The sequence below is a fragment of the Vigna umbellata genome, chromosome 5 (assembly GCF_029865625.1).
Source record: "Vigna umbellata cultivar VRB3 chromosome 5, Vumbellata_1.0, whole genome shotgun sequence".
Classification (NCBI taxonomy): domain Eukaryota; kingdom Viridiplantae; phylum Streptophyta; class Magnoliopsida; order Fabales; family Fabaceae; genus Vigna; species Vigna umbellata.
Window position 1 is genome coordinate 56,192,576 of NC_142169.1, and position 67,526 is coordinate 56,260,101.

The following is a 67,526-nucleotide window of genomic DNA, read 5'->3' on the forward strand; positions in this document are numbered from 1 at the left end:
TTGAGAGGTCATATCAATTTGCTCACTTGTTCAAGAATTTAGTTCATCTAATCAAACTAACTACTCCAAATTACCACCAAATAGATTTTATATATTACAAACCATATTTTTGGGCACTAAGTGGCTAAATAAGTCTTAATTGACTACAAACAGACTCTAAATCCCAAGTTCCCTCCTAAAACACATTCTTTTAGAATTTCACTTGTCAAAAACCCTAAATTAGACCAAAAACCAACCAAAAACTTCCCTTTTTACTGCTTCAAAAATCCACAATATCTTATAACCGAGTATGATCTCAAACATAACCACTCAAGTGATGAAAACAAATAACATTCAATAGGAATTCACAATAATACTTTTCTAATTTTAGGTAACACACATTTACATCAATTTCAAGCAATCACACTACCACATCATGGGATTTTTCAGCAAATTATATATATCCTAACTTCATAACTCAATCAACTTTCTTAATTAAAGCCCGCCAGTTCAAATTTAACAAATCTTCTTAAGCCTTATAAACAAACATAACTCAAACAGTGGTAAGAGATCAAAACTACTCACTCAGCTCAAAGAACTCTATATGTATCTACATATCACAAAAACATGATCAAGGTACGCAATTAGAACCACTGATCAACAAAGAACATACTAGAAGACTAGGAAGGCATAACGTCAAGAATGCTCATATGCATGGAAGGAAACATATAACTCAAGAAAAGAGTAAAAACTAACTTACTCTTTTAAGAAAATTGATCAGATGTAAAGAAAGACCTTACTACTGTGATTCCATAGGCACTTTTTGATATTAAAAAAGATAACTCAAGGGGTTAGAACTTGAAAAGAGAAAGGAGAGGATAAAATACTTGATGAACAAGTTTTTTAAAAACTCATAAAAATACACATTGCTAACTTATTTTTTTTACTAATCCTATCATTATTTGATCATTGTTGACCATCTAAATGGATTACATATTAAGATTAAAATTAAATATCACCTGTTAAAAGAGACAAAAAGTACACACAAATATATCTAGTGTTACAAAAAGACTAAAATAATATTGGATCAAATAGAAACCAAAAATTTAAATATTAATTAACTAATTTAAAAAAACATAAACAAAACCAATATAATATTTATTTATTTAGAATGAAATAAAAATAATCAATACAATATTTATTTATTTATTTAGAACTTGATTTGTTGAACATATTTATAATTAATTTCATCTGTAACATGTAATTAAAAACTTAAATTAAAATTTATAATGGATGAGCAAGATTTTAAAATGCCTCTTTACGAAAATGAGATTTGAAAAAGATGATATTGAAAAACAATTTGAAATCGTTGAAATTGATAAATAAGAGAAAGATAACACTATCACATATGATTGAGCATTAATAATTCCTCAGGAAAAGAACATCTTATCAAGCATGTCCTATATTATATGAGTTAACAATATAATCACAAGAACTTACTTCATTAATAACATCTGAGGACCCCCAAATTTTCATATATAAAGTAATTTCTTTTTTTCTTAAAGGTGGGGTTGGATTCATTGGGAGTATATTTCCGAAAATTATTTTTCCTATTGTGATCAAGTTTGTGTTCGTACCTTTTGGAGCATTTTTTTTAGCAAAAAGTGACTTCGTACACGTCTAAAAGGGTAGACACACGTTCTTGCCAACGCCGCAAGTTCTATCCAAAGAAGACCTCGATTTTGACATGTCCGAAAGTGGATTATTGATGTGAGTCATAAATCCTTAAGATTGATGTAGAAAAGATGACAACATCACAAACAAAATTTCCCGAGACATGTAGATCACTTTCCTTAAGTACTTATCCGCGGTGTATTGTGCAAGTCCCCCTAGGAACTTGTCAAAACTGACAGAACTAGCAAGGAACTCTAAAGAGAGTAAAACAATCAATCAAATATATAAAGATGATAAAAAAAGAAGGAAAGAAAAACTAGGAAGATAGTAACCATTGTCATGACAATAAATAATAAAAACTCACAGTTGACACTTATGAACCTTAATGAGAAAATAAAAACTTTTCACATTTGAACATTAATTTCGCCAACATTTAAAACTAACGTTTCTTTTTGCAATTATTATTTTATAACATATTGTCTCTTGATGTCCTCACACAATGGAACTCAACATACTTCACATACTTCATGCTCAAAAGTGCCCTACAGTATCAATGTGTTTTATGGAGCTTGCCATTGGTTAATCAATGTTACAAATATTTCCCTTTAGAGAAAGTGTGAGAGGGATGAAAAAAATTCAAAAGTTCTTATTGTCTTTTTATGATATTACAACCTTAATTTCTGCCACAAGCTATCTTACATTCAATTTCTATTTTTTACAAGTTTGGAGGATTCAAAGTTTGTTGATTGAAAATGTGAAGGATGGGGTGAAGTCATAAAGAATATGGCTAAATTGATGATGGTCAAATTTGAAAAATGTTGGGATGAATATAGCGTTGTGTTTGCTTTTGGAGTAATTTTAGACCCAAAAATTAAATTAGAAACATTGATCTCTTGCTTTGAAAAGATTGATAAATTGGCAAAAATCAAGAAAAAATATGTAAGCAATATAATAGTAAAGATGTGCCAACATCATCAAATGTTCTAAAGTGCAAACATGCACAATCTTCATCCTTATCCGCTTCTCATTGAAGCCTTTTTAATGTAAGTTGATTGCTTATTTATTTTTTACTTCAAATTTTAGTTGTTGCAATTGTTCATTATGCATTTTACGAACTTTTTATATTATAATACGAATTAAAAGAGCACAAACATCAATTTAGCAATACATCTGGAATGGCTCAACTTAACACATATTTAGATGAATCAACTCTATATTTTGATCTTTTTGGATCATATGAATGTCCTAGAATTGTGGAAAATAAATAGTCAAAGACTTTTTTTTTTTTATCTATTTTTAATGACTAAAGACTTGTTGACATCTGAATCTTCATTTAACATTGAATCTGAGAATGTAGAAATAACTATGTGTACTTCTAATTGAAAGCATGAATTTGTTGTTATGGATAATTACTTGACTTGATACTATTTGTTATTGTATTATTTTTATTGTAAATTTATATATAGTTATTATTTGTGTTTCTATGTAGATGATGGAGAAAAAATATTGATTATAAAAATGTGTTGCTAAATGAAAGATCACATCCAACGTTATGGACATGGAAGATGAAGAATGATAAACTATCATGGTGTTAAGGTTTTCTTGAGGAACTTTTATTTAAGAAAATTAATTTATTTGAGGTTTTTTCTGAAGTTTTGATTTTTTTTTTTTTAAATCTAAGTTTTCCTTTTTGCTTTTTATGCAAAGGAAGAAGAAGAGTCATAGAGTGGAGGAGCTGGAAATATTGTTGGACATATATTTGCATTTTGCTGAACTCTTTAAAATTAAAAAAATATATTTTTCTAATAATTTTTTGACAACTTATATGATAATTTATGATTGGTCAGTTTTAAATATATGAATCAATCAAATAATGATATATATTTTATTTGAGAATAAAAAACGAACTAAAGTGATCATTGCCAACTTCAACCTTTTACATTTATATTAAAATGTTGAGGTAAATGTATGATTTGAAAGAAAATTTTGTATTTTATTCAACAAGTCACCTCATGTCTAAATCCACCTCTTATAAATACACATCAATGGCCAATTGGTTGAAAGGGTTATTCATGTGCAAACAATCTTTCACAGTACTATAATACTAATACCAGTACCATATGACCAAACTATTCAAATTTGACTAATTCAAAATCAATAAATAAATAAAAGATATCACCATCTAACAAACTCTTTTTCATGTATATTTCAATGTTAATTGAAATTTATTAAAAATCATAAGATCCTAACACCTGAAATTTGTATTTTTATTTTATTTTTAATTGATAATAAAACGTGTGTTCAAAGGAGCGTTTTAGAATATTAGGAAGATTTATTTTATAAAATAGGTTAGGAATATTCTTCAAACACAAAAACTACTTGTACTAATACAATACAGTTTAATTTGAATATTCTATTCTGCTACTAATATGTAGCTTGTAACGAACTGTAAAAGTTAAGAAAACTATGAATGATACTGTATTTCAGTTTGTTTATTTAAGAACTTAAAAATATTGAAATACTTATATATATATATATATATATATATATATATATATATATATATATTTAGACTCATTACTCTCTTGTTGACTTATTTTAAAAAGTTTTACTTAAAGGTATAGGTTTAGGCTTCTAAAAAGGTCACGTATTAATTAGAATTAAGAAGTAGGGCGATATGACTTTATAAAACGCAATATAGTCTAAATTAAATTACCATTTTCAGTGCTTTGGAAATAATATTTATTTTAAATAATTAATTTGGTAATGAGATTTTTTAAAGAGATAATGATGTAAATTTGCAAGATTAAACTAAGATTTATTTTTCCGATTATGGAAATGTTAAATTTTGGTTGGTTGAACTGTTCCTCTTGTTTTACACATAGAAAAGGCGATTTTAACGTTACACAACAATATCACACATGATCAAATTATTTTTTACCAGAATTTTCAATTTATACATTTTGTTTATTTATTTCAAAGATTGGCTTACCTTATCAACTTAAAATCTGGAGTTGAATTAGGACCCTTTTTACCAAACCCTAACAGCACGGTGACTCATTTTTCTTCTTCTTTTCCTTGGTGAAATTTGAATATTTTATTTTCTACACCGTAATTCATTTCATTTTACAGATTATTCTACATCCAAACCATTATAAATTCAACAAAAATTTTTGAATTGAGAAAAACTATGAATTTTATTTCAAAAATTATTAAAATGCATCATCGTCATTTTTTTTTCTTTTGAATTTGAAGTAAGACTTCAGTAAAATATATATTTTTTTGCACAAAACAACAAAACTACGTTTTCCAATAATGTATTGTTACGCAAGTTTTACAAACTGCCAGAGAATATCTCCTTTCACATTAGTCATATTTTTTTCTTATAAAAAAAATATAAAAATCAGCAAACAGATAGCATGTCATTCCGTTTTAAAAAAAGCTCCACAGTTTTGGGTGTTTCGTAGAAAAGTAAAAGACAAAGACAGGAACAAAAGATCCTTATTTTGAAGGCATATCCAAGGCAGTGTCGTCTTTTACTTTATTACCCCTCACTCACCTCTTAATTAAGTAACTTAACTGCATCTCCTTTATGACCTCGACTAAGCAACTTTAACTCATAACTACTATCACTTTTTCTTTCACTGTTTTCTAATTCCGCTCACCGGAGATGGCTCTCCGGCGAGTATCCCTGTCACTTTTCCTTCTCTTCCTCCTCATCTCCGTCAGCTTCGGAAAGAAGCACAAATTCTCCGGTCCGATAAAAACCGTGGTGGTGATAGTGATGGAGAACCGCTCCTTTGACCACGTCCTTGGGTGGCTCAAACCCTCGCGCCCCGACATCGACGGCCTCACCGGCACCGAATCGAACCCTCTCTCCGTTGAGGACGCCGCCTCCCCCTCCGTCACCGTCTCCGACGACGCCCTCTTCATCGACGTCGACCCCGGCCACTCGTTCCAAGCAATCCGCGAGCAAATCTTCGGATCGAATGACACAACCGCAAATCCGGCCCCTATGAACGGCTTCGCGCAGCAAGCGGAGTCCATCCTTCCCGGCATGGCCAAAACAGTCATGAGCGGCTTCAAACCCGAAACCCTCCCCGTCTACACCAAACTGGCCACCGATTTTGCCGTTTTTGACAAGTGGTTCGCTTCGGTTCCGGCCTCGACCCAACCGAACCGGTTCTACGTCCACTCTGCCACCTCCCACGGCGCCATGAGCAACGTCAAGAAGAACCTCGTCCTCGGCTTCCCCCAGAAAACCATCTTCGACTCCCTCAACGAGAACGGCCTCACCTTCGGCATCTACTACCAGAACATCCCCGCCACACTCTTCTTCAAGAGCCTCCGCAAGATCAAGAACGCGGTGAAGTTCCACGACTACGCCCTCAAGTTCAAGAAGCATGCCCAGAAGGGGAATCTCCCGAACTATGTGGTGGTGGAACAGAGGTACTTCGACGTGGAGGTTTTGCCGGCCAACGACGACCATCCCTCGCATGACGTGGCGGAGGGGCAGATGTTTGTTAAGGAGGTGTATGAGATTTTGAGGAAGAGTCCTCAGTGGAAGGAGATGGCAGTGTTGATTACATATGATGAGCATGGAGGGTTTTACGATCATGTGGCTACGCCGGTGGAGGGCGTGCCTAACCCTGATGGGATCATTGGACCTCCACCCTATTACTTTGGGTTTGATAGGTTGGGGGTGAGGGTGCCCACTTTTCTTATCTCACCTTGGATCGAGAAGGGTACTGGTATGTGATCGAAAATTTTGAGCTTTTTCAAGTTTTGTTGCTTCATTCAGATTTGAAATGATTTGGGTTTTGCTTGAAAAACTGATTTTTTTTATAGTGATTTTCATGCAAACTTGAAAATTGCTTCTAAATCAGGTGTTTTAATGAACTTTCATGTCTGTAGTGTTCTTATCCAGAGGTTGTGGTGGTGAACAGACGGCAGATGTTTTTTCATCTGTTCTAGTGTGTTCAGGGAACAACTTATATTTAAGTTTTTGAGCTTTTGTAGTTGTATTGGATAATTTAGATGATTGGGTTTTGTCTGATTTTAAAAAGCTGTTTTTTAAATTATATTTTGAATACTATTTCTAGAAGGAGTGTTTTAAAAATCCGAAAAACGGGACTAGGTAGATTGTTTTCGTCTTGTTTTCAGGGAACAAGTGTTAAGAAAATAGAGATATGATTGTGGGACAAAACTTTCAGATGTGGATCTGATTTATTCAAAACTAGATGAGATCTCAGACATTTTTTTAATATATAAAAGTTTGGACAAGTATGGATGTGTTGAGACAAACAAATTTTAGAAAACGGTAATCATACAAGGTCTTGCACTCTTAATCAGTTCTGTTTTGGTTTTATGGATTCAGTTTGTTGAATGTGCTTTGGCTTTGTTGGGTTGCTAGGGTATTTTGACTTGGTGCTGAGCGTGTTTTTGTTGTTGGACTTGGAATTTCAGTGCAGTTTTTTATTGAGTACATGCCCGTGTTGATGTCATTTTGGGTCTTGACATGGAGTTAATTGGCCAGTAGGTGGGTACTGATATTGGAGTTTTGAGACATAACTTTATAAATATACTCACTTTTGCACTTGATGGAGTTATGTGCGTACCGTTATCAGTATTAGTTGGAAAAAAGTTTTGTAATACTTCAAACTGATGTACTGAATTATGCTCCTGTGTACTTGTGTAGTTTTGGTGTAATCTTTGTGTATACTGTAGTTCTCACTTCTCAGAAAATCTATGCTCGTAGGCTTGTGAGTTGTAAGATAGTAGCTTATTGCTTGAGGCCAAATTTTGCAGTGATTCATGAAGCAGAGGGTCCAACTCCATATTCTCAGTATGAGCATTCATCTATTCCCGCCACAGTGAAGAAGCTTTTCAATTTAAAATCCAATTTCTTGACAAAGAGAGATGCATGGGCTGGTACCTTTGAAAAGTACTTTCACATTCGTGACACTCCTCGAAACGATTGTCCAGGTTTGCATCTACTTCTTCGATTGTTACATTACATCTGATTCCAGCATTCTTGATACTTTGTTCTGGTAGCAACCAATGCCCTTTGAACTACTATGTGCTTTGGTGAATTCATTTGTAGTCTCTTGCATCCAAATTAAGCAACTTCCTAACCAGAATTGATTGTGTGAAAATTTGATCTATCACCAAAAGCTAACTTCACAATTTGGTGTTCTTTTGAGAAACTTGAATGCAGTGTTGGAAATTTCGTATGTCTTTCATGGTAACTGCATTGAGAAAAAGCTAGTAAGTTGCCACTTTTGTCTGTATGTAAACCAGATTTGGAAGTATATTGAAACACCAACCATGTGCATCCAAAATAGAGCACACAGAGCGTTTTATCTGTCATTTCGCATTAAGAACTGTTTGATGCAAGTGATATGCTTATTTCATGCATTATTGTTTTTAACATTATTTCCATTATGGCTATTTATACAGAAACTCTTCCGGATATCAAGACACTAAGGGATCATGGACCAAGAGAAGACTCAAGTCTTTCAGAATTCCAAGTGGAAATGATCCAGCTTGCATCACAGCTGAATGGTGATTATGTACTGAACTCTTACCCAAACATTGGTAAAACCATGACTGTGAAAGAAGCAAACAGGTACGCAGAAGATGCAGTGAAGAGGTTCCTGGAAGCTGCAAAAGCTGCTCTTAAAGCTGGGGCTAATGAATCATCAATTGTCACAATGAGGCCTTCCCTCACAAGCAGAGTTGCAGTGGGAGATAACCAAAAACATGTAGAATCATACTGATTCTTTCACACACCACTGTAAATATAGTATATATTTAGCATATTCAATATAATGTGTAAGAAAAATAATATTCAAATTATTAGAAGTATTTTCAGTTCAAGAGCGATTAACCAGATAATTGATAATTTTAGTTCATCACGAACAGTAAGTCAGTTATTGATCACCAGTTGATTGTTCTTAATTGAAAAGAAACTTACCTAGAATAATTGAGTTTCCTGTAAATATTTTTAAATCTGTACCTCGTGTTTCATATAAGGAGGAATCCTAGCATTAATACTTTTTCTTTTTTTATATTCTTAGTCTGTTACCAAAAATGTGACATCCTAAAATATAATAACCACATCATATAATTTAGGAGTCAACATTCCCAATAAAGAGAACAGTTAGAGTATGACTTGCAATTAAATACGAAATTACAGTCATCCAAAATATAATGAGTTTCATACTTAGACAGTTTAGAGTATCTAATATCCAAAGGTTTAAATATGTAAATCCTAAGTAGACTGTGCAACAACATCATTCTCCTCCAGCTCTTGCTCCAGAGGTATTTCCTCAACAACAACTGCTCCCATCCAAGTGGATGATCATCGCAAAGAAAAAAAACATACACAAGCAGCACACAACACAGAAGCAAGGGTGAGTTAGATAAACAGGCAATAATCATATTTTTCAATCAATTAATAATCATCATGCTTAGTACATATAAAACAGTTAATACATAACACTTTAAACCATGACTCAAACACTCACGCGACTCATCCGGATTAGTATAACTGTCGAACTATTGGTCGTCTTTGCACTTGCGTAGTTCAGCTGGCACTCCCCAACACTATGCAAGGTGAATCCCCCAATCTGTCTATGTCTAAACTCTAAGACTATAGACGAGGACCTCCCTCTACTCTCACCACTTACACTGCTCTCCTCTATTTGAGCATGAACAGTGCTTCGAGTGTAGGGATAGACATACCAGTTCAAAGCTCCATACAGTTATACAGAACAACATCATCACCCCACACATCACTTTCATCCATCTCTCCCCGAGATGTCCTCTTCATATTCATTTACATCATCATACAACATCAACCATGTCATAAAAACAACTCATAAATTACATACTTTCACAAAATCATCACTTATTAACACAAATTTCTTTAGGACTTTTAATGTTCAATACCTAAGTAATTCAAACAGCTTGGAGACCCTCACCAATGGCTCCGGAAGGGTCAAAACCCCCCAGAACGAACTAAAGAACGTCCAAAACGGACATCCGGAACTCCCAAAACATCAAAAACAGCAAAAACACTCAACCTGCGACACATAATTCGCTCCGCGCACCCCCCCTTGTGCGCTATGCGAATTTTCCAGGCAAAAAGGACCGCTAAAATTCGCATAGCGCACCCTATTTCGCATGGCGAATTAATTCGCAGCGTACATCAACTTCAAACCTCTCGCTATGCACCACACTCGCTCTTCGAATTAAATAGGCAGCGATCCTAGACCACCACCAGTCGCATAGCGACAGGATTCGCCATGGCGAGTCCATAAACAGTGAGCATCAACCTCTGGAAATTCGCACAGTGCACCATCTCGCACAGCGAATTTCCAAGACAGTGAGCACCCTTCTCAAGGCCTCGCTATGCGAGACAACTCGCATAGCGACTCTGCATAATCTGCAGAACGTGAATTCTGCAGAATCACCCATTTTCACTGATCCTTACCATTTCTATTTATTTTTCCCAACTTCTAACCCTCCTAATCCTTGTATCACACCTAATTAAACTTGTCTAATTGATTATAACCCTTCCTAACATGATTCTAGAGCGATTTCTACCACATTTCAACTTAAACCTTCAATCTAATTAACCCAAGTACCCAATGTTGATTCTACCATTTTAAACATGACTTTACTCAGTTCTCTGACCCCTCACCAGTTCCATTGACTCAGCTAAACTATCCCAACTGCCCAATTGGTCACCGGAGAAGAATCAGATGTCTGAACGCATCAGTCTCACCTTCGCCGCCAACACATATGACTAGTCACAACGTACTGGACCAGGCCAGGGCTGCTCTATGATCAGGGATGTGCCAACTCAGGTTTTTAAGATTCTTCTATCCTACCAACACAATGCTCTCAACAAGTCCCAAGTTATTTATCTAAGTCCTCCAAATTGTCCTATTGTGTTTTAGACTCCAATTTCCCTATTTTCCTATCTCACTTCCCTTTACAGTAAGCTAAAACAGTACTACCCATATTGACTATTTCCCAGAGTTCTTACTCCAATCCAGAACCCAGTACAACCAACACAATGCTCATCCAAGTCAAACAAGGTTCAATATATCATGGATACACACTTTCACATATTTAACAGATTCCAATCAACATGCTCAATTTTCAGCATTAAAACGCAAGACAATTTATACTCAACAGTACATAACAGTTTAAATCAACACACCAAATTCAGGATTCAACATGCATATATCTCATAAATTAATTTCAAGCAAAATAACTAGCTCCCCTTACCTCAGAGTCGAATTACTAAGCTCACAGGGATGCTCCCTTACGGTATTTCACTAACTGAGAACTCAACCAAACCCTACAAACCACCAAGGTGGTGACAGTAACAGCTCTTAGAGCTTGATTAAAAAAAAACAAAAATTATAAACAAAACCCCCTAGTAGCATTGCATGTTCTAGGTTTGAGAATGAAGACAGAGAAGGGAAAAGTTAACTCACCGGTCCAATCGAAAATGCGATCGGTTCAAAAGGAAGCCTTCGGTGAGATGAACGTCTGAGCACCCTCCAACTCAAGATTGAAAGGTTCAAAGAGCTGGAAATTTAGAGAGAAGGCAGAGAGAGAGCTTTAGGGCACAAGAGTTTAGAGAGAGAAAAGAATTGAAGTTCAGGGAAGAGAATGGGTTCTGAAAAGCCCCTCCTAAGGTCAAGTTGGCCTTAGTCAGATGGGCCTGGCTACCCCACATAAGGCCCAAAGGCCCTTTGTTAAATTTACAGGCCCTCACAAAAAATCTATTAGATGTTACAAATTTAAGTTTTTTTTTTCGATATTTCATGATTTCTTTTTTCACTCCAATTTTTTAAAATGATTAATTTATCTTTTCTATTTTATAACAATTATGAATTGGAGGTTTAATTTCTTAGATTGTTCGAAAGTTTTTCAAATTGAAGAATCTAAAATAATAATTCAAGTTTCAATAATAAAATATGTAATCTCTCAGATTTTATAATTCATATTAAGAACTAAATAAACTTCAAAATGCACGATCTGTGAAAAATATCTCACTGAACCAATTTTAAATTATATAAAGAATTATATTTTAGAAACTTTATAATAGGTATTAACTTTCCTTTTTGTTTTTTTTATTTCTTTGTAAAAGAATTTGTTTTTTTATAAGTTTGTGTCTAAAAATTTAGTTTGATCCTCAATGTTTTTATTTTTTTATTTTTTTATTTTTTTAATAAATTATTTTATGTAATGACATATAATTATTAAATTTTGAATGTTAATCCAAACGAAATGTCATAATTTATAATGATTCTTTATGATTATTTTTAAAGTTTCAAATTGAAAAATCTAACATAATTTTTAATTGTAATAAAAGAAATACATAAAGGATTAAATAGTAATAAAAATATAAATTTTCTTTAAAAATAGTATAATTATTGAATATCAATATCTCGATCCGAACAAAAATCGAAGATCGATATTCTCAGAATTAGGACAAATCTCAATATTCAATATCATAAAAGCTTTATTTAAGTTTTTAAATTGGAAAACTTATGATAATTAAAAATTATAACTAAAGAAATATATATATATATATATATATATATATATATATATATATATATATATATATATATATATATATATAACTAAAGAAATTCATTTTTTTTACAAATGATTACCGAAGAACAATATCCTCACAAGTAGGACAAATTTTGATATTCAACCTCATGAAAGCTTTATAAGTCTTTAACATATGATATATTTAATATGATTATTTTTAAAGTTTCAAATTGAAAAATTAACATAATTAAAAATTGTAAGAGAAGAAATGTCAGAACCCTTAAAAACACTGTGTGAGTGGTGTTAGTGAAAATCAGAAAATGAAGGACATGTGTGAGCAGTTGAGTGGCCAATCGATTTTGACAGTTATGTAAAACTTAAACTTTCAATTTTCGTGCCACTTTCTTTACATGCACCCTTCATCTTCAACCTTCTGAACCTTTCATTTTCTCCTCCTTCTCTCTACAACCTTCTTTTTCTCTCTACAAAATCTTACCCTTTTCTTTTTTCAATCTTCAATCAGACCACGTCTGAGTCTCCCTGGTGCCAAGAGTTTCACTTTGCACCGATCAAGTTGCTGGTTTGAGCTGGTAAGTTCATTCCTCTCTCAGCACTGTTGTTTTTTGTCACATGCAAACCAAGTTTCTGGTTGCATGAGTTTGCCATCTCATTATGAGCACACTTCTGGTCTTTTGTTTGGTTTAGTTTCATAAATCGTGACCGTAGGAGTGTAAGATTTCTGGTGGTGAATTATCTTATACAAATTGTGAGCGTTCGACTAAGCTTAAGAGGTAAGGGAAGCTTATATAATTTGATTATGATTCTTGTTCTGAATGGTTTTATGTTGGTTTGATTATTTGATGAATACGAAGTATTGGTGCTAATGTATGTTGTTTATATGAGTGGATGATTTATAATTGAGGTAGACTGGGTTGAGTAGAGTTTGATTTTCAATATGCAACTTTCTATATAATCCTGTGTTTGACACCGAGAGTTATTATTGACCGTTCGGTTTTCCTTTGAGCGTTTGGTCTAAACTGAATTCTTTTGTAGAGAATTTAGTTAATGACTGATCGGTTTTATATTATTATATATGTAAATGAGCATTCGGTCTACGTATAGTTTCAAATAAACTTAGTTAAGATATTCAAAAATACCTAAATTCTTAAACATTATATTTATCCTTTGTGGAAAAAAAGTCATATGTAATTGTAATTAGAATATATTCCTTCATTGTATAGTCTCAGTAGTGCTTGGTCATAAACCTAGCTCTTGGTCTCGGTAGTGCTTGGTCACAAACCAAGCGCTCGGTCTCAGTAGTATTAGGATTTGAAATAAGTGCTCGGTTATACAATATATTCCTTAATATATCTGCTTTGGGTATTAAGAGTGTTCGACCAAACTCCAAAGTGTTCGGCCCTAGTTTGTAGTGTTCGGTTTAAACTCTTAGGTCTCTGATAAAAACTTTCCTTATCATTCAGTCAGGTTTAAGTAGATGTATTCTATAGTATTCCACCTATTTCTTGGGTTTTGTCTAGTAAAGATCTTTGGGTCAAAGTTGTTGTGTATCTCGTAGTCTTTTCTTCTTCTTCTTCTTCTTATTATTATTATTATAAGTGTTAGGCTTATGACGAGTCTTGTCTTTCCTGGACTGTTCGGTCCTACTTGGTGGATAAGTGAAAGACCGCTCGGTCTTACACTAAGTGTTTGGTTAGATTAGTTTAAGAAGTATTTCTCTCGTTCGGAGATGAAATATTGTTTCCTTAATTCAGTTTGAATGTATTGATAATGAAGTATGATGACTTTAAAGTATGATATGATTTGAATGATATGGATATGAAAGGATATTCCAGGGAGGAATATCTCAGGATTTGTTATGGATTGGTAAAGTATGAATGTGATCATGCTAAGGTGGCGTTTATCCTGATATTCTATGATTACTCATTCTCAAATAGAGAGGAGTAAATCATGTGTGAGAATGGCAGGAGGTCCTAGTCCATAAGGTTAAGATGGGCGATGTAAGAACGGACTAACCTCAGGTGGCAGCTGTTGAGGACATCCTAGCTACTACATCACCCGGGTGCAAAAACGTCGTAGCTACACAAAATTCATACAGTTCGAACAGTCAGAGTCAAGTGGTCGTTCATTGCATGCATTAATGTATGATTGGTGGATTGATTTAATTATGGAATTATATCAGTTTGATGTGAATTATATGTGTATTGAATTAATTAAATTACATAAGCTTACCCTATTTCTTGTCTTGTCTATTTTGTCCTTCTTGTTGTTGTTTTCTGTTGCAATGATCATCCTGTGGATGTGAGGAGAAGAAGAGGAGTTGCTGAAAGAGGCTCTTGAAAAAGTGGAGGTTAAGGCCGAACCATAGAACGTTTGGTAGTTATAGTTACTTCGTTTTGTATATCCGTTCGGTTTAAGATGGTTTTGTTGGAACCGTTCGGTCAAGTATTTAGCTTTGTAAAGTTTAATTTCTGTGGTATTTTGTAAGGTCGTTTGACCATAAGTGTACCCTTCCTTTTTGAACTGAACTGTAATATTGCTAATATGTGAGTATTCTATGATATGGTTTTATACTGTATTTTTGGGATGTTACATTTAATGATATCATAACAGTTTTGTTCCTTAGAAATAATGTAAGTTATGAGTATACTATGCTTTTGCTGTGTACTCAGTGTTCAGTTAATTAGTGTATTTGACTTTTTGGATTAAACTGATGGTTCTTTTTCTATGTTAATCAGAGAAGATGGCTCCTAGACCTCCTCCTCCTATATCTGTCGATCAGAATCCATCTGACAACACCAGGTTGTTGGAATCAGTGATAGAGGCTTTACAGCAACAGAACGCTTCCTTAGTCCAACAGAATACAGTGGCATTACAAAGTTTGGAGGCTACTAGAGCAAATTCAGAGGCAACCCAAAGGCAACTCATGGGAGCTAGTGTATTCTACACGTCCAAATAAATATCAACCTACTAAGTCGACATATACCAAACTGACACATGTTCGACCAAGTCGAGATTATGCCAACAAAACTACTAGTTATAATAATTCACAATTAAGCTAAGGAGGAAAGAGTTAACTCAAGATTAATAGGTAACTGGGTCACATGGCCCAAGCTCATTCAGCTAAAGGCCCATGAACAATAGTGTAAATAACACATTCTACTAGATATATTAATTATGTTCATTAATGACCATGTTTATTACTTGTGGATGCAATTGGTTGACTTTTAGAGTATTTTCTACAAACACAATCCCTACTCGGCTAGGAAAGGACGATTACTTCTGGAGTTGGAAGCTTGGAGTGCTAGTTGGAGTCTTTACAAGATATATCTGACCTTGTAAGAACAATATATAATAATAGTAACTGTAATACTCCAAATTTTCACGTGTCTACATTTATAACTGCATGGACAACCCTACTTCAAATAGGTACTTTAAAAAAATGTCATCACTTTATTAAAATAAATAAATAAAAATAAGCAATGTCTTACATAAAAGAATTATTGATAAAGTGATGAAATAAATGAAGAAATTAAACTCTAAGACTTTTGCCTATTATTCCTTAGGTTTAATTGCTTTCTTTGTCCCTGGTTTGGATGTAGTGTGTCAAGTTCGTTCACTCTTTTAAAAAAGGTTTCAATTTCGTCCAAACGTGGTTTAAAAGTGTCAATTTTGTCCAAACGTAGTAAAATTTGCTTCAATCAAGTCTCTTTCGTTAAATCCACAGAAACGAACGTTAATTTTTTTTTCTCTCTTCTCTGCTCTCTGTGCAACGCGTCACTCTTTGTCAGTGCTATTAAAGTCCTTTTTTCTTTGGATTATGTTCACAATACTCATATGTGGTTTTACTTATCCTTTGGTTGGTACAACAATCAATTATATTAATAATTATTTTTATAATAAATTATAGTTTTATATACTTTATTATTAAATCTGATAACAGATATGTCATAAGCTATCGTTTTTTCTCTTTTCGTCTATGTTTTATTTTTATTTATTAAATTTATTTAAATACTATTGAGGTTTTACAAATTCTATTTGTATTTAACTTTATTATAATATTTTTATTAATTTAATATTCTTTTTGAAACTGGGTGTTAAAAAAAAACATATATTTTGGTTAGACAAGATCCTATGCTAGCTTCAAACCAGCAAAAAAAAAATTCCATTTAAACTAGTTCCTTCACGAATTCTTTCTAAATTTTTTTTTCTACTAACACGAATTCTTTCTAAAAATATGACAAAGAGAAAAAGAATTACAACATTTGCACTAATTACAAAATTAATAAACATGAAAACTACATAAAATTCTACATAAAATTACAAATATTTTGCAAAATTCTACCTAAAAACGGGTACAAATATTTTTAAAATTAAATTACTTTATGCATAAATTTCTAAGCTTAGTATTTTTAAAATTGATATAAATTAATTTAAGATGAAAAATTATAGTTTATTCAAAAGATCTTTTAAAGTCAGTGTAAATTAAATTATATCCTGAGTTTAATTTTAAACAATTATGAAAACAAATTTTACAATGTTGATTAAATGAACTACCTTCAAAATATTTTTTAAAATAATTATTACAAATTTTCACATTCTTTTAAGAATAGGTGCTTATCCTGCATTATAATTCTTTTTATTAGATAATAAAAAGCAACTTTCTGCCAGCAATAACATTTAAATCATAAAATAAAACATCCACCATTAAAAATGATTATAAGTCGCACAAAGGACAATGGATACTGCAAACACTGACAAAAGGCTGTATTGTACAAAAAAACAAAGGAGAGAGAAAGAAAAAGTTAACGCCATTTTTGTCTATTTAATGGAAGAGATTTAATTGACGCAAATTTTACTATGTTTGGACGAAATTAACACTTTTAAATTAAGTTTGGACATAATTGAAACTTTTTTAAAAGAGTGGACGAACTTGACACACTACACCTAAACCGGGAACAAAGAAAGCAATTAAGCCTATTCCTTAAACTTGTCCAACTTTCATTCTTCATGGTTGTGCATCTTCACTTGAGTTATCTACTACTTATGTAAAACTACAATCATCACATATAAAAATCACTACAAAACTAATATAAACAAGAATTAAAACCTCAGTTTTATATATATATATATATATATAGAGGTTTGCTAACGCGCGTACGCCTGTTTTTCAGTTGGTACATTTTAGCAATGTGTACCGGGTTTTAGTAGACAAAAATATCCTTATATACCATGGATTCTAAGTTTTAAGATTAAGGGTATTTTAATAATTTTCATTCTCAAAACTAAAAAAAAAACAAAAAAGAAACCCCCCAAACCCTATTCACCTCTCTCATTCCTCTCAACCCTTTCTCTTTCATCTTTCTCACTTCAATATTTTCTCTGTCATCCCTACTGTAGTCCCAATTGAAAAAAATCAGAAACACCCTACTATAGCCCCAATTGAAAAAAACACTTGCCCTTAAACAATCTTACAAAAAAATGATTTTATAATGAGTTTTGATCTTATAATTTTTGTCTCATCTAATTTTATCCAATTTTCAGAAGCATAAAGGAATTGGTAATTGACCTGGAAAACATCAGAAATACTTGTTGTTAAACAATTTCTTACAAAAAATGATTTTATAATGAGTTTTTATTTTATAATTTTTGTCTTATATAATTTTATCTAATTTTCAAAAGCATAATGACATCAGAGGAATTGGTAATTGGCCTGGAAAAAACCAGAAACACTCGTTGTTAAACAATTTCTTACAAAAATTGACTTTATAATGAGTTTTCATTTTATAATTTTTGTCGTATATAATTTTATCTAATTTTCACAAGCATAATGACATTTGAAAGAATTGGTAATTGGCCTGGAGGGTTTTTTTAGAGATGATGATTCAACATATGCAGATGATGAAATTAGAGAAATTAGTGAAGATGGTGAAATTGAAGAGATCTTGAATGAACCTTTGCCTGAAGGTGAATATGTCAATGACTCAACTCTTTACAAAGACAAATTGTTTAAAGGCAAGTGTTTCTGATTTTTTCAATTGGGGCTACAGTAGGTATGACAGAGAAAAGGTTGGAGTGAGAGAGATGAAAGAGAAAGGATTGAGAGGAATGAGAGAGGTGAGTAAGGGTTTGGGTTTTTTTTTTTTTTTTAAGTTTTGAGAATGAAAATTATTAAAATACCCTTAACCTTAAAACTTAGAATCCATGATATATAAGGGTATTTTTGTCTACTAAAATCCGGTACACATTGCTAAAATGTACCAACTGAAAAACAGGCGTACACGCGTTAGCAAACCCCATATATATATATATATATAACATAAATATATAAGAATGTCAAGATTATAAACTTACAAAATATATGTAATATAAATCTTTAACTAAACCAGAATTAACTAAACCAGAATTAACTCCTAAAAGTGAGGCTACGTACACTTACACTACCATATAAAAACTTTTATATTATTAGTAATATTTATATTTAGATAACTTAAAAACTTTTAATCACTACAAAACTAATATAAACAAGAATCAAAACCTCAGTTTTTTATATATATATATATATATATATATATATAACATAAATATATAAGAATGTCAAGATTATAAACTTACAAGATATATGTAATATAAATCTTTAACTAAACCAGAATTAACTCCTAAAAGCACTAGTAAAAAATCAGGTTTTTACAGCGCACATTATGCCACGGTTCAACGAAAACCGCAGCATAATGGTGCGCGGTGGCAGTTTTGTAAATAAAACGAACATATATGCCGCGGTTCTACTGGGAACCGCGGCATATACCCCAGTCAACCATTGCCTTTGACGCCACGTATGAATAAAAAATTAAATAACAGAGTATATGCCGCGGTTCTCTGCACAACCGCGGCATATACCCAGCCAATTTATTGCAGGTGCTGACTGGGTCAGAGAATTTCAGAAGTTACAGGGGGTATATGCCGCGGTTCCCCAGAGAACCGCGGCATATACCCCTGTAACGTCTCAACTTCTCTGCCAGTCAGAGAATTTCAGAAGTTACAGGGGGTATATGCCGCGGTTCTCTGGGGAACCGCGGCATATACCCCCTGTAACTTTTCAAATTCTGTGAAAGGCAGTTGGGGAGACAGTTGTGTTGAACACGTTTCAGGGGTATATGCCACGGTTCCCCAGAGAACCGCGGCATATTCTCCTATATGAAATTAATTTAATGTTTATTTGAAATATTTCGAGGTTTATGCCGCGGTTGCCCGCTGAACCGCGGCATATAGTTTGAAATAATTTCAAAAATGCCATTTAGGATTATTTATTTAATTAGTATATGCCGCGGTTGGGCGTGAAACCGCGGCATATACCTATATTATACCGCGGTTAAGTAGTGAACCGCGGTAGATTCCCCCGTTCAGAGTTAAAAATTAAAACTTTGAACAGTGATCGTCTTCTTCCCGAAAGCCTCTGTTCTTCGCGTTTCCTTCTTCTCCCAACCACCAATCATCTCAGATATTGCGTTTTTCACCGTTTAAACTCAGAATTGTTCGGTCATTATTGATTTTTGACGATAAAAACGAGTTTTAGCCGATCAAAAACGTGATTTCGTTGCGTTTTTCACCCTCTCCGCCGCCGTTCCTCTTCCGGGTATTTATGTCCTTTTGCATTCTTAACGTGATTTCTTCATTAGTTTTTCAATAATGCTATAGTTTTGGTAATGTATGTAGTTTCTATAGTTTTGGTAATGTATGGTATAATTTTTGCTTTAATTTTGATATTGCATGAAATTGTTATAGTTTTGGTAATGTATGGTATGGTTTTTGCTATAGTTGTGGTAATGTGTGTTGTAGTTCTTGTATTATTTATAAACCTTAAAATATTATTTATGTAATATTTAGGAATATGGATCGAAATTGGATTAATTTACCACGTATTAGTGCTGAGTACGAGAGAGGTGTAGAGGAATTTATACAATTTGCGCAACGTAATGAGGGGAGAACTGATGATCCGGGTAAGTGAACTTTGTTAACATAATAATGTTCCATATGTGATTTTAATATTTAATAGTTACGTTATTATGAATTTCAGGCGCCATTGGCAACTTCTTGTTATGTCTGTGCAAGACAACTATGCTTTGTGGTTCTGCTCATTGCACAGGCCTCCTCCCACACAACTCAGACAAGCAATTGATTGGTAAGAACCTCAATGTTTGGACTTTCTTTGTTATATAACTGAATGCTAAAACATTTTTTTATATACAGTTCTATTCCAGCAAGTATGATGATGGACGGGAGATCAATTGCTAAGAGTAGAAAGATTGCTTGGATTTCTCTCAAGGTTTGACATATGCTAAAGTCTGACTTTGTTATAATTGTTTTATAACAAATGTTATTCACTAACTATTATCAACTGTGATGATATATTGTAGTGTAACAGACAAAATGGGTCATATGAGTGTGGATACTATGTAATGTATTGGATGACCCATATTGTTCGTTCTCACATCACAAGAAGCTGGGAAACGGTAATATTTAACTTTAACAAATTTTGATTTTTTAACAAATGTTGAATTCATATACACTAATTAAAATGAATTGTCTTTTGCAGAGATTCAAGACTACTACACCAGTTCCTGAGAAGTCACTACTATTCATTAGGAACGCTGCTGCGAAGTATATAGTTAGATTATACAATAGCTCTTAGATTTAGATTTAAACAATGCATTTGATTAGATAGAATTTTCTTAGACTCTCTACTTTATTTGATGTTGAAATACATTTGAACATGTGTTTGTTATGTTGAAATTGAATTTCTGTAAATGTTTTTATATGCAGGTCTGTTTTTGTGGTAATGGATATCACAAAAACAGACCTGCAATTTTAAAAAACTGCAGGGGAATATGCCGCGGTTCTAACCACAACCGCGGCATATAGTGCTTCGTTTTTTTCACAAACGAGACATATGGCCGCGGTTATGACACTAACCGCGGCATATTCGTCGGCCTATATGCCGCGGTTGAACCGCGGCATATAGTGCATTTTTTAATTTTTTTTTTAAATTTTTTTAGGGTTTAGGCAGCGGTTCCCTAGACAACCGCGGCATATTCCGCAGCCTATATACCGCGGTTCGAACCGCGGTATAAAGTGTCTGACTTACTACCGCGGCTGAATATGCCGCGGTTCAAGAACCGCGACGTATAGTGAAAATGAACCGCGGTAAAAGCCCTTCGCTGCACTAGTGAAGTGAGGCTACGTACACTTACACTACCATATAAAAACTTTTATATTATTAGTAATATTTATATTTATATTTAGATAACTTAAAAACTTTTATATTTATCCCTGTCAACATTTTTAATCATATAAAAACTTTTAAATTTTAATGTATTAATAATATTTATATTTAGATAACTTAAAATAACTATTACATTTAAATATTATATTATTAATTAATAATTAAATCTTAATTTATAAGAGTTAATAGTTTATTTTACAGTTAATAGTCTTTTAATATTTTTTATTTTAACTTTTAATTTGATCGGATAAAAATTTTAATTACTTTTTCGTCATAATAAATACTCCACCATAATATCATGGTGATCCAAATTTTCTACTGAGTTGTTGCATTTAATATAAAACTGATGCAATTAATTATTTTCATAAATGATCTTCATATACTGCACATGAGAAAATTAATCTACTTTATTATTTTGTTATTATCAGGGCATTATAAATAATCTTGGTAAACAGACACCATTTTGTCAGGAAAAACTTGATTCTAGAAATCACTTCAAGACATAGAGACAGGGAAATGGAAAAAGCTTCAGTATTGTTTTCTTGTTTGATAGTTTTATTTCTGATGACAGTAACAACAGGTATTCCTCTTTGTTTAATTTTCTTTATTCATTATTTTCTTTAACAAATCATTAGGGTTCTAATAAGGATGGACAAATTTTGCAGAATTTACTGATGCATGCGACTTTAAGTGCAAGACTGCAAATGACTGTGGAAATTTACACTGCTTGTTCCCTTGCTGCCTTTGCAAAAAGAAATGCGAAAGTAATTGCTGCCTTTGTGATTGTATGCCAAAACCTAGTCAAAATGTGTTGACCAACAATCCATGATAATAATATAATGAAGTTTAGGTTTCATGATTCTTCACATGAAATGATTCCATGCTTTTGTTGTGGAATTTTTTTCTGTAATAAGAAATTATAAAATAATAGCTTCTTTTGTTTTTCATTAACAATATATTTGCATATCCTTATTTGAGATTTTATCATTTTTTTTTGTGTTTAATATTTTTGAACAATAATTCCTATGTATTTCCTTGGTGTCTGAAATTGTTTAGTTCTACTACTCGCGAACGTTGTTGATTCCGTGAGCGTATAATAGCGTCTTATCCTATATTTAATAATATAAAATGAAGCTATTAGTAATTTAAATAGTAATATATTTAATTAAGTATTTATTTTATTTTATTTTAAATTATGTATTGAGATGAATTTGATATAATAAATGTATTAAAAAAATTATTAATATATATTTTATCAATTCTCACTTTTCCCATTTTATTATTATATATTTAATAATTATTTATTTGAAATATAAATATATAAATTAACTATGTAAATAAACTACTGTTATAAAAAAAACTTAACATCTACTACCATAGTTGTATTTCTGAAAACATTGTTAAAGTATAACCGCGGATAAGATAAAACCGTAACATATATTGGTATATGTTACGATTATGTAGAGAAACAGTGGTAAACTGTTTCATAATTAATCTAAAATTTAATTATAATACTGAAATTATTTATTTATTTAATATTAATTATTTTTTTTAAAATTAAGTAAAATAATTATATAAATAATTGTTTTATTATTTACAATATAATTATCTATACAGATTAATCAATATTTTGAAGACTTAAAATTTTATTATTAAAAATAGAATTTTTAGATCATTAAAAATAAATTAAAATGAACGTAAATGTTGCAGAAGTTAATAATTTTAATCAACTCATAATATTGTATTAAACTTTTATATTTAATTATTATAACTGATGCCAACTATGTGTACATTTAAATATATTTAGTTATAATTATTATAATTAAATTTTAAATTAATAATAATGTAATTATATTGATTATTTGTTGGATCTGTGGAATAGGAGGTTTACCAATGAGATATAAACACCAAATAAGATATGAACTTAATCATATAAAAGATTGACATCATTCTCAACCCAAAATTTTAAGACAAGTGTTAATGGGTCTTTCACTTTTATATAATGTTTTATTTCTCATTTCTATCTAAGGGTGTGTTTCCCTCCACCACCACCCCTTGCTCCCTCCACTTTCCCATCCCTCTTTTACCCCTCCCTCTACCTTTTTATTCCTGATTTATCCTTGAGTAAACTTTTACTTTTAGGGTTAATATTTTTAAATTTTTACCTACTCCAATCTCCTACATGAATGTATAATATATATTTATTGAAAACGCTTCTTCAACACCAAAATTTTGACACAGTTTTGACAACGCCACGTGGCGATTGTCCATTGGGTGATTTGTAAAAAAAAGAAATAATAGGTATTTGATAAGGCGAGGGTATAATTGGAAGGGAAAATTCTGAATTTTCGTTTTCACGGTTTCATATTCTTCTTTCACCTCTTGGCTTCTCTCTTTTGTGTCATTCCTTCATCTCTCTCAATGCAGTGCTCTCACCTTTGTGGTGTTCAATCCCTAAAAATGAAGCCTAACGAAGCCTTGAAAATATGTTTAAGACTGAGATGTAAGTCTTTGAACATTTGTTATAATTTTGTTTTAAATAATGATGTTCTTATTTGACTAATTTGGTTCTTTGTGTATGATATAGTTAAATTTGGATTGATATGTAAGTAAGGAAGATTGTGAAGTGGCCGAAATCCGTGTTGCATTCCACATGGATGACGGAGGAGCGATGGGTGAAGGATTGATGACTGAATGATCTTGGGTTCAGGAAAGAGATGATGAAAGCTCTGATGACGGCACGTGGGAAGCAGGTGTTGAGGAGAGAATGAAGAAAAACAATCATGATATTATGACATTGAATGCGAAGATTGGAGTCATTACGCAGGAGTTAATTGACATTCGTTAAACTTCAATCTTTAATGAACAAGTTGCATTTGGTCATGATGAAGAAGGTGTTGGTGTTGTAGAGGAAGCACCTGCAGTTGGAGGTGATGAAAAAGATGCTGGTGGAGATGATGATCACGTTGGAGGTCCCTATAATGAAGAAGTAGGGGATGAAGAACCACCACATGAAGATGACAAACTTGCAGCATCTGAGGACATTAAGATGAAGAAACATCCTCGTGTTTGTATTGAAATTGATGATGGCAATGATGATGATGATTATGAAGCGGTGGTACCATTGGCGATCCCCCCTTTGCGTAGTTTTGTTGGTGACCCAGTTAGTACTGTCGATGTTGACCAATTGTACTATGCATTTAGCGTAAGAGACAAATGATAGGTAATTGTTATGAATTTGATTTGTCATTGGTGAAAGGTGATCCTTTGTGATTGAATGATATTTGAATTTTTTCAGGGATGTATGTGAAATCATTGGGCAGACCTTGAGCACAACTTCAGTTCACACTTTAGCGCCATTCCAATATGTTGATAACATGGTAGCTATTATGTGGCATGTGTTATTGTGTAATGTTGGTAGTTATGTTATTGATTTGGACAATTTTCAATGTTTAGGTGGTGTTATTTGCTACTACAATATTTATGCACTTTGAGAAAAGGTTGAGCGTAATGTTAAGAGGATTTATTTCAGTTCATTATATGCGGTAAATTATAATATTTTTGATTTCATATATTTGATGGTAGAAATAATGTGTAAGGCAATGTGGATTGATGAATTTGAAATTGTCCACAGAACCATGTTATTAGTGATTTTAGGAAACGTCCACAAAATCAACATGTATATACCCTTCATAATTACCAAAACTATATGCGTTCTGATCATTTTGGACTTGGAGACTTTGGCACAGTTGACTTTGTGAGTTAGGTTTAATTTGTAATGATTATCTTTGACAATTTTTGCTTGTGCATGTATTGACATTTGGTTTTCTTTGTTTGTAGTTGTTTATTCGATTTGTCCATGATGACCATTGGTGGTGCTATTTGGTGAAACTTAGCACATTACAATTATTTGTGATTGACTCATTGGGCAATGATGTTAGAGATCGGAAAAGGATTGACAATTTTGTTGTACGATTGCACAATTTATGTTTGCGAATAAATTGATTATTGTCATTTAATGTTGTCTTTTTGAACTGGTTAATTTACTTCTTGTTTGGCAGGCTGAAAATATTATAAGATTTTTTTGCATCTTGAATAATAGACCCAAAGGGAGTATTGGACCTATGGCAATTGTACAAACAAATATCCCCTCCTAACCAAACTTGTTAGTTGTTATAACCATTGTATTTAAATATTTGATTTTTTCATTAATGTTCGTTGTCATAACTTCTATATGTTGTGGTTGTATTGTTTCAGACATGACTGTGGACTTATAATGTTAATAGCAATGAAAATTTAGGATGGAGAGGACAAATACAACGACAAGAACATGCCTCAATATACAAATGTAAGTATCGTTGTCATTGCTAGAAATAGTTCATGATTTTGTTAATTTATAAACTACAAAATTTTGGTTTCAGGAGGAGTTGCGTGTAATTAGGAAGAATAATGTAAGGGATTGGATCCTAGACGACAACAACATTAGAAGAATTGAAGCGCTAGCTGAATATGGATTGTTGTAGGATTATTTAGTTTAAGTTGGATTTTGTTATGTATTTAGAGAAAGTTGGATTTTGTTATGTATTTAAAAAGTTGGATTTTTCCCAATTAGATTGTTATATGTACCCATTGTTACAAACAAAGATATATATGTACAGATTGTTTTTGAAATAAATCATATGTGCAATGTCATTTTATTCAAGTTCTGTGTGTTTGTTGAGAAACGAAAGCGCTGTATTAATAATTAATTTAAATTAAAACGATTCACCAACTTAAGTGAAGTCCTGGAGGTTGTGCAGAAAAAATTACACTGGTAATCGTTTACAATATCTTGGTAAACGATTAGACGAACAAAATCTGGATTTTGTACAAAAACTCGTTCTGCAGGACCCAGCTATGGTGGCCTAGGTGACCATTTTAAAAAGTTAATATTTTTTTAGCCTAAGTCCAGTGGTTATAAGTGGATGTTGTTGTTGAACTGTGTTTAGAATGTGGGAGGTAATGTATTGGGACCCAAGGATGATGTAAAAGAACAATGATTACGAGATGAGCATCCTAGGTGATGGAAGACCATCTAAGATGCACATTGGACCTCTTACTAGAGCCATGGCAAAGAGGATTCAAGAGGAAGAAGGACCACATACTATTTTGCTTCTATGGAAGGTTACTTATAAAAATCCTTCTTCTCTTAACTAAAGCATTTATACTTTGTTTTGTAGGAATTAATAAATCTTGGAGACTATGATTGAGCCATCCAAGAAGATAAATCAATAGATCAAGCAAAAGAGCCAAAAAGAGGTGCTTACGGCATGCACCAACATTTTCCACGTGAAATGGGCTGATGTGGAAGGAAGCACACACCTTGCTTGATGAGCTGGAAAGAGGCATGGACCTTGCTTGATCAAATTAAATCTGAACCATTTGAATTTAGGAGGGAATTAGAATTAGAAATTAGGCTCCTCTTCACCTATAAATAAGAGGGCCTTTTCCTTGTATTGATTCACTTTTGAGCTTAGTAAATTGCTGCTGAAATTCATTGCCAGCCTATTGCTCTTGAGTCACTAATTCTCTCTACTTTCTCTTCCCTTTCCTCTAGCTTCCTTCCATTGTAGGAAGGCCTTCTGAGCTGTGAGGTTCCCACACATACTTATTCCACTCAAATACACCAAAATCTCACCCAATTGCTACTGCATCCACTCTGCTGTATTTCATCCACTGCACCAATACTGTTTTTCATCCGCTGCATCTGTTTTGTTGCAAGGCCAGGTCATTCAAGCATGGATAAGCTTCCATCAAGTGGTATCAGAGCTTAGGTTCTCCACGCACCAAGGAGCTAAGCATTTCTTCTCATTCTGCAATTTAATTCTGCTGAATTCCATCTCTGTTTCTGTTTTCTGTTTCTGTTTTCTATTTCTGTTCCAGCCTTTAATTCTGTGTTCTTACAGTGCCTTATGTCCATCTTTCATTTTAAACGGTGAATTTTATTTGTTTGAGTCATTTCTACCTTTATTTTTTTCATTTTCCAGTAATGTCATGGTCATGTCCTGTTGTGCAGTTTTTCAACTCTGTCATCAAGTATTTGATTCTGTTCTAGCTTTCATTTTCGTTTTAAGTGTGTCCTGAGCAATTGCTAGCTCTATGTTGATCATATAAAGCAATGGCAACATGTCCAGCTTTGATCATTTGAGCCAATTAGCATTTCAAATATTGATTCCAGTAGAAAAATCTGCATAAAACATCATTTCTGGATTAATTTGATATCAGCTGATGCAGTCCAGATTTCTTTATTTTCAAGCTTTGTACAAGTTTGTTTACTGTTTTTACATGTGTTTGAAGTGATAGCAACTCCTAATAATCACAGAATTGAAAAATGAGTGGTTGAGTTGCTTGAAATCTGGTTTCAAATCACTGTTACTGTTTTAATCCAAGCTTTTCACCGTGCTAAGTTTCCTTGAATTGTATAATCTGAGTTTGGTCATGCTAAGCACATTAAATCTAGCTTAGATCTGTGTTTTTACACTTCTTAGAGTCATTTCCTTTGCTGTCCAGTTTTTTTGATTCCATGAAAAGCTAAATTTGGTTGGTTCATTGATGGTTTTTGCTGCATAATTTGGCCATAGCAAGGGTGATTTTCGAATCCTGCTATTTCTGTGTGTTTGGACAGTTTGAACAAGTCTAAATGGATGATTAAAAGTTGCTAATACTGTTCATTTGGTCAAAATTAAAGTTATATGCAGATTGAATACTTAAACCATCAATTTTGAGTTAAAATTGGAAGTGGACCAGTGAATTTGAGTAGTAAGCATTAATTCAGCTGTTTAAGAGTTTAAACATGTTTAATATCATGAATAAAAGTTGTTTGAACATTCATCCAAGCTGCTGAAACATTGCTACTCATTTTGGGTTCCAAAACCACCATTTTAGTTCATTTTTTCTAGTGCAGTTTCTGTTTTCCAGCCACTGTTTTGGTAATTTTAGTGTAAAATTCATTGCTGGATTGTGAAAAAGCTGGTTCAATGTTTCAAAATGAAAATACATGATCAAAAGAAGAAGTATCAAGTGTTAAAAAGCTGTTAGAACCAACCAATCCAGATTACAGGCCCTGAAAAATCAAAAACAAAATCTGAAATTCATTGGGGCATTTTATCAAACACTTTTGAAAATTATCAAACAGTTTGCATTTGGAATAATTTCTGAGCTGTGCTTGTGTTTTTCTTGCTTTCTTCATCCATTCTAGTGCCTTTGATAAGTTCATCTTGTGTACCTACTTTCATTTGTGTGTTGTCCAATTGTTTGTGTCTATTTTTTTGGCATCTAAAGTGTTCCATACAGCAGCCTATACTGGTGCAGTGTGCAGAAATTTGGTGCAGATTTTTAATCTGTTTGGTGTGATTTTGCTGAGTTTTGGAGAGTATGTGCAAGCTGTTTGGGGCATCCAGTACCAGAATTCTTCTCCTACTTTGGTAGTCTCCTAGGAAGTGGTTTGAGCATTGAAAGTGGAGCAAGAAGGAAGACTCAACAGCAGCCCAAACACCACTGTCCAGCAGCTGAAAAACTCTGTTACAGCAGCATTTCAAACCTGGAAAAAGAGCAACTCACACCTTCATTTTGAGTAGCTTTCTGCAGCAGCAAGAAGACAAAGCTCACATTACTTCTAGGCCTCATTTCAAGTTTATTTACATCAAATATCACGGAATTTGCTGTTAGAAATTGTATATTTTTTTTCTTTGCTGTTTTTGAGCCAAGTGACTTGGAAAAATGCTCTTGAAGCAATTCCAAGTTCACAATTGAACATTGTAATAGTCCAATTTCGTTTTCTTAGTGTGGAAGTGTGTCAAGGGGCTCCAAGTGTCACTTGCACTTTCACTTAGGGCCGTCTAGCATTTACATTCTTGCATCTTTATTGCTTTCCTTAAATGTCTTGAGTAATCCTTTTGTTTTTAGGTCTCCGTGGTATTTAGGATAGCATAGCATATAGTAAACCTTTCTTTGGTTTGTAGGTTCATAACATTTAAAAAGAATTTGAAGAATTTCTACTTAGAAACTAAAGTAAAAGAACATTCTAAGGAAACTCTGGCTAAGGAAGAACTTGGTTTCTAAGCTTGTCCATTTGTGACTCACCTCTTCTTCCTGGGAGCTACTTAGAAACATCTTTTGCTTCTAGAATCTCTTTAGAAATTTTTCACCAAAAACAAAGAAAGCTTGTGAAAATCTTTTCACTCATTACTTGTCAAATATTTTGAAAACTTTGTGAAAACCTTTTCCTTTGACAAGAATGAGTCAATCAAGTGTGCAAGGAAGTTTGAAACCCAATAGTGAAATGTCTTTAAGGGAAGAATTTGAGCAAAGATTTGAACAAAGGGATAAAGAGATTAGTGAGCTCAAAGATATGATTAGTCAACTTTTGATTAATCAAGATAAAAAGAAAGAGAGGTCTTCCCATAGGAGAAGAGAAGAATCATCATCTTCTCCAAGTGAAATTGAGCAAAATAGTAGTCATCACAATGATGACCACTACCAAATGCCTCCTAGAAGACAACATAGAGTTAGAGAGCATTACCCAAGAGAGTCTAAAATTGATCTACCTTCTTTTCATGGAAAGGATGATGTGGAAGAATATCTAGAGTGGGAAATGAAAGTTGAGCAATTGTTTGAGTGCCACCAAATAGATGATGAAAGGAGAGTCACCATGGCTTCTCTAAGCTTTCAAGGCTATGCCTTAATTTGGTGGACAGCTTTGATCAAAGATTATAGGCTAAGACACTTACCTCCCATTAGATATTGGAATGAGTTAAGAACTGCCTTGAGGAGGAGGCATGTACCAGCCTACTATGATAGGGAGATAATGGATAAACTCCATAAACTCCAACAAAGGAACATGAGTGTTGAGGAATATAGACAAAAAATGGAATTACTCATGTTGAGGGCTGGGATAAGAGAAGAACCTAGGATAACAATAGCTAGGTTTCAAAGTGGACTTAACTATGACATAAGAGATAGGGTTGAACTTATACCCTACAATGATCTCAATGAGTTAGTCCAACTTTGTGTGAGGGTTGAGCAACAACTAAAGAGGAAAAGCTCCACCAAGAAAGATTACCCTCATAGTTCTTACCATAAGAAAGAGTATAAGAGGGAGGGTAGTCAAACCAAGTCAAGATATGAAGACAAAGAGAGAGAGAGAGGAAAAGAAAAAGTCAAAGAACCTTCAAGAGATCATAAGAGTAAGGAGACTAAGTGCTTTAGATGTGGGGAAAAAGGGCACTATGCATCTGAGTGCCGCAATAGAAAGTCAACTTACATCCTTGAGCATGAGAGTGAAAGTGAGGGTTCTTCATATAGTGAGTCTGAGACACCCACTTCTGAAGAAGAAGAAGCTTTACCTTGTGATGGTGACTTACTTATGGTAAGGAGACTCCTGGAAAGTAAACATGTAGAATTAGAACAGTCACAAAGAGAGAACCTATTCCACACAAGATGCAAAGTTTTAGAAAAGACATGTTCAATGATAGTGGATAGTGGCTCTTGTTGCAACTGTTGTAGTTCTAGAATGGTAGAGAAGCTTGGTTTAACCATTATTCCTCATCCTAAACCTTACAAACTTCAATGGATCAAAGAGGATGATGGAATAGTAGTTAAAGAACAAGTAAGTGTACCTATTTCCATTGGCAAATATGAAGATCAAATTGTTTGTGATATAGTACCAATGGAAGCTGGGCACATATTACTTGGAAGACCTTGGCAATATGATAAACAAGCCTTACATGATGGAGTCACCAACAAAATTACCATTCAACACAAGGGAAAGAAAATTATTTTGTGTCCTCTTACACCTTCACAAGTAAGAGAGGACCAAATAATTCTTAAAAAGAAGTTGGATGGAGAAAAGAAACAAGAAAGTAGGAAAGAAAGAAAGAATTTGGTAACCCATGCCTCAGCACATGAAGTTGTCCAACCTCAAACCTTGAATATTTCCAAAAATCTTTTTATTGGACAATCTCATTTCCTTCTTTATTGCAAAGAGGCATTTGTTTCAATCACTCATGAACTTGGTTCTCTACCAAAGGGGTTGCAAAAACTTTTAAAGGAATTTGATGATATATTTCCCAAAGAGGTACCAAGTGGATTACCACCTTTGAGGGGAATAGAACATCAAATAGATTTGGTACCTGGGGCAAGCCTACCCAATAGGCCAGCCTATAGAACCAACCCTATGGAAACAAAAGAAATAGAGAAACAAGTTAATGACTTGTTGAACAAAGGGTGGATCCAAAAGAGTTTAAGTCCCTGTGCTGTGCCTGTGTTGTTGGTCCCTAAAAAGGATGGGTCTTGGAGAATGTGTACCGATTGTAGGGCCATCAACAACATAACTGTCAAGTATAGGCATCCCATTCCTAGGCTAGATGACATGTTGGATGAATTACATGGAGCAAATCTCTTCACCAAAATTGATCTTAAAAGTGGATACCATCAGATAAGAATTCATGAAGGAGATGAATGGAAAACTGCTTTCAAGACCAAGTTTGGTTTGTATGAATGGTTAGTCATGCCCTTTGGCTTGACCAATGCTCCAAGTACATTCATGAGATTAATGAATCATGTGCTTAGGGAATGCATAGGCAGATTTGTAGTGGTCTACTTTGATGATATCCTAGTCTATAGTCAAGGCCTTCAAGAACATCTTAACCATGTCAGAAAAGTCTTGCTTCTTCTTAGAGAACATCATCTCTTTGCCAACTTTGACAAATGTACTTTTTGTCAAGAAAGTGTGATTTTCCTTGGATTCAAAGTGGGAAAAGAAGGTGTACATGTTGATCCAGAGAAGATCAAGGCTATACAAGAATGGCCAACCCCTAAAAATGTAGGAGAGGTGAGAAGTTTTCATGGGTTAGCAAGTTTTTATAGAAGATTTGTGAAAGACTTCTCCACCATAGCTGCTCCTTTAAATGAGCTAGTCAAGAAAGATATGCCTTTTATTTGGGGTGATAAGCAAGAGTTGTCTTTTGAGACTTTGAAACACAAGTTAACACATGCACCTATTCTAGTTTTGCCTGATTTTTCCAAAGCCTTTGAACTAGAATGTGATGCATCTGGGGTAGGAATAGGAGCTGTTTTAATACAAGGAGGACATCCCGTAGCTTATTTTAGTGAAAAACTTAGGGGGCCTACCTTAAACTATCCTACCTATGACAAAGAGTTGTATGCCCTCATTAGAGCTTTGAAAACTTGGGAGCATTACTTGGTAACTAAAGAATTCATCATACACACTGACCATGAATCTCTCAAGTACATTAAAGGGCAAGCAAAGCTAAACAAAAGACATGCAAAGTGGGTGGAATATCTTGAGCAATTTCCCTATGTCATCAAACACAAAAAGGGGAGTACTAATGTTGTTGCGGATGCTTTATCTAGAAGACATGCATTATTAGTAACCCTAGGATCTCAAATATTAGGATTTGATGACATAAAAGAGTTATATGAAAATGATGAAACATTTGCATCCACTTATTCATCATGTCTTAAGAAGCCTTTTGATGGATTCTATCTTTCTGAGGGGTATCTTTTTAATAAAGGAAAACTTTGTATACCCCAAGGATCCATTAGAAAACTTCTTATCAAAGAGAGTCATGGAGGAGGACTCATGGGCCATCATGGAGTTGATAAAACTCTAAACATTTTGAAAAGTAAATTTTATTGGCCACACATGAGAATAGATGTTCAAAGGCATTGTTCTAAATGTATAGCTTGTTTACAAGCTAAGTCCAAAATTATGCCTCATGGACTCTATACACCTCTTCCTATAGCTAATACCCCTTGGGAGGACATAAGCATGGACTTTGTCTTAGGATTGCCAAGAACTCAAAGGGGGTATGATTCTATATTTGTGGTAGTAGATCGTTTTAGTAAAATGGCTCATTTTATACCCTGCCACAAAGTAGATGATGCTAGCTATATCTCTAGACTCTTCTTTAAAGAGATAGTGAGATTGCATGGCTTACCCAAAACTATAGTGTCTGATAGAGATGTGAAGTTTCTAAGCCATTTTTGGAAAACTTTATGGGAAAAGCTTGGAACTAAACTTCTATTTTCTACTACATGTCACCCACAAACTGATGGGCAAACTGAAGTAGTAAATAGATCTTTATCTACATTATTAAGGGTAATATTAAGAGGAAATAACAAATCTTGGGATGAACATCTACCTCATATTGAATTTGCTTATAATAGAGTAGTCCACAAGACTACTAATCTTTCTCCTTTTGAGGTTGTTTATGGTTTTAATCCTATCACACCTCTTGATTTACTACCTCTTCCAGAATCATCTTCTTTTCTTCATAAAGAAGGTGCTTCTAAAGCGGAGTTTATCAAGAAGTTACATGAGAAAGTTAAAATCCAAATTGAAAAACAAACTCAAAAATATGCAGAACACAACAACAAAGGGAGAAAGAAAATAGTTTTTGAAAAAGGAGACCTAGTTTGGCTTCATTTGAGAAAGGAAAGATTTCCCTCTCAAAGGAAATCCAAACTTAGTCCAAGAGGAGATGGTCCATTCAAGGTGGTCAAAAGGATAAATGATAATGCATACATATTAGACCTTCCTGAAAGTTATGGTGTCAGTCCTACTTTTAACATCTGCGATTTAATTCCTTTCACAGGAGATGATCAACAGGATGAAGCAGATCTGAGGACAGATCTTTTTCAAGAGGGAGGGTCTGATGGAAGACCATCTAAGATGCACATTGGACCTCTTACTAGAGCCATGGCAAAGAGGATTCAAGAGGAAGAAGGACCACATACTATTTTGCTTCTATGGAAGGTTACTTATAAAAATCCTTCTTCTCTTAACTAAAGCATTTATACTTTGTTTTGTAGGAATTAATAAATCTTGGAGACTATGATTGAGCCATCCAAGAAGATAAATCAATAGATCAAGCAAAAGAGCCAAAAAGAGGTGCTTACGGCATGCACCAACATTTTCCACGTGAAATGGGCTGATGTGGAAGGAAGCACACACCTTGCTTGATGAGCTGGAAAGAGGCATGGACCTTGCTTGATCAAATTAAATCTGAACCATTTGAATTTAGGAGGGAATTAGAATTAGAAATTAGGCTCCTCTTCACCTATAAATAAGAGGGCCTTTTCCTTGTATTGATTCACTTTTGAGCTTAGTAAATTGCTGCTGAAATTCATTGCCAGCCTATTGCTCTTGAGTCACTAATTCTCTCTACTTTCTCTTCCCTTTCCTCTAGCTTCCTTCCATTGTAGGAAGGCCTTCTGAGCTGTGAGGTTCCCACACATACTTATTCCACTCAAATACACCAAAATCTCACCCAATTGCTACTGCATCCACTCTGCTGTATTTCATCCACTGCACCAATACTGTTTTTCATCCGCTGCATCTGTTTTGTTGCAAGGCCAGGTCATTCAAGCATGGATAAGCTTCCATCACTAGGTGAAGTCCTGGAGGTTGTGCAGGAAAAATCACACTTGTAATCGTTTACAATATCTTGGTAAACGATTACACGAACAAAATCTGAGTTTTTTACAAAAACTCGTTCTGTAGGACCCAATTGTGGTGGCCTAGGTGACCATTTTAAAAAGTTAATATTTTTTTAGCCTAAGTCTAGTGGTTCTGAGTGGATTTTGTTGTTGAACTGTGTTTAGAGTGTGGGAGGTAATGTATTGGGACCCCAGGATGATGGAAAGGAACAATGATTACGAGATGAGCATCCTAGGTGAAGTCCTGGAGGTTGTGCAGGAAAAATCACACTGGTAATCGTTTACAATATCTTGGTAAATGATTACACGAATAGGATCTGGATTTTGTACAGAAACTCGTTCTGCAGAACCCAACTGTGGTGGCCTAGGTGACCATTTTAAAAAGTTCATATTTTTTTAGCCTAAGTCTAGTGGTTCTGAGTGGATGTTGTTGTTGAACTGTGTTTAAAGTGTGGGAGGTTAGGTATTGGGACCCCAGGATGATGAAAAGGAACAATAATTACGAGATGAGCATCCTAGGTGGAGTCTTGGAGGTTGTGCATGAAAAGTCACACTGGTAATCGTTTACAATATCTTAGGGTCCCCAAACATCACCTCCCAAACTAAAATCACACTTAAACAACAAAATCACACCAAAACCATTCGATTTATTGCAAAAAATAAAAAAAATTACACTATGGTCATCTATGTTTGCACAGCTAGTTTCTGCTGTACAAGTTTCTGTACAAATCACACTATTTGCTCGTATAATCGTTTACGAAATAGTTGTAATCGATTACAATTGTGTTCTTTGCTGCAGACTTTCCAGTCTTTTGCTAACTGCATCATGTCATAAGCATTGTTTCATTCCTCCATCAAATACATGAATACTAAATCAAAGTTGACACTTTATTCATTAACAATTGAAACAAAACCTCATTTCACCATCACAAAAACAAAGGAAATTCAATTAATATTAATAATATGTAACGCAACCAAACATGCATATTCTATAACATTGAACAAAATATATTCCAAATTACAAACATTTGTTCATCTATGTACAATTTTGTATTACTTTCTCTTAACAAATGTATACAAATATCACTCATTTTTTATTCTAAGAAATCGAGTGTAAGGAGTGCTAAGCACTATGCTCTTGTAACGCATTCGTGACCCCATCCTCACATACGTCTTCATTGAAGGTGGATTGGTGGACATTCCTCCAGTAGAAAATAATCCACTGTTCATGCACGGTTCTTCACGTCGCACACTCTATCCACCGCCATCTTCATTTCTTCTTCTAGCTTTCTCTTCGGCCAACTCTGCCTCCAAGACAACAACCCTCCTTTTAAGTTCTGCAATTAGATTTTCTTGCTCGTCTAAAGCTCGCATAAAACTTTCTCTACGTTTTCTTTTTTGTAACTTCTTTGGTGTTGGTTGGTCATCTTTCATTTTTGGTTTTCGTTGGTCATCCTTCTCATCCTTGTTATCCTTCATTAAAGCACCAACATCAACATCATGATAAACTTGAAATTGAACAATACATATCATAGTATCAAAGTTCAGTGAATACATCATAACATACAATAGTCAAACAATAAACCACATACCACACCCGTCTCCATAACTCCTTTCACGAAGTTGTCTCCCAAATTTATATTCATCCAATGCAATATTCGTGGCAATTTCTCTATTCGACCTTTGGGAGGACTGAAATTCTCACAAAACCATACCTAAAAAAATGTTCATCTTATCATTTAGTCAAAAACACAAAGCAATCCACAACCCAAAAAAAATGGGACATTTTAAATCAATTAATCTAAATTACCTGCAGCATGTAAACACAACCATCAACATAAACGTTGCGTGTACCTTTTCCTTTCTTTAAAGAATCAGAAGCTTTACACAAATTACATACCAAATAGCAATACACTAAACTACCCTAACAATAATTTCCCAAACCACTTAAATTATCAACAATTTCAAACATTATGGGAAACACTCTTCCGCTATGGTGTGAAAATAATATCTCACATATCCCTACCAATATGTACAAGCTACAAAAATGAGAAGGAGGTATCTTTGTTTTATGTTTTCTCATCAAACATTTGTATACCAAATTCAAATATTTTGTTCCGTTGCCTATGTATTTCACACATGTACTTCTTCCCATTTCTTCCTTTAAGTTAATATTTTGACCATCTGAACTCAACCCCAAACCTAAACAAAATTCCTTCTCATTCATAGACACAAGTTTATCTCCAATTAAAAAACCACTACTGGAATCCACCCATTTAACCAATAACTCACTCAAAATATTCCTACCTACTTTAACTTTACCACAAAAATCTAAAAACCACCGAAAAGGAGTCTCTACAATCAGTGACTGGTGCTCCTCTGACAAACACTCGTTCAAAGTAGAAATATACTTTGTATAAAATGAGTGACTAACCCTCAACTGCATCAACGACAAACAAAATAAACAAAACATATAAGTCCTAAAACAATAACCACAAAAAATTTCACATAACAGGGAAAACCCAAAATCGAAACCGAAAACGCAATGAACAAAATGGAGGAAGAATGCATTTACTTTGCTCGTCGAAGGACCATGGTTACCGGAACTTGCCATCTCGCAAAATACACTAAACAAAGAGAATGACTTTCACCAAAGCGAAGAGATGGAGCGAAAACGTACGACGAGAGCGACAACGGAGACCGCCACAACGAAAACATACACCGAAAACGAAAAAGGAGAGGTACAACGAAGATGGTGGATGACAAGGAAGAAAGAGAACAATGATTTCTAATGAAACAAGGCAAGGCTATATTTTGAATCCCAAATTTCTTAAACATTCATCAATTTCGACGTCATAATTTCAGAATAAAAGAAAAACAAATTTGGACAAATCAGCTGGTGACACCTGGCGTTGTCAAAACCGTGTTAAAATTTTGGTGTTAAAATATCGGGACCCTATATTTATTTGTATTCTTTAATTGTTTAACAATTTTATAATTATCTCCAACGTTTTTGCGAAAGTTTTTGCATTGTAAAATTTATTTTACTAATATCCAAACGAGAGATTCGGGAAAGTTTCAATTTTTGAAGTTCAATTTCCTTAAGTTTTAGTTTCCATTAAATCCATAAATGAATCCTCTAGACAAAAATCCTCTAAACATGAATTTCTGGCAATGCACACCACACCAAGTTAATACCCAGGCTATGCCACTTCAAAGGAGGTGGAGAGTTCTTTCTCGCTCGAGTTGATAGAATTCCATGATCCTGCCACAGTTAAGTAACATTGACTGATTTTGGCATTCCATTCTTGGTAATATCAGATAATAGTGGAAATGACACACTTGTTAGGGAACAAAATCCAGAACCATTCGATATATATATGAAGTTGGATCCATCAAAAGTTTAAATCCCTCATTATGGTTGCATTATTTGATGAATTAAACAAGCCCACCTATGAAAAAAAATGACTGATCGGTTTTTTGTTAGACGCAGATCGTTCAAATCATATATCATTGAAATTGTACAAAGAAATGTCAAACAAACTTAAAACACTCTTATAATTTATGATGTTATTAGGGTTATAAAACTAATACTACTGGGGAAATTTTCTAAAGATGCCTTTACAGGAAGCATACATATGCTTAAGCTCTTCCACTTTGCTTTTTAGTCCTGATGTCGCTTGTTGAGACAACAGACCCAAAAATCTTGTTAACCACATACAACAATCCAGCCGAGAACAAGAAACTGCATTTGTGCAAATATGAGGAACATCACCAACGAGTTCATATGAAAATATGAAATGATGCATTTTAATGGTTTTTAAGTACTTAAGGATCCACAACTAGCCATTATGTTGTTGTCTTTTGGATATGATTTCCTCTTTACAAGCCAGACCACGATAATGACAATACTTTGCTACACTAGGCCATCATTAATTGCTAATCTATTCTTGATAAGAATCCTTTTTGTTTCATTAAAAAAGGTATACCCTCTGAAATAGAAACATCCTTATAATTTTTTGCAATTTGCAAGCATATATTAAGCAGCTAAAACTAATGCACTCACTCACGAAAGTGGTAAAATATGAAAAGCGATTTTCTCGAAATATGTTAAATAGAACGTGCACACTTCTGTTTAAGTAGTTGATCTATCTGTTCTTAATAAAAAAAAAAGGCGTCAGGCACCAATAAGTTGTTGAGGTCATATGATTGATTAACTAGGCCTTAAGAAGGTTTGACAGCAATGTTATACTCAATTATCAACAATTTGATTATTCTAAGACAAGAGGTATGATTGCCTTTTGAATGTATGCCCGCCTCATACTCTATTAAATATATCACATACTGCACCTCTCTCAGTGAGGTTCTCATTCATTCATAAGGCAAAAGAGGATTGAGAGGAGCATACCATGTAGCATACTAAAAAAATTAAAAAAAAAACATCCAAGCCTGAACAGATGTCGCATATCTGTTGACAGATATCAACATCCGTTTTAGGCTCAAACGGATATGTGACATCCGTTCGTGGCCTGTTATCTTCTTTCTCCTCCTCTGCACACACGCACACACAGAGAAATCAGAAGAGCACACAAAGAAATCACAGAGCAGAGAGAAAACCCAAAACAGCATCATCAAGCACACAACAAAGAACAAACTAACCTCTCGTAGACTCAAGTCGCGAAGCACCACTGACCACCGCACACACAGTCACACTGTCTCACCGCCGCATCCCCGAATGATCACCGCAAACACCCGTACCGCCGCACCACGAAACCCAAACGAAGATGGAGACAGGAAACAAACGAACAAATATGGAAGATAAATAACGGATCTGAGAGTTTGACAGGGTGGGAATGAATCTGAGAGTTGGAGGGAAACGGATCTGAGATGGAGGGGATGAAAATTTGGAAAGAGAGAAAAGAGAAAGTGAGAAGGGGGTGGGCTGCGCATTTTAGGGTTTCAAAAGAGTAAATAAATAGGGTTAAAAAGTAAAAAAGGTTAATTTTGTAATTAAATTTTTTTATAGAAAGTTGGGGAGGTGGAGGGAGCAAAGGTGGTGGTGGAGGGAGCAACACCCTCTATCCAATGTGGGACTTGGGCTCACACTTGCATTCTTAATAAATATGAGGGTTAATCCCTTCATCACCACACAGTACTTCCTGCACTTCCCCATTCCTCTTTTGCCCTTCCATATTTAATGTGGTGGTTAAAAATTTCAACTTTCTCCAACATCCAACCACTTCATTAGTTGTTCCCACCAATATATGAATGCACCCCCACATTCCTAAGAAATCAAATTCCTCTTCTTTTCCTTTTTCATGTAAGTGTTCTTCTTTAAAAATAAAACAATTCAAAACAAAATCAATTAACTTTAATTAAATTAATAATAATTAATTCATTAAATAAAACAAAATTAATTTAATTATAAATACATAATTTACTTAAAATATGATTATAATTAAAATATAATTACTTAACTTTAAAAGTATCTAAAAATTAATTTACAAATCAATAAATTAATAAACTAAAAGTAAAAAAATAAAATAAATAAAAGAATTCGTTCAGCTTTCCATGCTTTCTTTTTATATTTTTACAAACACTTGATTTATAAATAAATAATACTATAGAAAATATTAAATTAAAATAAATGTACAAAAATTAACAAGCTAAATAAAATTAAATTAATAACCTAAAAAAAGAAAACAAAACACTAAGGCCTCAACGAATATGGGAGATCCATTAGACCTTCAACGGAGGAAAACACCCAAAACATTGAAATGTTTCAATGGATATGTGACATCCGTTGAACCTTCAACGGATCTTGAGATCCATCCACGAATATCGAGTTCCGTTGAAGGCTCAACGGATGTCCCAAATCCGTTGTAGCCTTTGGCATTTTTGTTCTTCTTCGTTTAACATAGAACATAGGCACATATAGAATCATTAACTTGGATCAGAGACAACAACAAAGGAATCACCAAACTTCACAACACCATGAACCTATCATGAATCAAGCAACAACACGAACCCACCACCAACCAAGCACCAACATGAACCAAGCAAAGGAGAAGAGAACCTTGACGGAAATAGTAAATTGGGGAAAGAGAAAGAGGAGAATAAGAGAGGAAGAGAGAAAGTAAGAGTGTGGGGGTAGGGGTGCGGTGTGCGGTGTGCGGTGTGCGACTGAGTGAATAAGAGAATAAAAATTAGAATTTTAAGAAAAAGTTATAAAAGTAAAGGATTAAAGTAAATAAGAGTATTTTTGGAATTAAAAAAATTGGAAATGTGTAGGGAGTGTAGGATGGTGAAGGGAGTAACACTCAATGAATATATATATATATATATATATATATATATATATATATATATATATATATATATATATATATATATATATATATATATATATAATAATAATAAAAAAAAAAAAAAATTAGCAAACAATTCACCTGGAGGAGTTGTTGCATATTGTACTGAAGTAAAGGGGATCAAAAAAAGAACCTGTTCAATTATGTAAAATGGAGCAAGATGACTGTAAAAAAACTCCTTCTCTTGTGTTGCTTTGCTTCCAGGTCCTACCCAGAGCTAAGAAGTGTAGAAAGTTATTTTTCCAAATCGGAGTAATTTAAAGAAATATATATCAAGATTAAAAAGAAATATTATTCAGATATCAATTAGTCCTAAAATAAACCATAACACATGATAACAGTACGTTAAAGCTTTTTCTTCCCAGCCTATACTAGTTTGTTTATTACATTAAACAAATCTTCAATGACTCCCTCCCCCCAATTTCCACTTTGAATTAAAAATTACAATCAGACATTGGATTTCTTGATACTCTTATTAGAAAAATTTCAACCAAAAACTTTCCTCTATTATATGAAAGTGGAAAAAACTCAAGTTAATGGAGCTAACAGGACAAAAAAGACCAGCAAAAGAGTTGTGCTACATATATAAAAAGAGCACTGAAAATCAGCAAATAAAAAAACAGTACGTTTTTTAACCACAGACAGCTAGTTGCTTAAAAGCTTCAGAAGTGAGGTGAAAAAATTCATTGACAAAATATGGAAATCAATTGCACTTGTATCATTTAACAAAATCTAACAGGAAAAGCTTCTACAGAGATAACAAATTGAGACAACATTTTAAACAAAAATTGTAGCAACTACCTTCTCACGTGTCTCAACCTTGAACTTGATTAGACCAACACAAAGGAGAAGAAAATAGCCTCGCTCAGCCATCAAATGTCTCGATGTCTCGACGCCTCGACTTCGACGTTCAGCCCAAGCAGGGAAGACAAACACGAAGCCACGCTCCATGAAAACGAAGACGCTCAACGAACACGAAACAGGGAAGATTGTGATGCACTGAAGGAGTTTGGGTGAAAATTTGAAGAAGACAAAGAGAGAATTAGGATTTAGATATTTAAGGAATTAGATTAGATGGAGAATAAACGAAGGCGCTGGGAGAGATTTGGATAGATATTAAGGGATTACCAGCTGTACCATTAAAAACCGTCGGAAAATTATTTAAATATATATATATATATATATATATATATATATATATATATATATATTTTAGGGGTACTTTTATTATTAACCACCGGAATGTTTTTCTTAAAAAAAAAAAATTTGCGGCTTTAGTTATAAACTACCGAAAATTATTTGGAGTTTCTAAAAAGGCTGAAAAATAATCTTCCATACAATATATTATTTTTATATTGACTGACATAAATACTTTATAATTTTTTTTCTTCTTAATAAAGTTACTTTACTAAGTGTGAAACATTTATTGATCACTTTGTCTAAACAAAGCTAATGCATACATTAATATATATTAACAACTAATTATTATTTTATATTATAGGTATATGATTAAGGAAATGAACCAAACAATGAAAACGAACAAAATTAATAATATTTATTCAGAAAATACTTATTTTAATTTTTAGGATTGAACGTGTTATTTATTAAATTGAACAATTAATTGTATTTCTAAAGTTTACAGTTTATTTTATTTTTATGTAATAATATTTTATATAAATCAAGTAATTACTTGCAGTTTTGGGAAACATTTGCAAGTGTTGGATAAAAACTGACAGAAACACGAACAAAATTTCTTGAGACGTGTAGATTTACTGTTCTTAAAGACTTATCCACGGTGTATAACGCAAGTTTCCCAGGATACAACAAGAACTTTCCAGAATATCTTTAAGGATCTCAGAACTAACAAAGATATCTAAAAAGAGTATAAAATAAACCTAGAATAATTTTAGACGAGGAAAAGAAGATAGGAGAACGAGAAAAGACTATTTTGGGAAATGTTTTGGAATGGAGAAATAACTCACTATTTATAGAACTAGGAAAGAATAAAATCAACAAAAGACCATAAAAGTAATAAATAATTTGACTGTTGCAGCACTTAAAAATTTAACTGTTGCTAATTAATAAAAATATTAGTATTTTCAATTAATAAAAGAATATTAACATTGTAAAAGGTTCCAATTCTAACGTTTAACTTTTGCAATATTACAAAACAACAGCAAGTACGACAATTTTCACAAAACCTCCGAAAATAACAATGATTTTCAAAAAACCCTGTAATTAATGACGGTTTTAAAAATTCCTCTGCAAGTAGCAGCAATTACACACAAAACCACCAAAAGTTATTTGCTAACGATTCTTTTTCCTATAGTTTTCCCAAATGAAAAATATATTTACCAAAGGTTAAAATAGTTGGTAATAAAAAAAATCCTTTGCCAAAAATAATTTTTATAGTGTATAAAGATAAAATATGACATGTACAAGTAAAAATAGTGTGTAAAGATAAAATGACATGTACAAGTAAAAAATAGTTTAGAATTATTGATTTAGTCATTGTAACATAAAAACAATTAACAATATCAACTATACTATAAATTCATAAAAAAAATTAACATTTGTCGAGAACATGGGATAGTGCAGGTGAATGATTAACGGTGAGTTAGTCATAGAATGGTGTAGATAATGAAAGTTACCTATTATAGTTTCTTTTGTATTATTAAGGAAGAAAATGTATTATGTAAATAAAGAAAAGATATTGTAATATATATATATATATATATATATATATATATATATTGCTTAATATTAGTTAATAAAAATAATTCTACTAATCCAAAGTATTCAAAATAAAGGAGGTAATAATTACATTGAAAATTATCTAATTAATCTTAAAGCTCCAACTCCTACTTTAACGTATATCTTTGTCTCTTATAATTTAATACACTTTATTAATATTATTATTACCATCATTTTAACTATTAATATCATTATTATTTTATTACTATTATCGTTATAAATAATCCTCATGTACACAACTCTGTAACTTAAAATTATTCTAAAAATCCCTTTAAAGACATAGACACCAATGGCAAAAACTTCAGTGTTGTTTCCTTGCATGATGTTTTTATTTCTGATAATATTTGCAACAGGTACGCTCCACTCTGTTATTTAATACAGTTATTTATATTATTTATAGGTGAATTTAAGTTCAAATATAAATTTATAAAAAAAAATTAAATATGTTTTTAGTTCTTTAATTTTCAGTAAAAATGGTAATTAGTCTTCAAAATTTTGAACTAATTCAATCCCTCATGTTTAGAATTACATGAATTTAGATTTTTTAACCAATTTTTGTTAAGTTTATTTGAGATTTCAAACATTTTTTTCAATTAATATTGAAAAAAAATATCAAATAGGATAAACAACTAAAATGTTATTATGAAATGAGTTAAAAATGTCAAATAATCTTAATAAAATTTGATTAAAACCATTAAATTCACACAATTTTAGAGTTAAAAAACTGTTAAAATTTTAAAAATGGACTAATTTCAATTTTCAGTTAAGATATCACAAATATATTCAACTTATAAAAAAATATAAATGATAATTTTTTTATTTTTAGACTTTAAATTATAAATGATGTATTATCAATTATTTTTGTGAAATGCTTAAAAAAATCATTTGTTTGACTAATGAATTGACAAAGATGAACAAATTTTGTAGGTTTCGTGGATGCTTGTAACTACCCGTGTCATGGTATACATGATCGTTGTTATAATCTGCACTGTAACCATCGTTGCACAAAGCTATGCGTTAGTTCTTGCTGCCTTTGTGATTGCCTTGGAAATGAAAAACCTGAAATAAAGATGTAACAATTCCATGCCTTTGCTTCGAATTTATAAGTAATAAGAGAAGTTGAAGTAATAATATGTTCATTCTTCTTCATCAATTGCATTTCATTTACCTCTTTCTCAAATTCCATCAAACTAAAACAAATATATTTTCCCTCTAATAATTTCATATTGTTTACATATTAGGAGTAATAATAATAATAATACTAAATGTTACTTAAACATTTTTTGATACATATATTAATTTTATTGGTTATATATGAAAACACATGCACATATATTTATATATTTATCATAATAAAAGAATAAAAAATTATCATATAGTTTTTATATCTGAAATAGTCAATTAAGTTTTAAAAAATATTTACAAACATAAATGATAAAATAATAAAATGATTTATATGAATAACGAATAAAATTGGTGAATAATTGTTTATATTAAAACAATGATTACAAAATTAATTTAAAAAATTTACAAAATCTAAAAGATAAAATAAAATATGAAATATATTTATAAAGAGTAAAATGAATATACTGGTATACAACAGCCATTTCAAAAATGAATTTTCTTCATATACAATAAATATAATTCGTGAGGTGATTTATATTTAAAACAAATTATTAAGAGTATTATTTAATAATAAAAAACATATATTTTACATGTCGGAATTTTGTAGTTTAATTATTTTGAAATGCCAACGACATTTCTCTGTATTAACATGATACACAATTATTTTTTTTATCATAGTTATAAAAAAATTGTATCTAAACAACGTCTATAATCAAATAAAATAGTAGAATAAAAATTATAAAGAAATCTAAAAAATAATCTGACGTATTAAATTAATAAACTAAATTAAATTTTACAATAAAGATAATGTTATGTAATACGAAAATTGGTGAGTCAAAGATACGTACAAACTTCATTAAATTTAGAGATATCATGCATATTAATTTGAGTATTAATTGTTTATTAATTTAAAAGCACAGTATTAAATGTTGTAACGGTAGAGTTTATATTTTTACATAATGAATTTTTTTATTTAGTCGCAACTACCTTTAACTTCTTTAACTGGTCTTTTAAAATATATTTATAATATTATATAAAGAGAATTTTTTATTTTGGTATATATAATTGTTTTTCCTTTTTATCCTCTAAATAACTATTTTTAAAAGTAAAATAATTATTTTACTGATTTTACCCTTTAAATGAGAAAAAAATAAAAAGAAATTTTATTTATAGGTTGCCCATAAGGGTAAACCCATTAATCATGTTCCAACCCATAAATCAATTTATTACTACTAATAATAAAATATATTACTGTTTATCAAGGTAAATATTTTCATAAGTCTTACATCACTCCCATTGAACCATAACTTCTATTTTAGATAGATTTACTGTTATCCCTTGACTCGAGATAACATGCCCCAAAGTTGTATCTTTGACATGCAGAAGTCACACTTTGATAGCTTTTCATATAGTGCAACATCCCATAATCTCACACTTAAAAATTCATAATTTATATATTATAACATTACATTTACGGTAACATCCCATAATCTCACACTTAAAAATTCATAGTTGATATATGTCTATACATGTTTTAAACTCAGATTTTAACTACAAAACTATAACTTGAGTTCTTCTACCTTATTCTTCTACCTTTCTCTTCATGGGCAGTGAGTCAAACGACATTCCTTCATCTGCTCCCGTATAATGAATTATACGATCATCGCACATACCTAAACACAAACACAAACAAGTAGGGTGAGCTAACATGCAACCAATCATTTATGAAACATGCATATTTACTTTGATGCACTAAACAAACCTCATATAATAATTATGTCAGACACACTCATACCATCATACAACAATCGCATCATAGATACTCATCCATTACTTTGATACACTCGATATACACTCATTCCACAATACCCAATAGACACTCATTCCACAATACCCAACAGACACTTATCCCGGCAATATGTTGATGAGCGATCAACGAGAGGTTACGCAGTTGTGATGCCTTCTCAGTCCTCAACACTATGTCCAAAACCGGCACAAAGACCAGGACATCTTGCCCTCCATACCATCCACAAGGTTAGTCCTCAACACTATGTCCAAAACTGGCACATAGATCAGAACCTCCTGCCCCTCTCACCACATAATTCATCATTCTCTACTTGAGACTGGATGATTATTAGAGTATTAGGATAACCTCCAACTTCATGACCCTCAACATCAACATATACACACATACCATGGCATTAAAGAATCTCTCTGCGAGACTCATACCATGCTCACATTCCTCAACTTATATTATACCATTACAAAATCTCCCCATAATACTCAAATCATGTTCGGATGCATAAATTCAAATCCAATATAATAAAATCCAATCATCACAGAAATAATACAAAATGAATGTATAAATAAATTAACAATAATAAAATATCACTATAAATGGTCACCGGAGAAGAATCAAATGTTTGACGAATCAAACTCACCATAAACACAGTACATATGACTAGTCACAACTTACTAGATTGGACCAGGACTGCTCTATGATCAAGGATGTACCAACTCCGGTTTTTAAGATTCCTCTATCCTACCATCACAATTATAATTCATAATTCCATATCTACTACAATAACATGAATCCATCAGACATTTTCATTCCAACGAGATATATTACATAATAATTTAACAGTACTCAATCTGTACAACAAGATTTAAGTTAAAAACATATTGAGTAGACTTTCAGGAAAGAGAGGTGTGTCACAATGGACAACTTAAGTACCAAGTCTTTCCTTAGCCAAAGTGTTCCTCAACTAGTTTTTAACAAATTTCTTATTTATAGATTCAAAACAACAACATATAATATTAACACTGAAATTCAATATAGATAGATATACAGTAAGCATTAACAATATGCACACAGAATTTCAAAACATGAATAGTAATAAAACAATACTAAATCATATTATAAAAGCTTAGCTCCCCTACCTCTATTCCAGACTTCTCTTGCTCCGAATTTGTTTTCCCCGAAAACCCTCCAGAGGCTCTACTCTTATTGCAACTAAAAATTTCTTCCTAACTCTTTCTTCTCTATTTCTCAAGATTTCTCACTTGATTCTTCCTCTCTTTGTGCAAAATAGCCTCCCCCTCATGGCTATTTATAGTCCAAAAATTTTACTATTCATCAATTTTGTAATATTATTTATTATTTTAATATTATTTTTTTATATTAATTTCTTAATCACCATTTACATAATGGATTCGTCAATAATGCCTTCAAATCTTAATGCTTTCTGCATTACAAATATTTTAAATTTTATTTTACTTTTTCGTTTTTTTACAATAGAAAAGAGTTTGAACCCATCACCAAAATTTCTTATTTAACTTTACACATTTTATATTATAAACTTATCATATTTTCCATTCATAAAGAAATTTTCATGGGTCTTACAAATTGTAAATAAGAAATTTGTTAAAGCTAGTTGAGGAACACTTTGGCTAAGGAAAGACTTGGTACTTAAGTTGTCCATTGTGACGCACCTCTCCTTCCTAGAAGTCTACTCGACAAGTTTTAACTTAAATCTTGTTGAATAGATTATGTACTGTTAAATAATTATGCAATATATCTCGTTGGAATGAAAATGTCTGATGAATTCATGTTATTGTGGTAGATATCGAATTATGAGTTATAATTGTGATGGTAAGATAGAGGAATCTTAAAAACCGGAGTTGGTACATCCCTGATCATAGAGCAGCCCTGGTCCAATCCAGTAAGTTGTGACTAGTCATATGTACTGGCGTTTATGGTGAGTTTGATTTGTCAAACATTTGATTCTTCTCTGGTGGCCATTTATGGTGATATTTTAGTATTGTTAATTTATTTTGTTATATAATCATTTTGTATGATTTCTGTGATGATTGTAATTTATTATATTGGATTTGAATTTATGCATCTGAACATGATATGAGTATTATGGGGAGATTTCGTAAGGGTATAATATGAGTTGAGGAATGTGAGCATTGTATGAGTCTCGTGGAGAGATTCTGTAATGATATGGTAGTTTGTTGAGGGTCCTGAAGTTGGAGGTTATCCTGATACTCTAATAATCACCCAGTTTCAAGTAGAGAAGGATGAATTATGTGGTGAGAGGGGTAGGGGGTCCTGGTCTATGTGCCGGTTTTGGACATAGTGTTGAGGACTAACCTTGTGGATGGTATGAAGTATTTTGGAAGTGTATTTGTAAGAGGAAGTAGAAGGCATCACAAGTGCATAACCTCCAATGACCGCTCATCAACATATCATTGGAATAAGTGTTTATTGTGTATTGTGGAAATGAGTGTCTATTGGGTATTGTGGGATGACTGTCTATTAGTAATTGTGGTATTGTGGGATGGGTATCTATGATACGATTCTTGTATGATGGTATGAGTATCTATGATGCGATTGTTGTATGATGGTATGAGGGTGTCTGACATAATTATTATATGAGGTTTGTTGAGTGTATCAAAGTAATGGATGAGTATCTATGATGCGATTGTTGTATGATGGTATGAGTGTGTTTGACATAATTATTATATGAGGTTTGTTGAGTACATCAAAGTAAATACGCATGTTTCATAAATGATTGGTTGGATGTTAGCTCATCCTACTTGTTTGTGTTTGTGTTTGGGTATGTGCGATGATCGTATAATTCGTTATACGGGAGCAGATGAAGGAATATCGTCTGACTCAGTGTCAATGAACAAAGAGATAGAAGAATAAAGTAGAAGAATTCGAGTTATATTTATGAATTTGTAGTTGAAATATGAGTTTAAAACATATAGATATATATCAACTATGAATTATCAAGTGAGAGATTATGGGATGTTACCTTAAATGTAATACTACAATACATAAATTATGAATTATCAAGTATGAGATTTCGAGATGTTACAATAATTACATTGAAAATTATCTAACTAATCTTAAATTCCAACTCCTACTTTAACGTATATCTTTGTCTCTTATAATTTAATACCCTTTATTAATATTATTATTACCATCATTTTAACTATTAATATCATTATTTTTTTTATTATCATTATAAATAATCCTCATGTACACAAAACTCTGACTTGAAAAATTATTCTAAACTCCCTTTAAACACATAGACACACCAATGACAAAAACTTCATTGTTTCCTTGCATGATGATTTTATTTCTCATAATATCTGCAACAGGTACGTTCCACTCTGTTCTTTTATACAGTTATTTATATCATTATATGAGAATTTAAGTACGAATATAAACTTATAAAAAATTTATTTTTTTTAATTTTAGATGAAAATTGTAATTAATTTCTTTTTAAAATTTTGGACTAATTTAGTTCATCACTTTATAATTACATAAATTTAGTTTTTTTAATCAAAATTTATTAAGTTTATTTAGGATTTCAAATATATTTTTCAACTAATATTAAAGAAAAAATATGCCAAACAATATAAATAAACTCAAATATTATTATAAAATGTGTTTAAAAAGTCAAATAAACTTAATCAAATTTGGTTAAAAAAATTAAATCCGCATAATTTTAGAATTGAGAACCGTTAAAGTTTTGAAAATAGACTAATTTTAATTTTTATTTAAAATTAAGAGACGAAAAATATATTTAACTTTATAAAAATAATAAATTTTTATTTTTAGATTTTAAATTATAATTGATGTATATTATCAATTAAATTGATATGATTTATGTGAAATGCATAAAATAATCATTTGTTTGACTAATGATTTGACAAAGATGAACAAATTTTGTAGGTTTTGTGGATGCTTGTAACTACCCATGCCATGGCCGATTTGATTGTCATAATCTGCACTGTAACAATCGTTGCTTAAAGCGATGCATTGACTTTTGCTGCCTTTGTGAGTGCAGTGGAAATGAAAAACCTGAAATAAAGATGTAACAATTCCATTCCTTTGCTTGGAATTTATTAGTAATAAGAGAAGTTGAAGTAATAACATGTTCATTCTTCTTCATCAATTGCATTTGATATACCTCTTTCTCAAATTGCATCAAACTAAAACTAATATATTTTCCTCTAATAATTTCATATTGTTTACATATTAGGAGTAATAATAATAATAATAATAATAATAAATAATGTTACTTGAAACATTTTTTGATACATATACTAATTTTATTGGTTATATATGAAAACACATGCACGTATATTTATTTATTTATCATAATAAAAAGAATAAAATATTATCATATAACTTTTATATCAGAAATAGTCAATTAAGTTTAAAAAATACTTTTTAAATGGTAAAATGATAAATTGAATTATATTAATAACAAACAAAATTGGTGAATAATTTTTTTATATTAAAAAACGGTTATAAAATTAATTTACAAAATATTTACAAAATTTAAAAGATAAAAATAAAATATGAAATATATTTATAAAGAGTAAAATGAATATATTGGTATACATCAACCATTAAAAAAATGAATTCTCTACCTATAGAATAAATGTAATTCTTGAGGTGATTTATTTAAAACAAATTATTAAGAGTATTATTTAATAATAGAAAAAACATACATTTTACATGTCGGAATTTTGTAGTTTAATTATTATTTTGAAATGCTAACGACATTTTTCTATACATGATACACAATTAATTTTTTTTATTATATTTATAAAAAAAATGTATCTAAGCAACGTCTATAATCAAATAAAATAGTAGAATAAATGTAAGACCCAAAAAACTATTTACAATTTTATTACTAGTAAAAATATATTTCTTTGTGAATGAAAAATATAATAAGTTTGTAATATAAAATGTGGAAAGTTAAATAAAAAGTTTTGGTAGAAAATTTTGGTGATGGGTTCAAACTCTTTTCTACTTTTTTGTAAAAAAAAAAAACAAAAAATAAGTAAAATAAAATTTAAAATATTGATAATGGAGAAAACATTCAGATTTGAAGGCATTATTGAGGAATCCATTATGAATCCATTATGTAAGTGGTGATTAAGAAATTAATATAATAAAATAATAAATAATATTAAAAAATTGATGAATAGTAAAAATTTTTGGACTATAAATAGCCATGAGGGGGAGACTATTTTGCACAAAGAGAGGAAGAATCAACTAAGAAACCTTGAGAAATAGAGAAGAAAAAGTTAGGAAGAAATTTTTAGTTGCAAGAAGAGTAGAGGCTCTGGAGGGTTTTTCGGGGAAACGAATTCGGAGCAAGAGAAGTCTGGAATAGAGGTAGGGGAGCTAACCTTTCTAAGCTTTTATATTATGATTTAGTATTGTTTTATTACTATTCATGTCTTGAAATTCTGTGTGAATACTGTTAATTCTTACTGTATATCTATCTATATTGAATTTTGGTGTTAATATTATATGTTGTTGTTTTGAATCTGTAAATAAGAAATTTCTTAAAAGCTAGTTGAGGAACACTTTGGCTAAGGAAAGACTTGGTACTTAAGTTGTCCATTGTGACACACCTCTCTTTTCTGGAAGTCTACTCGATATGTTTTTAACTTAAATCTTGTGGTATAGATTGAGTACTATTAAATTATTATGCAATATATCTTGTTGGAATGAAAATGTCTAATGGATTCATGTTATTGTGGTAGATATGAAATTATGAATTATAATTGTGATGGTAAGATAGAGGAATCTTAAAAACCGGAGTTGGTACATCTCTGATCATAGAGCAGCCCTGGTCCAATCTAGTAAGTTGTGACTAGTCATATGTACTGGCGTTTATGGTGAGTTTGATTCGTCAAACATTTGATTCTTCTCCGGTGACCATTTATGGTGATATTTTAGTATTGTTAATTCATTTTGTGATATATTCATTTTGTATGATTTATGTGATGATTGTAATTTATTATATTGGATTTTGAATTTGTGCATCTGAACATGATATGAGTATTATGGGGAGATTTCGTAATGGTATAATATGAGTTGAGGAATGTGAGCATGGTATGAGTCTCGCGGAGAGATTCTGTAATGCCATGGTATGTGTGTATATGTTGATGTTGAGGGTCATGAAGTTGGAGGTTATCCTGATACTCTAATAATCATTCAGTCTCAAGTAAAGAAGGATGGATTATGTGGTGAGAGGGGCAGGAGGTCCTGGTATATGTGCCGGTTTTGGACATAGTGTTGAGGACTAACCTTGTGGATGGTATAGAGGGTAGGAGGTCCTGGTCTATGTGCTGGTTTTGGACATAGTGTTGAGGACTGAGAAGGCATCACAAGTGCGTAACCTCCCGTTGATCGCTCATCAACATATCGTCGGGATAAGTGTCTATTGGGTATTGTGGAATGAGTGTCTATTGGGTATTGTGGAATGAGTGTCTATTGAGTGTATCAAAGTAATGAATGAATATCTATGATGCGATTGTTGTATGATGGTATGAGTGTGTCTGACATAATTATTATATGACGTTTGTTAGTGTATCAAAGTAAATATGCATGTTTTATAAATGATTGGTTGCATGTTAGCTTACCCTACTTGCTTGTGTTTGTGTATGTGCAATGATCGTATAATTCGTTATACGGGAGCAGATGAAGGAATGTCGTCTGATTCACTGCCAATGAAGAGAAGGATAGAAGAATAAAGTAGGAGAACTCAAGTTATAATTATGATTTTTGAAATATGAGTTTAAAACATGTATACTGAAATTACGGGATGTTACCGTAAATGCAATAGTACAGTATATAAATTTATAAATTTTCTAGTGTGAGATTATGGATGTTACATCGAAAGTTATAACAAAATCTTAAAAACAATCTGACATATAAAATTAATAAAATAAATTAAATTTTATAATAAAGATAATGTTATGTAATACGAAAATTGGTGAGTCAAGCATACGTACAACCTTCATTAAATTTAGAGATATCATGCATATTAATTTGAGTATTAATTGTTTATTAATTTAAAAGAACAGTATTAAATGTTGTAACTGTAGATTTTATTATTTTTACATAATGAAATTTTTTATTTAGTCATAACTACCTTTAACTCCTTTAACTGGTCTTTTAAAATATATTTATAATATTATATAAAGAGAATTTTGTATTTTCGTATATATAATTGTTTTCCCTTTTTATCCTTTAAATAACTATTTATTTAAAATAAAATAATTATTTTACTAATTTTACCCTTTAAATGACACCAAAAAATAAAAAAAACATTCTATTTATAGGTTGCATAAATTATAGATATTAAGTAAAACTAATCAAGCAAACATGAAATCAACTTCTAAGTTGATTTATTTATTTATTTATGTTACTTTTAAACAGGAAAAAAAAGAGAAATATATTTATTTATATATAGGAGTTTGCTAACTTATGTAACCTCTTAAAAAATATACCAAAATTTAGTTGACAAAAATACTCTTGTATATTAAAAAAAGGCATACTTCACTCACAGGGATATTTTAATAATTTTTATTTTTAATTTAAAATAAAAAGTAAAAAAGAAATAAAAAATTATTCAAATATCCTTAATCTTAATATTTAAAAGCCATAATATATGAAAGTATTTTCCCATATATATATATATATATATATATATATATATATATATATATATATATATATATATATATATATATATATATATATATACTAGTACAAAAATTGCTTTTTAACTCGCGGTATAGGTATCGATTTAGGAAAAACCGAAGTCTATCAAAACGCGGTGGCATTTTTGTAATTTAGGTGAACTTATATGCCTCGGTTCAAGGGAACCCGAAACATATAAGTAATATTACCTCGGTTCATAGCAAAACCGATGCCTAAAAGTTGTCTGACACGTCTGAATTTTAAAATCTGCAGAGAACCTATGATTTCGGTTTAGTAAGAACCGGTACAAATCCATATTTATGCCTCGGTTTAGGCGGAAACCGAGGCGTATAGCTATTTAATATTTTTTTTAAGGACTACATGCCTCGGTGGAGAGTGAACCGGTGCATTAAAAAATTACCCTAACTCCTGCACCTTTCATTATGATGTTTCATTTCCCACGTTTCACTTTCCCTGCAACCCTTCCCATTCTCCTGCAACCCTTCCCATTCTCCTGCAACCCCTCCCATTCTCCAGTCCCCTCTCCCTCTGCATCCCCAGGACGCTGCGACTCCCATTCTCCAATCCCCTCTCCCTCAACTCCACTGCGGCTCTCATTCTCCAGTCCCCTCTCCCTCAACTCCATCATTCTCTCACCAGATGGCTTCTCCCTCTGCATCCCCAGGACGGTGCGGCGACGGTGCGGCGAGGCGAGACGAGACGAGGCGAGATGAGACGGTGCGGCGAGGACAGATCTCGCGACGGTGCGATGAGGACAGATCTCTCGACGGTGCGGCGAGGCGAGAGAACTCCGACGGCGCGACGAGGGAGCTCGCGACGGTGACGGCGACGAGAGCCCGCTACGGCGGCTGCAATGGCGGAAACCCTTTTCTGCGTTTTTTGGTTTTTGATTTTTGGTTTTTGGTTCTCTTTCTTTGCAGGTAGATGGCGAAATGCATTATTTTTTGTTTTTGGTTTGGATCTCTATCTCCCGTCTGTTCTCTCTGCTTCCTATTCCCCTTCTTCTTTGATTCTCAAAGTAATTTTGTGCTTTCTATTCCCCTTCTTCTTTGATTGTCAAAGTAATTTTGTGCAAAGACATGAATGAAAAGAATTGCAGAAAAGAGAAAGAAGTTTAACCAGAAAAGAGAAAAAAGTTTAACCAAATAAACAAACATAAAAAAACTCTGATCTCGTTCTGATCTCGTTGAAAATAAGACTCTACTGCCTCGGTTGTTTTTGAACCGAGTCAGAATCTGAAATCTTTTGATTCGGTTCAGGACCGAGTTAAAAAATCCATTTTTTTTACCTCGTGTGCATATACACCGGTTATAGAACAGGTGTCTATTTGAAAAAATAACCGAGGCAGTATAGGTTGATTGCACTAGTGATATATATATATATATATATATATATATATATATATATATATATATATTATAATTAATTTATAGGATGTATATTGACGTGAATGGATGACTTTAAAAATTAAATTAATTTAAAAAATTAATGTCTAAAATAACGTGTACAATGAAGGTATATTGACTTTTTAAATTTTATAAAATGATGGAAGTATAAAAAAAAATAAATAAATATTATATATATATATATATATATATATATATATATATATGAAAAAATATTTATGTATGCGGATTGAAAATTTTAAAATTTTATTTTGTAAATGTACTTTTATTTATGAAAATTCTTGACATTGTAAAATTTCGGAAAATGTTATTTTAGAAGTGATAGTAGTTTAAAGATAGTGAGACTTGATTACTTTAATATTAAATGGTTTGTCTATAAATAGTTTTGTTATAAACGAGTTTCATTATTTTAAAATATACCATCTCTTTAGAAACCACTTTTCTAGAGTTCTGTACATTCTCTCTAAGAGTTTTAACTCCTGAGTCATCTCTTTGACGATTATGAGGTACCTAATCGACCACAACAACGAGGTCTAAGTTTCTAGCTGATCAGTTTCTTCAATAAAGCAAGTAAGTTTCGAATCCTTTTTCTCTTTTCGTTTTTAATTAAGATCATGTTTAATGATCTCATGTCGCATGTGAGCTGTAATGTTCTTTCCTAGTTCTTGTTGAGTGGAGATCCTAAGGACTCTCTCTAATCTTTGTTCGGTGTTTTGTACGCATTTCTAGAGTTCCTTGAGCTCTAAGGAAGGATTTGGTGTTTATAGAGCTGCTTTGCTTCGGTGTAAGGTAAGGGAAGCTAGTGTTTTCTTTTAAAATTTGAGTTGCAAAGTATGTTTTGATATTTAATAGTATGAAAGTTCAATGTATGTTAATTTTGATGTTTGACTTGGGTGTTTTGTTTTAATATGCATGCATGATTGAATGAAAATGGTTGTGTGAATCTGGTTAAAGGTGATTATTGTCTTGTGTGTGGATGGTTTTGTGAAGGTTGATGGTATGAAATTAATATAGCATAGAGGAAACAAAATATTGTTACCAATGGGGAGCATTGGGGTCTTGAAGAAAATGATTTTGATGATGTTACAAAATGAAGAATATGAAGACCTTTGTTGTATGAAGTTTAAAAGCATTTCTGTATAAAGAGAAGAGACTAGGACCTTGCAGTTAAGACCGAACGGTAGAGGGCATGAACGAGACCGAGCGGTTGGACGCTGAAGTGTTGGTAAAAAGAATTGAACTTGCCAATTGAGCCGAGGCATGACATAGACCGAACGTTCGTATCAAACAAAGGCCGAACAAAGTGTAGTAGTAGAAGGGCAAACACATGTACAAGACCGAATGGTGAATAACAAATGAAGGTCGAACGAAAGTGTAAACAATTGAAGGTCGAACACAGCTACAAGACCGAATGGGGAATAGCATATGCAAACCGAACGTCATATAACGTTGAAGACCGAACGATTACTATCAGTCAAAAACCAAACGGTATGTAATAGTTGAAGGCTGGACGATGTATAACAGTTCAAGACCGAACGGAGTTGAACATTGGCAAAACTTAGTTGATCACCAAACGGTCACTAACATTGGACGAACACAAGGACCGAACGGTGTTGAATACAGTTGAAGGATGAACACTGCTAAAAGATTAATGGTGCATAGCAGTTGGAGACCAAACGATGTCAAACACAAGCCGAACGATATTGTGTCCAACTAACAATGTAGAAGAAAAGGTTAAGAGTTGGAAATTTTACAAGTATTGAGCCGAGCGGTGGAAAGTAATGGGAAAGACCAAGCAAGGTATAACCAAGATCGAGCAATTAGTATCGAACGCTGGAAAGCTGTGAGGAATCGAGCCGAACGACAGAAGGTGATAAGGGGTTGAACCGAACGACAGGAGGTTGATCGAATCAAACTGAGCGGCAGAAGGTGAAGAACTCGAGCCGACCGGTTGACGTGTTAAATATTCTAACCGGTCCAAGCCTCACATATAATCGATTATTACTTATAATAATCGATTATCACTGGCAGTTGTAATGCGTTTTTTCATTTTCAGACCAGTATATTATAAATCTCTCTACCAGAACCTTTTAAAGATAACTTTGCGAAATTGAGAATGGAGTGCTATCTGAGGTTGTTCTCAAGTGCTAGTTCACTACTATTTTCAAGTCTTGTGAATAGGAAAAGCTCGCGCTTTGTGTGTCAAAGGTCGGAGTGGTTCTCTTCAAGTTGGCAGAGTTGTTGCTTCCGGTTCGTTTGTCGAAGGAAGGTGTTTTTGTTATTGGTATTTTCAATCACTATATTGTAACTGTAAAAACTGTTATTAATGAAAAGGTTAATCACTATTTATAGTGATTAATGACTGGACGTAGAATCTTTCAATTCAAACCAGGATAAAAATTACTTGTGTGATTTTTCTACTCCCTACACTCTTTATATTTTCTTTTCATCAACTGTTTGATAAAAAGTTTATAAGAAAATTAAAGGAACCATTTTTAAAGTGACCAAACAAGCTCTTTACTTTTAACAATTTGTATCGAACTCTGTTTTAATATTTCCGCTACGCAATATCGGTACCGATTGTTCCAACAAATATATGTTGAGTTGTTAGTCATTTTGACATTAAAAAGGGTTTTTTGGTGTGAGTTTTTGAGCTAAGGGTTAAATAGAGTGAACTTAGTTTTAGAGTCTGTTTATATGTGAATTGTGACTTGTTTGGGTTGTTAATTAGTTGAAATTTGTTTTAGAAATAGGTATTAGTATTTTGGTGATGTTTTTGGACGGTTTTTGGATGCAAATTGGGAGTTTTGAGTAGTGAAATTTTTATGTGAATGTTCTGAGTCATTTTGGAGTAGTTGGGGTTAGTGTTTAAGTCATTTGTGACTTGTTCAAACCTCTAAGTTGCTCAAATATGAGCCATAACTGGTGGAGTTGAATTTAGATCTCTAAAGTGAGGTTTTGGATAATTTTTGGATTGGAATCTTGTGGCAAAACAGTTTAAAACGTGTTTAGGTTGGTTTAGATACACTTGTTTAGGTCTATTTGAGTTTAGAATACAATATAGGAGTGTTAGAAGTTGGGGAAGATGCATAGGATAGGTCATGAGTGGCTGAAGAGTGCAAATTCTATTGTTTTGATTTTGCATAATTATGTAGTCTCGCTGAGTGAATGTATTCACCTAGCGAGTAGAACACTTCTAATTGAGCGAGTGTAGTTGCTGAGCGAGTAGAAATCACTATTTCTGTATTCGTAGAGCGAGCCATGGTGGTTGAGCGAGTGGGCTGACTGACACTTTTAACTGATCGAGCAAACTTGGTGGCTGAGTAGAAATTTCAGATTTTCAACTAAGTTATTATATACTTCTTAAGATGTGTTCAATGTATGTGATTGTTTGAATGATTAGTTTATAATACTTATTGTGAAGTATGAATTAATTTATAATATAAATTAGACACAAGAATATGTATATGGTTTCAAATGGATTCAATGTAAAGGTGAAGTAATATCAATGGATTCAAAGTTATGAAGGTTAGTTCCAAGGTGGAACTTCTTGGTGTGGTTTGGAGTGTTGTTAGAATGAATGCAGGTAGCTCAGTCTTGGGGGTTATCCTAACACTGTAATGGTCATACATTTTCAAGTAGAGAGGTTTGACACATGGTGAGAGTAGTAGGAGATCCTAGTCTTGGGTGCTTCTAGTATGATCGAAGGTGAGTGATAACAGACTAACCTTGTGAATATGGTAAGGTGAAACCCATTGAAAATGGCTTTCCAAAGCAGTAGAGGTCACCATAAGTGCACAACCCATCATAGTTCGACATTCATTCTAAGTCCGGACAGTCTAGTCAGAGTATGGTCATGCATAAAGAGTTTAGTTGGTTAGTATGATATGGGTATCATGTGTATAATGTTTAAATGTTTATATATATATATATATATATCATTAAATGTTTGTATTCTAGCTACACTACCTTTTGTGTTGTCTATTGCGTGTTGTTTTTTCTTTTGCGATGATCATCTAAATGGTGTGAGCTTAGGGAGATAGTCTTTTCATTTGTTCCAATGAGAGGTGAAGGTGAAGTTGATGAGTTGGTCGATGGATCTATAGAAGTAGATCTATTGTCTTTTTGTAGGTTTGTTTTCATCTAGGTGATTCTATTATCATCTATGTAACGTAATATTTTAGTAGTTTTATACTATTAAAATGAGATGTTATAGTTTTAAAAATGAGATTAATTTATAAGATGAATGTATCATTTATAAGTTATGAAAAAAATTATTTAAAAAAAAATTGAGTTAATATAATAATGAAGTTAAACAAGAAAATGTATATTTTAAAAATTAATTTTTTTATTGAAATAAATTGATTTAATAAAAATGAGAAGACTAAAATTTATTTTACATGTAATTTTGTTGGCAAGAAATGTTTGTAAAAAGTATTCATAGATGTGTAGTTAAGAGTTATTTTAGAACTTTTGTTTTGTTTTTTCAATATTTGAGTTGTTGTTAAAAATCAAGTATTTAATTATTTAAAAAAAATGGTAGCAAATTTTTTAATATTAATGTATTAGTAGAAAATTGTGTTATGAAGTTAATTAAATAAGTTTGATTAAACTGAAAATTTATAAGTGAATAGAAATTTTTTTTATTGAATGAAACAAATTATAAAAGTGGAAGATAATTAATTATGTGATATGAATTCTCTAATGCTAAAAATGATTTCTTATGGGTAGTGTTTGACCGTATGAGTAGTTGTTTGGGTGTCCTCCTTTCCTAACATCCATTTCAGTCTTGATTTTAGACGATTTTGATCGACTTTTTATGTCTCTTCTCATCACTATTTTGGACAAATATGTGGGTATTTGTGCATTGGTCAATACATGTCTTAGCTTCGCAAACAAATTGTTATACGCCTTAATGACTATATCCAACCTAGGGATATAACGGGTTGGATTGGGTCAGACACAAATAATACTTACCCGCAATCTGACTTGTATACAAAAATCGTACTCATTACACACTCTGTTATCTGTGGGATACTCATATAAAAAAGCATGAATCTTGTATAATCCGCTAATATCCGTTTTCAACCCATAAATATTAAAAAAAAAGTTATAAGTTTTTTAAAAAGGTCCAAATCAAATTGAAAAAAAAAAAAATTCCCAGTTTCCTAACCTTTAAAGCATATCACCATATTCTCTTAAAAAGTAAACAACACTCAGTTAATTTTTAAAAAGGAAACTGAGACGGAAAGGAAACTACAAGTTAATCTTTAAAAGTTAACTCTTAGAGAAATTTAGTGAGAAAGAATTAAACTGAAATTGAAAAGTTTTAGAGAGAATTAAACTGAGATGGAAGGTTTTCAATTAATTCAACCCACTGACAATAATACAGGAGAAGGGAAAAGCATTATGGTAGCTGCCCTAATTAGTAAAGCTATTCAATGGATGATAACATATTACAGCTCGTTTCATTTATATAATGAAAAGGGAAGGGGAAATAAATGAAAATAAGGGAGTACTGACATTTCAAAAATGTTGTTGTTCCAGTGAAGTTTGAAGAAAAAGAAAGAGGTTAGTGGACCTTAAAATTGTCGATTAATTGATTCAAAAAAACCCTTTTTCCATGTTGTAGGTCTGTGTCTCTGATCCCTTCAAGGATAAGTCTTGATTATAAATTAGATAAAGGCTTAATACCCTATTTTGTCCCTAGTTTCGCTCGAAAATGTTAAATTAGTCAATCCTTTAAAACGTGCGTTAATTACGTCCTTACTTAATAAAATTTATATCAATGAAATCCCTTCCGTTAAATCCGTATAAACGGCGTTAATAGAAGAGAGAGAAAAATAATTAACGCCGTTTGTACGGATTTAACGGAAAGAATTTCATTGATATAAATTTTATTAAGTAAGGACGTAATTGACGCACTTTTTAAAGGATGGACTAATTTGACATTGTCGAACGAAACTGAGGACAAAATAAGATATTAAGGCATTAGATAAAATAACAAAAAACATGATATAGCTTACTTGTTGGTGGCTCACCTAGAGTTTGCTATTTCTTCTCTAGTGAACTTGACTATAGAGAATACGCAATAACTAAACAAATATTAAACAGTAACTTTAATAATTTTTAAATAGACAATAAATATCCACAAATATAAATAATATGATATTCGAATCCGATTCTTTAAAGAACGAACATTAAATTATGTACGCTACACGGATATTTATTATCCATGAATATTAACTGTTCATATAACGAATTTTACGTACAAATATGCGTGGACATGTTTTTTTTCCATCCCTAATCTAACAGTACATACACTGTCGATGTATATGTTGGATCTATTTATGACTAATATTTATTATTGCAGTAATTTGTCTCCTTTTTAATAAAGAAATTGTTGCATCTAGTATATCATGATATTAGAGGAGATTGAATACCGTGTATTGAATTTTCACATGAAATTACTTATATAAATAAAACGCTGAATGTGCTACCCAGTAATAAAAACAAAGAGTTCAAATCTCAACTTCAACTTTAAATATATCTTTGTCTCTTATAATTTATTGCACTTCATGAATATTATTCTTACCATTATTGTAACTATTGTTATCGTTATTATTTTATTATTATTATGATTATAAATAATACCTAAGAGACAGAACTCTGAAACTTGAAAAATTATTCTAAAAATCCCTTTAAACAGAGAGAAACAGCAATGGCAAAAACTCCAGTATTGTTTCCATGCTTGATGGTTTTATGTCTCCTAATATTTGCAACAGGTACGTTTCATTCTCTTCTTTTATACATTTTTCTATATTTCTTTAACTAATCATTTGACGAAAATGAACAAATTTTATAGGATTTGTGAATGGTTGTAACTACCGCTGCCATGACGTAAGTGCTTGTTTTAAACTGCGCTGTGCTCCTGATTGCCAAAAGCAATGCCGCAACCAGTGCTGCGATTGCTTCTGTCCTGGAAATGAAAAACCTGAAATAAAGATGTAACAATTCCTTCTAATAATTTCATATTGTTTACATATTAAGAGTAATAATAATAATAATAATAATAATAATAAATATTACTTGAAACATTTTTTGATACATATATTAATTTTATATTAATTTTATATGAAAACACATGCACATATATTTATTTATTTATCATAATAAAAAGAATAAAATATTATCATATAATTTTTATATCTGAAATAGTCAATTAAGTTAATTTTTTTTTACAAAACTTAAATGATAAAATAATTAAACGAATTATATGAATAACGAATAAAATTGTTGAATAATTGTTTATCTTAATACAATGGTTACAAAATTCATTTAAAAATTATTTACAAAATTTAAAAGATTAAATAAAATATGAAATATATTTATAGAGTAAAATGAATATATTGGTATACATCAGCCGTTACAAAAATGAATTCTCTACATATAGAATAAATATAATTCTTGAGGTGATTTATTTAAAACAAATTATTAAGTGTATTATTTAATAATAATAAAACATACATTTTACATATCGGAATTTTGTAGTTTAATTATTTTGAAATGCTAACGACATTTATCTATATTATCATGATACACAATTAATTTTTTTTATTATATTTATAAAAAAAATTGTATCTAAACAACGTCTATAATAAATAAAATAGTAGAATAAAAATTAGGTTTAATCATATCGGACATCCCTATATGTGGAGGTTTTTTTTTAATAGGTCCTCGTATTCTAAATGGTCTCAATTAGGTTCCTTATTGTGTAAAATTAAATCAATTTAGATCTCGTCGTTAATTTGGCTGGACAGCGTTAAAAAATGTTGTGCGTGGCAGAGTGACATGACCAAGTTTTACTGGCGTGGCAGAGTTTGTCGATTGAGTTGGATTTGTTTTATTTACATATTAAAAAAGACTTGAATGAAATCAAAACGCAACGTTATTTTCAATTTCCTTTTTCTTTATTAATTTATTTTTAGAATCATAAGCTTATTATTTTTAATTCTCTTTGTCTTATTATCAGACATTTCATTGACAAGGTGTTGTTGCTCTCACCAGCCCCGTGACCCTATGGCGGCATCCACCACCATCTCCATTGATGCCACCAACAACCACCATGAAACCCCAAATCCGCGAAACAAAGGAACCCAAAACGGCAATAAAAACAAATTCAAGAGACAATCAAGAAACCAAAAATCATTCCTTTCAAACTCAATTATAGGAATCAGATTCCAAGACATAAAATCCATGAGGTTTTCAAATTCCAAAAACCCAAAAATTTCCATATCGGAAACACGACGCACTCCTTTACCGCACTAGTACCTCTCGCAACACGACGTCGCCGCTGCCTTCGCCCGCCACTAGGACACTGTCTGCACTCCACTCGCCGTGAGCTCTGAACCAAGAGGCTTCCGTGATTCCCACCGCTATGAGAACGCCCTCACTGTGCCTTTTCCGCGCCTGGTTCAATGAACTAAAGTCCCTCCTCCCTACGACCACTGTGCTAGAATCCAAGGAAGAGATAGGAGAAAACAGAGCCTCCAGCTTGTGAAACGAAGCAAGGCCAAAAATTATTTGGGGGAGGAGAAGTTTCTGAACGAAAAGAAGGAGAAAACGAAGGTGGATGCTCGTGCTCCCCTAGTCTGCTTCTCGTGTGAGACGAAGAACCTCATGATTGAGTTTTGTCCGAGAGAAAGAATGAACAAAGAAGGACAAGAACCCAAAACTGGGTTTGGCCGTGAAGGAAGAAAACCCAAAACTGGAAAAAAGACTCTAATTAGGGTTCTCTAAATCTTCCAAGAGAATTAACTAAAGCTTGGAGAAGAAAATTCTAATATGGAATTCAATTAGGGTTCAACTTATTAGAGATTTAATTTTTTATAATATGATCTTAACTCTAATTAATTATTAATTATAATATGGTGTTTTGATTTCATTCAAGTTTTTTAAATATTAAATAAAACAAATCCAACTCAGTCGACCAAACTCTGCCACATCAGTAAAACATGATAATGTCACTCTGCCACGCACAACATTTTTTAACGTCGTTCAGTCAAATTAACGACAAAGTCTAAATTGATTCAATTTTACACAATAAAAAACTTAATTGAGACCGTTTAAAATACGATGACCTATTTGATAAAAACCTACACAAATAAGGATGTCCGAGATGATTAAACCTAAAAATTATAACGAAATCTTGAAAACAATCTGACGTATTAAATTAATAAAATAAATTAAATTTTATAATAAAGATAATTTAAGTAATACGAAATTGGTGAGTCAAACATAGTACAGCCTTCATTAAATTTAGAGATATCATGCATATTAATTTGAGTATTAATTGTTTATTAATTTAAAAGCACGGTATTAAATGTTGTAACAGTAGAGTTTAAGATCTTTACATAATGAATTTTTTTATTTAGCCGTAACTACCTTTAACTTCTTTAACTGGTCTTTTTAAATATATTTATAATATTATATAAATAGAATTTTGTATTTTGGTATATATAAATGTTTTTCCTTTTTATCCTTTAAATAACTATTTTTTAAAATAAAATAATTATTTTACTATTTTTACCCTTTAAATGACACCAAAAAAAATTATATTTATAGGTTGCATAAATTATAGATATTAAGTAAAACAAATTAAGCAAACATGAAATCGATTTCTAAGTTGATTTATTTATTTATTTTACTTTGGATAAGGAAAAAAGAATATATATATATATATATATATATATATATATATATATATATATATATATATATGTATGTATAATATGAAAACATATTTATATTTATGGATTGAAAATTTTAAAATTTTATTTTGTAAATGTATTTTTATTTATGAAAATTCTTATTGACTTGATGAGTTTAAAAAAAGAGATTAATTTATAAGATGAATGTATCATTTATAAATTATGAAAAATTTATTGAAAAAAAATGAGTTAATAATAATGAAGTTAAACAGAGTAAATGTATACTTTAAAAAATTAATTTTTTTATTGAAATAAATTGATTTAATAAAAATGAGAAAACTAAAAGTTATTTTACATGTAATTTTGTTGGTAAGAAATGTTTGTAAAAGGTATTCATAGATGTCTAGGTAAGAGTTATTTTAGAAATTTTGTTTTGTTTTTTCAATATTTGAGTTGTTAAAAATCAAGTATTTAATTATCTAAAAAAATGGTAGCAATTTTTTTAATATTGATGTATTAGTAGAAAATTGTGTTATGAAGTTAATTAGATAAGTTTGATTAAATTGAAAATTTATAAGTGAATAGAACATTTTTTTTTATTGAATGAAAGAAATTATAAAAGTTGAAGATAATTAATTATGTGATATGGATACCTAGGTAATAAAGACAAAGAGTTCAAAGCTCCAACTTCAACTTTAATATATCTTTGTCTCTTATAATTTAATGCACTTTATTAATATTATTCTTACCATTATTGTAACTATTGTTCTCATTATTATTTTATTATTACTATCTTTATAAATAATCCTAAGAGACACAACTCTGTAACTTGAAAAATTATTCTAAAAGTCCCTATAAAACACAGAGAAACAGCAATGGCAAAAACTTCCCTTTAAAACACTGAGAAACAGCAATGGCAAAAACTTCAGTGTTGTTATCATGCCTGATGGTTTTATGTCTCGTAGTATTTGCAACAGGTATGTTCCACTCTCTTCTTTTATACATTTATCTATATTTCTTTAATTTATGATTTGACGAAGATGAACAAATTTTATAGGGTTTGGTTGTAACTATACCTGCCATGAACCAACTGTTTGTGCTAAACTGCGATGTGCTCCTAATTGCCTAAGGCGATGCCGTAACCTGTGCTGCGTTTGCTACTGTCTTGGAAATGAAAAACCTGAAATAAAGATGTAACAATTCCATGCCTTCGCTTGGAATTTATAAGTAATAAGAGAAGTTGAAGTAATAATATGTTCATTCTCCTTCATCAATTGCATTTCATTTACCTCTTTCTCAAATTCCATCAAACTAAAACAAATATATTTTCCCTCTAATAATCACTAGTACAAAAACAAAGTATAACGTCACGCGTTCAACGTCCAACCATTGAATAACTAACGTTAAAAATGAGCAGTGACATTTTTGTAAATAAATGTAGTTATTAAACATCATTTAGAATTGTAATTCGACGTAAAAGGATATAAAAAGTCGAATGACTTTTAAATTCGACGTCAAAAGGTCAATGGATTCAATAAAAATTTGAGCGGGAGATTGAAAATTCATTCATTTTATCTTAGC

General features: G+C 31.9%; 2 protein-coding genes and 4 long non-coding RNA genes across 18 annotated transcripts; 5 read left to right on the top strand and 1 right to left on the bottom strand.

Moving 5' to 3' along the window:
* The first annotated feature begins 5,236 nt into the window (after positions 1-5,236).
* NPC1 (non-specific phospholipase C1) lies at positions 5,237-8,532 on the top strand. The gene is made up of 3 exons (XM_047313960.2): positions 5,237-6,404; positions 7,462-7,638; positions 8,113-8,532. The coding sequence occupies exons 1-3, from the start codon at positions 5,324-5,326 to the stop codon at positions 8,430-8,432; spliced, it is 1,578 nt and encodes a 525-aa protein (XP_047169916.2). The 5' UTR covers positions 5,237-5,323; the 3' UTR covers positions 8,433-8,532.
* A 13,460-nt stretch (positions 8,533-21,992) lies between these two features.
* LOC148198675 (uncharacterized) lies at positions 21,993-22,512 on the top strand. Its single transcript, XR_015786713.1, has 2 exons — positions 21,993-22,115; positions 22,201-22,512. It is a non-coding gene; the product is annotated as an uncharacterized LOC148198675 (long non-coding RNA).
* A 13,489-nt stretch (positions 22,513-36,001) lies between these two features.
* On the bottom strand, positions 36,002-42,534 carry LOC124838369 (uncharacterized). 13 transcript variants are annotated; one of them, XR_015779718.1, is made up of 5 exons: positions 42,205-42,534; positions 41,537-41,620; positions 39,695-41,218; positions 36,628-36,750; positions 36,002-36,508 (listed from the first exon to the last, which is right to left on the bottom strand). XR_015779718.1 is itself a non-coding variant. In XM_088091426.1 (4 exons), the coding sequence occupies exons 1-4, from the start codon at positions 42,352-42,354 to the stop codon at positions 36,290-36,292; spliced, it is 576 nt and encodes a 191-aa protein (XP_087947552.1). In that variant the 5' UTR covers positions 42,355-42,534; the 3' UTR covers positions 36,002-36,289. The 13 variants fall into 13 exon arrangements, 1 of the variants encoding a protein (XP_087947552.1); XR_007028835.2 differs by lacking the exons at positions 36,002-36,508; positions 36,628-36,750 and adding exons at positions 38,108-38,300; positions 39,444-39,586 and having other exon boundaries at positions 42,205-42,528; XR_007028834.2 differs by lacking the exons at positions 36,002-36,508; positions 36,628-36,750 and adding exons at positions 38,417-38,780; positions 39,444-39,586 and having other exon boundaries at positions 42,205-42,527.
* Positions 42,535-44,402: 1,868 nt separating this feature from the next.
* On the top strand, positions 44,403-45,290 carry LOC148198676 (uncharacterized). The gene is made up of 2 exons (XR_015786737.1): positions 44,403-44,510; positions 45,085-45,290. It is a non-coding gene; the product is annotated as an uncharacterized LOC148198676 (long non-coding RNA).
* A 5,052-nt stretch (positions 45,291-50,342) lies between these two features.
* Positions 50,343-51,250, top strand: LOC148198677 (uncharacterized). Its single transcript, XR_015786742.1, has 2 exons — positions 50,343-50,454; positions 51,032-51,250. It is a non-coding gene; the product is annotated as an uncharacterized LOC148198677 (long non-coding RNA).
* Positions 51,251-62,904: 11,654 nt separating this feature from the next.
* Positions 62,905-63,330, top strand: LOC148198678 (uncharacterized). The gene is made up of 2 exons (XR_015786690.1): positions 62,905-63,020; positions 63,101-63,330. It is a non-coding gene; the product is annotated as an uncharacterized LOC148198678 (long non-coding RNA).
* The last annotated feature ends 4,196 nt before the right edge of the window (positions 63,331-67,526 follow it).

Bases quoted from the DNA above. Each gene is read 5' to 3' on its own strand.
- NPC1 (XM_047313960.2), top strand. From the start codon at position 5,324: ATGGCTCTCCGGCGAGTATCCCTGTCACTTTTCCTTCTCTTCCTCCTC. The intron at 6,405-7,461 runs GTATGTGATCGA...CAAATTTTGCAG, and splicing joins TTGGATCGAGAAGGGTACTG to TGATTCATGAAGCAGAGGGT. The intron at 7,639-8,112 runs GTTTGCATCTAC...CTATTTATACAG, and splicing joins TCCTCGAAACGATTGTCCAG to AAACTCTTCCGGATATCAAG.
- LOC124838369 (XM_088091426.1), bottom strand. From the start codon at position 42,354: ATGGAGCGTGGCTTCGTGTTTGTCTTCCCTGCTTGGGCTGAACGTCGA. The intron at 41,621-42,204 runs GTAGTTGCTACA...TACACTTCTTAG, and splicing joins AGGTTGAGACACGTGAGAAG to CTCTGGGTAGGACCTGGAAG. The intron at 36,751-41,536 runs GTTCTTTTTTTG...ACATTTTTTTAG, and splicing joins CATTTTACATAATTGAACAG to GTATGGTTTTGTGAGAATTT.